Below are 70,798 nucleotides of genomic sequence, written 5' to 3'. Positions count from 1 at the left end.
TTAAACTATTCTGGTATAGCTAAGGCAGTACAGCCCTCTGGGTTGATGTTGTTATTGGTATAAAGCTTTGCTATACCTATTCTTGCATGGGAAGAGAAATAAGCTTTATCAGTAGATGGCATCTTTATATTATGTGACAGGGTCAGGCCAGATGGCTATAGGAGAGTAATTTTTTTTTTTTTGAAGCAAAAAAGGTATTTTTTTATTTGCATAACACACTTACAAAAAACAAAACAAAACAAAAGCATATGCAATGTGTAACACAGCAACCAATCACAATTGTTTTCTCATTAGCTTCAAGGGAGGGAAGTGTTCAAGCTTGCCTGGGCCCAGAGTGGGGGGCTTCCTTGACTCTCGGGGTCTTCCACCCTTCCGAGTTACCTGGTGGTCCAGAGCGAGGGGGCTTCATCGACTGTCAAGGTCTGCCACCCCCTCGAGTTACCTAGCGCCACGCCCGAGTGTCACCAACAATTCCCTCCTCTGAAAGCACCCAACAAAAGGGGCAGGCTGTGGGGTGGACAACCCGGGGGGAGACACGTGCACCCATGTGTGAAAGGACCCCTCTAAGGTAGTGGTGCCCACAGCAGCAATGGCTGGGGCTGGGGTCCCTTACTCTCTCCCCCAATCAAAGGATCAAAACAAAGGGAGCCGGACGGGGACACCGAGCAGAGAGCCTCGGACAGCACCCACCACTCCTCAAAAGCATCAAGGGAGTCGGTGGACGCCGCCCAGAGGAACTCTGCCCGGATACGTGAATGGACCGAGGATCGGAAAACGGCCCCACAGTCACAGGAAACTCCATCGGCCAACCTCCTCTCTCTGGTTTTATAAATGGCTGTTTTAGCCAGGGCCAGGAGGAGGTTAACTAGGAGATCCCGCGACTTTGTGAGGCCACGGACGGGGAGTGCATAAATAAAAAGGTGAGGGGAAAAATGCAACCAAAAATGTAATAAAAGATTTGAGAGGAGCCGGAACAGGAGCTGCAGCCTGGCGCACTCCAAATATACGTGTGCCAGGGTTTCCCACACACCGCAAAAGGGACAAGTATCTGGGATGGGGTTGAACCGCGCCAAGTACGTGCCCCTGCTCACAGCTCCATGAAGGAGCCGCCAACTGATGTCCCCGACGGGCCTTGGAACCAAGGTGGAATACAGGCTGGCCCACCGGGGCTGCTCACCCTCCAAAGGTGGCAGAAGGTCTCGCCACTTTGTGTCGGGGCGGGACACTAGGGTGAGGGCGTGAAGGGTGTGGAGCACAAATGTGTATAGATGTTTCCTTGGCGCGGTTTGGAAGCGTACCGGCTGCAATTCATGCAGCCGGCTCGCCGTAAAGGGGTGAAGGGGTCGATTGGGTCTACGGGGCAGGGGTCCAATTAAAAGGTCTGGCGGGCCTGGGGTAGAGGGTGGACGGGGCGTGCCCTTGAGCAGGACCCGATCGAGGTAAACTCTAGCAGCAGGCGGCAAAGTGGCCTTCACCTCCTGAAGTACGCGCCGGGGGGTATGAGGTCTGGAGAGCGCCGAGCGCCAAGTGAGTGTCAGGGGATCCAGCCAGTCTCCCCGGTCGTAGTCCAGGAGGTCTCCGACTCTCGTGACTTCTGCCAGGATTAAGCTCTGGCACACCGAGCAGGACTCTGCCACCTGCATACGGAGCTGGGGGTTGTGTAGCAGGGGCTCCGCGAGGAGATCTGCCCCCTCGGTGGCTGCCACGGATCTGGTTGTTAAAAACCGTTTCCAAGTCCGGAGGAGGTCCTGGTAGAAGACCGGCAGCCTGGAGAGGTCTCACGGAAGACCTCCCGGACAGAGATAAAAGAGCTGCCAGTCGTATCGGAGCCCTCGGATGCGGCGCAGGATGGCGTGCGCCAATATGCTCCACGCCGAACTGCCTGCACTATAAAGGAGCCTCTGTAGGGCCTGGAGGCGGAAGACGCAGACCTGAGTGTGCAGACACTTCAGGCCCTGTCCTCCTTCCTTTAGAGCTAGATGAAGAATCCCTAGAGGGGCACAGTGCATTCCTGACCAAAAGAACTCCAGAATCGATGTCCGGAGGTTGGTCAGGAAACCAGGGGCTGGGACCAGGGTGTTGAGCCGGTACCAGAGCTTGGACAGGACTAGTTGATTAGGCACCAGCGCTCTCCCACGAAGGGAGAGACATCGGAGTAGTCCCGTCCATTTCCGGAGCTGCTCTATCACCCCGCCCTCTAAATTTTCCCAGTTCTCCGGCGGAGAGGGATGCGTGGCAGAAAGGTAAACGCCGAGGTAGACCAGCGGACCCGTGCTCCACTGGATGGTCTGAAGCGCGGGTGGGAGGGAGCTCGCCTGCCACCAGTCTCCTACCGCCAAGCCAGAGCTCTTGACCCAGTTGACCCTGGCAGAGGAGGCTGCCGAATAGATGGCCTGGCAAGCCTCCACCCGCGCCAAGTCGCCTGAGTCTTGGACCATGAGGAGCACGTCATCAGCATACGCCGACAGGACCAGCCGCAGCTCCGGCTCCCGCAGCACCAACCCTGTCAACCTCCTGCGGAGGAAGCAGAGGAAGGGCTCGATCGCCAGAGTGTACAGCTGGCCTGAGAGGGGGCACCCCTGCTGTACTCCTCGCCCGAAGCTGACCGGTTTGGTCAGGGTCCAGTTGAGCTTAACCAGACACTCTGCGGAGGCATACAGCACCCGGAGAAAACCCACAAACTGGGGTCCAAAGCCAAACGCTCACAGAGTGTTCAGGAGGTACTATCGAACGCCTTCTCCTGATCTAGGTACAGGAGAGCGAACAACAGACCGTCTCTAAGCCCAAGTTCCAAAAGGTCCCGAACTAGGAAACAGAACTAGAAATAGGTTATCAAAGATACTGCGGTCCGGGATGGTGTAGGTCTGGTCTGGGTGGATCACGTCTGCCAGCACAGACCCTAGCTGCAGCGAGATTGCTTTCGCTACGATTTTGTAGTCCGTGCTGAGGAGCGAGACGGGACGCCAATTTCGTAAATTGCGGAGGTCCTCCTTCTTCGGCAGTAAGGCGAGCACAGCTCGCCTGCACGAAAGAGAGAGGACCCCGCTCTGCAAAGACTGGGCCCAGACGGTGACTAGGTCTGGGCCAAGGACGTCCCAAAACACGCAGTAGAACTCCACGGTCAGGGTGTAGTCGCAGCAGAAAAGCCTGGCGCGCACCTTCCCCAGGTCTCACCATTGTGGCGCCAAGGGAAAGGCACACCGCTGTCCTCGCCAGGCCAGCCAGAATTCCCGGAAGGATGTCATGAAGCCTCATCCTCCAACAGGCTGTTGTTAAAATGCCAGTAGGCCGGCCCTGGCCTCTCCGCACAGAGGGAGGCTGTCACGGAGGCTAGATGATAGTCAGAAAATGGGGCTAGCCGAATGCTGGAGGAGTGGGCTCGTGAGAGATGGAAGCGTGATAAATAAATGCGGTCCAACCAGGAGTGGCTCGACCGATGGGCTTCCACCGGACAAAGGTGAACGTGGAAGTGTCATCCGGGTGGTGGTCGCGCCAGATGTCCACTAGGGAGTGATGTTCGACTATCTCCTGGAGGGTGTCCGTGGTGGCCGGGCTCTGCTCGGTCCCCGAGCGGTCCTGTTCCTCGAGGGTGGTATTAAAGTTCCCTCCCAGGACCAGGCACTCGTGAGAATCTAAGATGCAGAGGAAGGCGGACGCCTGCTGGTAAAATTGCAGCCGCTCCGGGCCCTATGTCGGGGCATAGACGTTAACGAGGTTAACCACGAGCCCCTCCATACAGGCCTGGAGAGGCAGCAGGCGACCGGACATGGCCTCAGCGACCCCTAGCACCTCAGGCCATAGGTCAGGGGAGAACAGGGTCACCACTCCAGCCTGTCAAACCATGGCATGGCTAAAGTAGACCCTGTCCCCCCACTCCAGCCGTCAACTGTCTTCAGCAGTCGGGTCCGTATGGGTCTCCTGCAGGAAAACCACAGAGTACCCTCCCTCCTGAAGGAAGGGGAGCACCTGGGACCTGAGGAGAGCCAACCTACAACCCTGGGTGTTCAACGTTGTGATGGTGAGAGGTGTCATGGGGAGGGTCGGGGGGGTCCTCACTGGCAGGGACGCTCGCATCTCCCAGCGGGCCACGCAGCAGTCCGTGACCCATCCTGTAGGTGAGTAATTGTTCACGGAAGATGCGGACCCGCCAGTAGGCCGCGGCATCCTGCTTCCCTGTCCCTTTACCTTCCCCCATGAGTGCCCTTGTGGCCCGGAAGATTTGAGAAAAGTCCCCCCATTGCTGGAGAGCAAGTTGTACCTTGTTGCGGGAGCCACGGACATCCTCTAAAAACTTCCGCAGCTCTCCTCGCAGCTCATGGGGGGGGTGGGGTTACGGTTTCCCGTTGTTCCCCGGCGGAGCCCTTGGTGCAGCCCTGTGGTCCACTAAAACGGATAAGCAGGGTGCAGACCCCCGACGGGGTGCCTGATGGGCTGGAGCTTCTAGGCCCGCCTCAAGCTCTGGGGCGATAGGGGGCAGTGGAGGGAAAATAGCAGCTCCTAATTGGTCGGGGCAGGAAAACATAAAGGCCGCTCCCTGGGGGTCATCAGTTGGGAAAGGGAAGGAGACAGCCCCGAGGTCAGCAATGATATTGCAGGAGGTAAATTGGATAGGGGTAGGGGCAGGGGCAGAGGCGAGGTTCTGGGTTTTGGGAGGCAGGCAGCTGGATGGTGGCGCCTCCCAATCAGTCTCAAGGGTTAAGGGGGTGGGGAGGGAGGTCTCAGTGACACTGGGCGCGCGCTCTGTGGTGGATTTAGCGGCCACAGGATCAGGAGATGGATTATCTTCTGTAGGGCCCCTGCCCGGGAAGGAAGTCGATTGCTCTGCACCAATAGGGGGTGCCCCTGGCGACTCATGCCCTGGCCGCGTGGCGCCGGCTGTCACCTGAGCAGGCTCGGTGGTCGTCAGCAAGGTGCCATCAGTGGCCGGGTCGATGGAGAAGTCCAGGGGCTCCTCGGAGGTGGGAGCAGAAACAGCAGTTGGGGGAGGGAGCATGGGGAAAAGAGGGGTGGAGATCAAGATTTGCTGGCAAAAGGTCATCCTCCTCCTGGGTGACCGGGGTCAGATCTAAGGCCTTGATCTCCTCGAACATGGAGGAGAGGACACTTTCCACCGCCCCGGGGTTCTCCCCGCCAGCACCCGCCACGACGGTTACCTCGGGGTTCACGGGGGCTTCAGGTAGCATCAGGACAGAAGGGGCTTCCTCAAGGGTCTCGGAGCGGAGGGTCTCCCGTGGAGGGGAGACACTACCCTCCGGTGCTGCCACGTCTTTCCCGGCTGACACAGGTGGATGGGACGCACTCGTGGGCAAAGCGGAAGGTTCGGCATTGGTGCCCCCCTTCCTGGTCTTCCGGGGGGCCTCCGCCTCGGGTGGATGAGGCGGCGCTCGAGCCTTCCGCTTGCCTCGCTTCCCCTGGACTAGGGCCCAGCCCTCCATGGCATCATCTGGGGGCTGGGTAGCAGGGGTCGTGTCAGGGGGTAAAGGCGATGGCTCAGGAACTTGAGGGGGGAACGGTGGGGTAACATAGGGAGGGAGGATTCTCCCTGGGGCAGGCTCTCTCCTATGCCTGCTGGTATCTCTGCCACACCCTCCTCCATAGGCTCCGCTAGATTGTCAGCAGCGAGGGCGGGGCTCTCTCGCTTGTCTGGACATTGTAGGGGAGGTGCCCCTTGGGCCTGAGCGGGAATAGCGGTGGTCCGAAGAGGAGAGGGGGCAGGTTCGGGTACCGGGTGGCCAGGGGTGTCGGCAATGACGGGGCCGATGTCCTGCCGGGTCTCGGGGATCCCAGGTGCCCCTCTTTGCCAGGCTAAGGGGCAGTCCCTCCGGACATGCCCCGACGCCCAGCAGAGGTAGCACCGGGCCTCCCCCATGGAAAAGTACACCCGGTAACAGGCCCCCTGGTGGGGGACTAGGAAGGACCCTTCGAGTGCCACTCCGTCACGCGCTGCTGACGACAGTAAAAGTTGCACTTGGCGGCGGAAGGAAAAAATGTGACGGAGGGTGGGGTCCTTGCAGCCCCATGGGAGAGGGCTGATAACAGAAACAGGTTTCCCCAGGGTGGAAAGGGCGGGTAGCAGGGCAGCATTGAGGAAAAGGAGGGACAGAGGTCAGGACCAGGCGGACGCCCAGGTTCTCCAGCGGCTCTAGGGGGACAAACATCCCCCCCGCACTGCCAGGCCCCTCTCCACCGCTTCCTGGGCGGCAGCCTCCGATGCTAAGAAGAAAACGACCTTCCCGTACATTTTGGAGGCCGCCACAATGGCCGAGGGCCCCACACCCTCGCCAACGCCCGCATGTAGGTCTCCACGTGGGCGAGGCGGGCACCAGGAGGTATCAGACACTGTGCTTCTTTGTCATGGTGGGAAAGGGGCTCTGGCTGCTATTGATGATGGCGGAGGTGGTGGGCAGGAGAGATGACGAGGCGGCAGGCGGGGGGCTGCTGCCGCCCGGGCATACATCCTGGGGGCTGAGGGAGGGACATCCGCAGAGCTGGTGAGGGGGCAGCGGGGCAGGACGCCGTGGTCGGTGGTGGGGCCGCAGCAGTGGGGGTGGCCCCTGCCATGGAGGGCCTGGTGGTTTTAGCGGGGCCAATCCCCTTCTTCTTGCCCTGGCCTTTCCCGCCGGCTGGGGGGATTTCCCTAGAGTCTGGAGAGGCGATGGGCATGGCAGCAGCGGAGGTCACCTCAGTGCCCTCCATTGCCAATGCCCCAGCGGGGGCGGTGGCAGGTGATTAACAGGAGTTGGGTCAGGTAGAAAGGGACAAGCTGTGGGGTGGACAATTCGGGGGGGGGCACATTAACCACCGTACGCTTGTCCAGAGAGTCCTATTTGGTTGGCTGGTGCTTTTGGCCCATGCGGTGGAGTCAGGGCGAGCAGCTGGGTCCAGAGGCAGATGTTGGACAGCCAGCAAAGATGGTGGAGTGGGGGGTAAAGATCATAGTGTGGGGGTTGGGAGCACACAGATGGATCGGGGGGCAGCTCCGTGCCACACCCCCTGTGTCCCTACAAATACAGTTAAGACATAGTCAAGGCCTCCCCTCACACGAGAACACAGTTCGAAAGTTACTCAGTCTTAGGCCCCCTCCACGGCGATTTGTAGATTCCCCGGGCGGTGTTCCTCCGGTGGACGGCTGTTTTTCTGTCTGTTTCGGGCTTTCTTTTTTGCATTTCAGAAATGCTGGAGCATGTGATAAGAGTCCTCTTGACCGGAGATGGGTCCGCAGACAAACAGCAAGGGGCTGGGTCTGGGGGCTGGGTCCGCAGACAAACAGCAAGCGGCTGGGTCCGGGGGCTGGGTCCGGGGGCTGGGTCCTTCCACTCCGCCTCTCTGGGGAAGCAGGCCTGCAGGCCCCCCCCTCTCGGTTGGGGGGGGGGGGGAGTTTCAGCTGGAGCGGCAGCAGCGTCCGAGGGCGGGCAGGTGGGGTGCTAACAGCCGGCCGGCAGCCGGCGAGTACTCTAGCAACAGCAGAGAAAGAAAAAAAAACAACGAAAAGAAAGAGGGAAAGCATCTGGCCCGGTCGGGGGGAAGCCGAAAGCAGGGGCAAAAAGCAAGGAAAACCCAGGCCAGAGGACAGCAGCAGAAGAGCAGGCTAAGTAGGTCCCTTTTTCCTGGGTAAGGTAACAGGGAATGTTTTTCACCTTATAGACTAACAAATTTATTTGCGCATAATGTGACAGGGTCAGGCCAGATGGCTACAGGAGAGTGAAAGAAGGCAGACATATTAGCCCCAGGTTAAGTAGGTCCCTTTTCCCTGGGTAAGGTAACAGGGAATGTTCCAGAACAATCAGGAACCTTCTGGAGACAATTAAGACAGGCTGATTAGAACACCTGCAGCCAATCAAGAAGCTGCTAGAATCAATTAAGGCCGGCTAATCAGGGCACCTGAGTTTTAAAAAGGAACTCACTTCAGTTTGTGGTGTGCGTGTGAGGAGCGAGAACGTGGACTGTTGGAGGACTGAGGTGTACAAGCATTATCAGACACCAGGAGGAAGGTCCTATGGCGAGGATAAAGAAGGTGTTGGGAGGAGGCCATGGGGAAGTAGCCCAGGGAGTTGTAGCTGTCGCACAGCTGTTCCAGGAGGCACTCTAGACAGCTGCATTCCACAGGGCCCTGGGCTGGAACCCGGAGTAGAGGGCGGGCCCGGGTTCCCCCCAAATCCTCCCAACTCCTGGTCAGACACAGGAGGAGTCGACCTGGACTGTGGGTTCAGAAAAACGGCCAAGCTGAGGGCTGCCATGAAGCTCCAAGGCGAGCAAATCCGCCAATAAGTGCAAGACCCACCAAGGTAGAACAGGAACTTTGTCACAACTAGTATAACCACATCCATGCTAGGGTTGTTTTGGTATAAGCATTTTACTAATGAAAAAAGTGACCAGTATAGTTGTGGTGTTTACAAAATAAAATAAAAAAAGCCTGAGTAGACCAGGTCTAAGTGACTAGACCTGGAAAAGTCCTGAATAACCTTTCCTGCCACCCTACTGACCACTTTGGTGTAGTGCTCTTCATGCGTCTTTTGACTTCAGTGGTGCAGCATCAGACGCTAAATATGGCGTTAGAAACTGTCTTAAGAACGGCCATACTGGGTCAGACAAAAGGTTCAGCTATCCCAGTATCCTGTTTTCCGGCAGTGGCCAAAGCCAGGGGTCCCAGAGGGAATGAACAGAACAGGTAATCATCAAGTGATCCATCCCGTCGCCCATTCCCAGCTTCTGGCAAACAGAGGCTAGGGACACCATCCCTGTTCATCCAATTTGCCCGGTATGGAAGTCAGGTTTACCAGCCTGTAATTGCCAGAATCAATCTCTGGAGCCCTTTTTAAAAATTGGCCCCACAAAAATCCTCCAGTCATTTGGTACAGAAGCTCATTTAAAGGATAGGTTACAGACTACAGTTAGTAGTCCTGCAATTTCATATTTGAGTTCCTTCAGAACTCTTGGGTGAATACCATCCAGTCCTGTTGACTTATTACGGTTTAGTTTATCAGTTGAGAGGTGATTCTGCCTCTCCTCTTTAAACAGAAGGTGTTTTAGTAAATAAAAGAAATCAACTGTAGCCAGATGCAAACAGGGTTCCCACAGCCCTTGTTCCAGCTTTGTGTCCTCTGGGCCACCTCCAGAGTGGAACTCCATACTGCACGCAGACATCTAGCGGCTGTGTCATATCCTATATTAAACAATTTCAGCATTCTAACCTTGTGCAGCTGTCGTTAGAACGCTCGGCGCTCTCTTTCCTAGTAGCCATTCTCCTGACTTTTGAGGCATCTGCAACATAGATGATCATACCTGACTGCAGCTTTACGCCTGGGGCTTTCCTCTCATTTCCTAGTTTAGATGTTCTTCGGTTGTTGCCATCCCTTTGCTATATACAGGTTCGCCCTTCCACAAAATATTGCCCATCAAGTAAAGCGCTTGAAACCACCCACCTAAACACTGCAATTCTGACTTGTGGGACATCCCTGCATAACAGGTAGCATAACTGTGGCAGCCCTGACTAGTCATCGGCTCAGCTATCTAAATATAGCTTTTAGGCCTGGCCGGAATGTTAAGGTCACATTCTGAGTGCAGTCCAGAGGGGTCGTATCATTGCCTGTCCTGTAACCCTCAAAAGGCTCTGCTCTTGTCTAGATGCTCCCAGGCAGCATACAAGCCTGGTCTGAGTGTCTGTGGGTTAGCTCTAATTCAGCATTTCTGATTCCAGCAGCCTGCTTGTTACCCCTGGACCCACTCTGGTTATGCCTGGCAAGATGATCCCAACACGCTGCCAGTCCTGAATTTCCCGTGTTGTCAGCCCTGAAGAGTCGCAGCCCTTCCGTAGAACATGCAGAGTGCCAATAACATTTGTTGTCTCTTTTAAAGAGACAAAAGCACATTACAGCTTATTGGGGCTGGGGCAAATGCTCCCTTCCCTTCAAGCACAGCTCAGAGTTGGTGTGTTGTGAAAATAAAACAAAATAACACAACATAGGTTGTGACACCAAGTAGAAGCAAGGAAGTTAGAAAGGGTTGCAAACAAATGTAAAAATACACATTCTAATGGCTAAGACCTAACTTAACAAGCTACAGTCTTTGTTCAAGGTTCTTCCCCATCTTCTAGTCGCAGAGACTTTGAGCCCCTTGGTCGAAGGAACTCCTTTCTTCACTTGCCAGAGCTCTGTTCCCTTGTGTCTGTCCAGTGATAGGTGCCAAGATGGCTTCTCCATACATCTTCCCAAACTTATTGTTTTGTCCCCCGTCTCAGGCTGACCTCATGGAGTTCTTCCCGTTCTGTGGACTTCCCATTCCCCTGCTGATCTGTATGTAAAAAGGGCCTCTATTGTTTGTGGTCACATCATGCTGAGTGGATACACTTTTATAATACAGTAATGTATACAATCAGTTGTTTGAATTACTTCTCATTTGAGGTTTAGATCCCCTGTCTTTATAGTCCAGATAAGGTTTCTCTTTCTTGCTGGGATGCAGATGTCAAGCTATCTTTGCCCCTGCTTGACAGCTTTGTTACCTTTTATGTAATTAGATCTTTGTTGTCTCTGCCTGACAAGCAAATACACATTCCTTTGTCTAGGACAGATTGGGTTTATGTACTGTTTGCCAAACACATTTTAAGAAATAATTCTAGCACATATTCATAATTCTTTGTACACACCCAGTACATGTATCATGCAAGAACGTTAACTATCAGTGAGTTATTAGTTTACTAATATCTTATGAGATACCATTTAAATATATTTCAGAGTAGCAGCCGTGTTAGTCTGTATCCACAAAAGGAAAAGAAATACTTGTGGCACCTTAGAGACTAAGGTGACAAAAGTACTCCTTTTCTTTTTTCATTTAGATATAGCTCATGACAAGTGTTAGGTGCAGTGAGTATGTCAGGCCTGAGAAGAGCTGCGGACACAAAGTAGTGAACCACAAATGCGCATCTGTGTCACAGTCATCCTTTTAGTTATGAATCTAATTAGCTCTTATGTAAACACACAATTCACAGGCAAGATGTGAACAAGGAAGTGCCATAATAACGGATATGGAGTTTCACTGTATTGTTTTCCACACTGCTGTGTGCTCTGCACGAGCTGCAAATTCAAGTCTAGCTTTCTATTTACAGCTAGAAGCTTATCCAACTTGCTTGAATAAACAAATCTCTGTGGATAGAAAGTCCACGCTTCAATAATAGACTACAGCACTATGAATATACTACTGACCCATTTCAGCAGGATGGTGACAGTTAAATGCTCAAGGCGATTAGAGAAGCTACAGAAAACGGAAAACCCAGTAATAAAGAGGGATTTCAACTATCCCCTTATTGACTGTTACATGTCACCGCAGGAGAGGAAGCAGAGAGAAAATTTCTGTGCAGCATTTAAATGACTGCTTCTTGGAGCAGCTAGTTATGGAACCCACTAGGGGAGAGGCAATTCCTGATTTTGTGGAGCACAGGATCTGTAGCGCCCCACCAATATGTGGATAGCCGCTTTATAGCTGTGGATGCGGATAGCTGTAGACCATGTTGGCAGACTGCGGATGGATGCGGATCCAAATTTTAGATTAGAGCCCTGCAAATCTGCAGCCATCTGATTTATACCCACGGACCATGTTTACGGATCACATGTAGACAGAAATTTTGTATCCGCACAGGGCTCTAAGGATTTGGGCCAAGAGGTGAATATAGCTGAACCACTTGCTGATCGTGCCCATAATGCAATTCAATTTAACATCCTTGTAAGGGGGGAGGGAATACCAAAGAAACCAACCTCAGTAGCATTTAACTTTAAAAAGGAGAATTACACAAAAACAAGGAAGCTAATTAAGCATAAATTAAAAGGAACAGTGCCAAGTGTGAAACGCCTGCATGGACACACCATAATAGAGGCCCAAATTAAATATATCCTCCCTCCCACCCCTAAAAAAAACGAACAGTAAGAGGTCCAAAAATATGCCAGAATGGCTATACAGCAGAGTAAAACAGGTGGTTAGAGGCAAAAAGGCATCCTTTTCAAACTGGAAGTGAAGTCCTATTGAGGAAACTAGAAAGAAACAAACTCTGGCAAGTCAAGTATAAAAGTCAGGACAAAAAAGAATTTGAAGAGCAACGAGCAAGACATAAAAACAGCAAAACATTTATGAAAGTACATCAGAAGCAGGAAGACTGCCAAACAGTCAGGGGAGCTACTGGACAATCAAAGTGCTAAAGGAGCACTCAAAGGAGACAATGCTGTTGAACACCAACTAAATGAATTCTTTGGATCGGTCTTCACCGCAGAGGATGCAAGGGAGATTCCCACACTTGAGCCATTCTTTTTAGGTGACAAATCTGAGGAAGGGGCCCAGGGGTGCTGGAACAGTTTTCATAGTGGGGGTGCTGAGAGCTGTTGAATCAAACTGTAAACCCTGTATATGATGGAAACCACTTCAAGGGAGGGGGTGTGGTAGCACCCGTAGTTCCAGCTCCTATCAGCTGTCCCAGATTGAGGTATCATTAAAGGTGGTTTTGGAACAAATGGATAAATTAAGCAGTAGTAAGTCACCAGGACCAGATGGGATTCACCCAAAAGTTCTGAAGGAACTCAAATATGAAACTGAAAAACAAGCAGCTATGGTATGAAACCTCTTGTTTAAATCAGTCTCTATACCAGATGCCTGGAGGACAGGTAATGTAACACTGATTTTAAAAAAAGGCTCTGGACGTGATCTTGGCACTTACTGAAGTTAGTCTTAACAGCACGTATTAGGCACAGTGGTTGAAGCTATAGTGAAGAACAGAATTATCAGACAGCTAGATGAACATGGCTTTTGTAAGGGAAATCATGCCTCACCAATCTATTAGAATTCTTTAAGGGTGTCAACCAGATCACTCTTGTTGACATTGGGTACTAGAACTTTCAGAACACCTTTGACAAGATCCCACACCAAAATCTCTTAAGCAAAGTAAGCAGTCATAGGATAAGAAGGAAGGTCCTCTCATGGATCAGTAACGCGTTACAAAATAAGGGGATGGATCACTTGATAATTGTCCTGTTAATTTGCTCTGAAGTGTCTGGCATTGGTCAGTGCTGGAAGACAGGATATTGGACTACCTCAGGGGTTCTCAAACTTCATTGTACTGTGACCCCCTTCTGACAACAAAATTTACTACACGACCCTAGAGGGGAGACAGAAGCCTAGGCTCACCCAAGCCCCACCACCCTGGGTGGGGGGGCCAAATCCAGATCCCAAGGGCTTCAGTCTCAGGCAGGGAGCCTATAACCTGAAGACCTTGGGCTTTGGCCCTGGGTGTTGGGTTTCAGCTTCAGCACCAAGCCCCAGCAAGGCGAATGCCAGCCCTGGCAACCCCATTAAAAAAGGGTCGTGACCCATTTTGGGGTCCCAACCCACTGTTTGAGAACTGTTGGGCTACATGGACTATGAGTCTGACCCAGCATGGCCCTTTTTCTGTTCAAAAGCAAACCTGTTCAGTCCTTTTCGGGTACTGTCCGGTTGGTAGTCCTTAAAATTATGGATTAGCTGTACTTAAATACGTAATTCTGAGTGATGACAAGAAAAGCTCAAGTGTATGATTCAAAGGAATGAAACAAATGAGAAAAGTTGACACATACACAAAGCAACACCATCTAAGAACTACCCCATAGTTTTTATTCAACATTTACAACACTATCTTGTTACTCTCCCTTCTTACAAACTCGTTTTTATGAAATGAGTCTCAAAAGTGACTCCTGTATTTTAGGACTAATTATTAATCAATAAACTTATTTAGTCGACTTAACGTATTAACAGAAAGCAAGATACCTTTCTAGTCCGTGAGGGATATGGTTGCCGTTTTTACTTATTTATTTTAGAACTAGCATCAGCTTTCAGTTCTTAAATCATCAGTTCTTAAATTTCAAAACCACAGACTAAGGTTTCTGAAAAATATTCAGGCATCACTATACATCTCTCCCCCCCGCCCCAGGTTCTGATCCTGCAATTAGCTCTGCATGGGTGAGCCCCCTTCGTTTATGGAACACCCCAGTGAAATCAGTGGGGCAGTGTTGGCACAAGAGTTTTTGCTTGGGACTCATTGCTCAATTGGGGGCTAAGATACAAAGCCTCAGTTTCATTCTCACTTTGCTCTATGTGAGAGACGCAGCTTTGTACGAAGGCAGAGAAGTCTGTAGGAGAGCTCCCTCTTGTTAGAGCAACCTCTTGTTTTATATGGTTCTTAGGGGTAGTCTTCAGCTATGCAAATTATATTTCTGCTCCTCTTTTGTGGAGCATGTCTGCTAAAGCAACCAACTTGTCTTAACATCCTGAGTGATTGCTTAATGAAGGTTTAATTAGAATTCTTAGCACTTGTAGTTTTTCTGCCTTCAAAGGGACACTGTCAACATAAAAATCATACGTTGTAAACAGATGAGAGATTAACAAGAGCTGAAATGTTTAAAATTAAGTCTACTTGTCACTACCTATGCTTTTATTGTTTGCATTTCACTCAGCTCTGACAATGCAAGTTTTGCTTTGGTTCAGAGTCAATTTCACTTTCATGTTCTCAGTTCAGCAAGGGTTAGGTTTCAAACACTGCAAGAGTGTGATAGCTTGCTTACATAAACTTTTAACTGGATTTTTTTCTTTAATTGTCAGAACATTTCTATTGATTTCAGGTTTTATAAAAGCTTGCTGCAAAATGTAAATATCAGCCCAATTTAAGTTGTCCCATTAAATCCTCTTTGTACCCCTGTGAAGTAGGCAAGTATTAGACCCAATTTGCAAATGGACACTGAGGCAGAGATATTAAGTGATTTGCCCAAGGTCAAAGAGGGTCAGTATTGGAGACTATATTAAAACTCAGGACTTCCTGCTTCACTTCTGTGCTCAGATCATACCCCTCTAACTTGTCTCAATTGAATTATTGTTTTTTTTCCTTCTCTGTGTATTCTTCAAGGCGCAGGAGCCATTTGTTCCAATACTGAGAGCACAGATCTGAGTCCATGAAATGTGGATGTGCAGGGGAACCATCTTTATAAGAAACCACAATAAGTCCACAATTAACCTGCAATGAAAAGCATAACATCAGTTGTTCAATATCAACAGGCAGGTTCAGTAGACTATTCCCAAGATTAAACTGCATTTTCACCACGTAGATCAATGTAAAGCTAAAATAAAAACCACTAACTTTAATAAGCAATGTTATTCACAATAAAGCACTAGGAGCCCAGTTTTCCAAGGTATGGAAGTGCCCAATGACTTGGAGTTGTATGTGCTCAGCAATCCTACATATCAGGCTTTAAGGGTCTAATCCTGTGTTCTGGACACTGACAAAATTCCCATGGACTTTGAGTAGATTTTTGCTTGTGCCAGTACAGATTCAGGCCCATGCCATTCAGCAAATCAGGCTGTAAGGAAATGGTTCCTTCTGCATGTTCCACTAACTATCAGACTTGTCAAATAAAACAACATAAAAAGTTAACAGTGAAGAATAAAGTGATATCATTGGCCTAACAGAGCCATTTAAAAAAAAAAAAAAAAAAAAAAAAAGAGAGGGAACAGAACCATGTAGCTACTTCCTATATTTCTCAGAGAAATGATCCTGCCATAGCATTATACAAGTCCTCAGCTTAACTGATCTGTTTCTTTCCTTTCCTAAAAAGTCCTTGACAGGGCCTTGGGTATCCTGTCATTTTCTCCTGCTTTAATCTTCCCTCTCCAAATCAGGAACTGCCATCCTTCAGCCCAAGCTGACCCTCTTTGGAGTCTATAAACACACGTCCCTTCCTCAGCTGTTGAGTAATGGGCACCACTTCCCTTCACCGCCAAGGAATGGAGTAATGTTCCCGGATGGTTTAAGGAGGGCATTTAACCACATCCATTCAATTGCCAGTGGAGTAAGGCACTCTTCTAGGAGGCAATGAGGGGTGCTTGTTGCTAGCTCATTTCCTTGTCTGCCTGCTCTCAAGTTTGATTCCTCTCCTCCCCTTTCACGTGCCATGCTCACGCAAAGCAGCATGGAGCTGGATGGTTCTTCTCCCCCACTGTGTGTTGCCACGTGCTATGTTCTCACTGTAAACTGGCTTGCTGCGTTAGGGTTTGACTTTCCGTAGGGCTGTGCACCTGTAGTTCCCACTGAGTTCAGTTGGAGATTTGGGAGCTCAGCACTTCTCAATAGTTGTGCCATTTGCTAAGGGCCTGATGAGTGAAAAGTTCCTTGAGTACACTGACAACATACTGCTGACCAAGGGAGGCAGCAGGAGCAGCAATGATGATGGAATTAACTTAGGCTGGGACAGGTGCAAGTGTGTAAATGCTAGCTGCAGTTCTATCTTGGATGGGGGTGACTAGAGGACGTGAGTGGGGAAAATGAAGTTGATGTGAGCACTGCTGCTTGTCTCAGCAGGTAGTAGGCCTACTGACCTGGAAGTCATAATTAGCATCATGGTTTATGGCTCCGGTATATGCTGCAACCTGTAGTGGGTTGTCAAATGTGTTCCGGAGATACGGCTTTGATTTCTCTGAAGTCTTCCAGTCAATCACACATAACTGGCCTCTGTAAAACCAAGCAAAAGAGGAGTATTTTAGTTAAACTATGTGCTAATGAAAAAAACGTGATGTCAGACTCGTAAGTCAAACACTTTACTCTATTTCTCCTGTTTCCTGCTGATGAGGTGTCATTTGTTATTATCACGTTGCTGGTGCCAGCCTGAGTTATGAACTCCTTCTGCACAGGCTGGATTAGATCCAGGGACTAAGTAGTACAAATACCAATGGCAGTTCTAAATGACACCACTTTGGTTCACTTAGCCCTTTCGTGCTAACGTGCCACTCCATTGCTGTGCAGAGATGGCTTGCTAAAAGAATAGCAGCACTGCTGTTAGCAGGGCAATCTGTGTGATCTCCCCTGTTCCTCTCCTCCAATCCCTATTTCTCATCCTGAACCTGCCTGACCTCCCATGTTCCATCCCTGGTGCTGCTGCTTTGATGCTTCTTCAGCTTTGCAGTCTCTCTGGCTTCCTCCCCCAGACCACTCAACCTCCCAGCTCATATGCGACGTGTCCTACCATCTTAGCCACATAACATCAAATAGGTCAGATCTGGCCCACAAGCCAGCTGTTTGGTCACCAAAGTCATATAAAACACAGTGCGATATAACAGGAGAACCAGCATCTCACCGATACTCAGCCACACAATCTACAAGCCCTGAATAGTGAAGAGTCTCATGATGAACTGCACTTTCAAGAGCTTTTACTCCACTGATGTCTCTCAGGACATGCTGCACACTGGCTAAGTAGCCAGAGACCGTGGTATCTTTTTCCTGCTCCTTCAACGGGACCTCTTCAGATAAAAAGACAGATTCCAAAGCTGCATGGAATAGTTTTCCTTGAAAGAAGATGTCTATGAAAGATGACAGAAAAAAGACCTTTAAAACCCCTTTCTTAATAAGCAATGCTCATATATGGGATAAATATGTATTTTTAAAACTACTATATAGTTGAGACTCTAAAATCAGCCCCATTTTGGTGCTGAAACAGCTTCAAGGGTATAGGAAGGGAACAAATAATGGAATTATTTAAGGTATTAATCTAAATTAGCCTGTGTTCATGAATTGTCCTGGAGCAATTGACGATGTAGTCAGATTTATTCTTTAGTCAAACATATTTGCCATACAATTTCTATGAATCAGTGTTGGCCTGTAGAATGCTTTTGAGCAGTTCATCGTATTTGATATCAAAGCTGTGATGGTTAGTTTTAACTGGATGCATCTGCTACCTGACAGAACACAACTCTTAGGATAAGGTTTGAGTTAGGAATGATAGCTGCTTAAAATGTGCTGTTTCTGTAGAACATTCTTGCTAATATGTTTGTTCATGAAAATATTCAAGAACACAGACGCAGTGTGAATACAGCAAATTCAGCTTTTCAGTTGAGCAAAAATTTATGTAAGAAGTTTCAAAGTATTAACCAAGCTCTAGGTATAACAAGAGCTAGCCAGCACCCCCAAGATTGGGCATTTCAGCAGGACTAGGGTGCCTTAGCCCCACTGACCATGGGGAAAATCAGTTAACAGTCTTTATGAATTAAAGACCTGATATGCACTAGGACTTCACAGAAAAACTTGGAATTCACATATAAAGTTAAGGACTTCAGTATATCAAGCAAGCTGTGTGGCTGCCCAAATGTTGGTTGGTTTGGAGCACACAGCAGGACCAAAGACTCTTAGAGCCTCAGACCTGTTGAGACAGACAGTGGTCTAAAATCAGATAACTGGCCAGCAGGCTTTGAAGTTTGCACTCCATGTCTGGGTCCCTGAATGCAAATATCAAAGTCTCCAGAACGGTCATGTCCAGTTATTCAAAAATTCTGGGTGTCCTATGATCCTCAGACAATCAGTTATATAGTGCAGTGAGCCACTTTATTCCCAAACATTAAAAAAAATATATATATCATTCTATCTGTAGAAGTGCTACTCAAACTCCATAAATCAGGTGGGAAGTATCAACCTGTTGCAGATTCTAGCAAGTACTACCAAAATAATGGGAGTTGGAGCAAGGAACTCCTAAATTCGAATCCCATTTTACCACTAAGTACTATTAGGTTATTGGTCCAACCCCTGTGGTTCTTGTAGTCAATGGGAGTGTCCCTGAATAAGCAATCAGGGAAGGCCTCAAAATGTGGTCCACTAATACCAGGCATTCTTGTGAAGTGCTTTGGGATTCTGAAATGGACGCTGCTATATGGATATGCAAAGTGTGTGTCTTCTAGGGCCAGATCCGGCAGCTATGTTATTGAGCACGGCCCATTATTTTCAGAAGCACTTTGGTTAGACTTACTTTTAGTATATTCTGCAAAACCATCCTTTCCAAGTTCCAGAATCATCCGCTGCTTCCACCTCTTCAGGTAGAATGCCTGGTCCAAAGGCATGGTTTGCTGAAGAACACTCGTCACACTGGGCACCTTGTGCCTTTGTAAACTGATTTTCAGCAGGTGCTTTCCGTCACTGTTTGAAGGCAAAGCTCTCTTATTGGAGTTTATCAGAGGGACCCAGTTTTTTGGAATTTTTGCTTCAACATCCTTAACTGGAGGCTTAAATTTACTCACTGGTCCATATATCAGATTATCTTCTTCAAACAATGTTTCCGGTGTCTGAGGGCTGGCTTTGGAAGATGTGACAGAACGGACCAAGTTCATGTATCTTTCTTGGTCAACTTGTTCATAACCATTCTCTTTTTTCTTCTTGCTACAAAGGTAGGAGGAGATACACAGGCACACACACGGGACTTGATTTTTGCAAAAATGTTCTGTGAACAGCATTTTTAGTCTCCCAGATTTTCTGGTTAATAGCTTGAGGGATTTCATTCCCTGAAGCAGCATTTATAGATGGTTAAACAGAGTTTTCTTTCTTCCGTTAGGAGCATTCATAACCTTCCATAATTTCCCACTGTAGAAAAAGAATTTCCATGATTTGAAGAGTTACTGCAACTCTTTAATTTGTAAAGGGAGATGATAGCTTGAGGATACTAAAGCTGCACAGTATTCATTAGTGCCTTTCATACCAACTGAACTTCAACCACTTTGAGTTAAACAATACAGTAACAGTGAGAAATAATAGCAAATGGAAAGATAAAATAAGAGGTATAGACAAGAGGAAAAATTATTTTCTGATTTGAAATGAGGTGGAGAGAAGGCTGTTGCAAGTGGGAGAAGCTGCAGTGCAGAAGGCTCTGCCTCTTACAGTAGCAAAACTGTAGGAGGGTACAGAGAAGATGGTACTACATGCAGGGAGAAAGAGACAAGCTACATGGGCTAGACAGAAGCAAGTCCCTGGAGCAGAATTAACTGACTAGAGAGGGAAGATGAGCTCTTTGGGAATGGTGGGGATCTGTTTGTTCTTGGTACGTGTGAGAAAGCAGCCAGCAGTTTTATGTACAGCCTAGAATCTGGAGAGCTGAGACTTGGAGAAGCCTGAGAGAAGGGAAATAAAAAATATTCGCAATCTTCAAATACCAGTTTAAGCTGTTTTGGAAAATATATATTTTAAATTAAAAATTTAGATCTTTTTTCTAACTGAGAATAAAACAAGTCCTATTTTTAAGCTAAGACATTTTAGGATATTTCTTTAATAGAAGCTGCAGACCAAGATAGTCTATCTTATAGTCTGGCTCTGAAAAGTATGTTGTAGTTGCAATTTTTGGTTCTGACCCTGAGTAGTTGCACTGAAATAACTGTTTCCTAGTATGCTTAAAATTAAACATAGGCACAAGTCTTTGCACTATTAGGGCTTAAGTTTCCTCTACTGAGAGCTATCCACTTAGCAATCAAAGTTACTTCATTCCATGTTTTGCATAAAACATGCAGGCAATATGTATTACAAGCTAACACGACTGCTTTGTTCTTGAAACACTTCAGTATTTTTCATTTCATTCACTGCATTTCTCAAACACTCCACACGCTGTTCAAACAGTAGGAGTACTAGGAAAAAAAAATACAAAGGTCTTGATCTTATAAATTAGTCTAGACAGGGACATCCCTGTGCTCATACGGAGTCCCGATGAAGTCAATGGGGCTCACAGAACAACTTGCAAGATCTGTGCCCAAAAGCGCTTACAGCTTAGTAGATGGAGCAATCCTAGTGACAAAGGACTTTATGCAGTCCCAGTTAAGGTGCTTCCCTTACTAGCAATTCATCAAGGGAATTGCTAGTAATTTTAGGATTACGTCGTGGACTATAAAAGAGAAAGAGAGGAAAAAAAAAACAAAAACAAGAAAAATCACAATACAAGCTGTTCCATCCCAGAATTGTTTGGACTGGTTTGTATAATATAAGTTAACCATAAGGAATGTAGTGGAAATGAAAAAGAAACCATAACTTCCTGGTCAATATAGCTATTATCATTTTTTCTGGTTTAGAATAAAAACAAAGTACTTTTAAAAAGGAAACCTTTCCTACCAAGACATTTTGAATACCAAAGTATACAATTTCCCAATTTATTACATTTGTATAGCAGAGATGACAGTATCCAAGCTTAAAGGGATAAGTCAAAATCTTGATCTACTTAAAAAAAAAATTAGGATTGTGTTGTGTCCTGTTATGTTTGCCATGTCCTCTTATATCTGATAGCTCTTTTCCAGTGTGCAACAATGGGAAATTGACATGAATCTTGCTCTGAGCATCCTGACATTCAGACTCTTGTCAAGTTTAGTTTCCTGCCTGCACACAAGAATAGAGCAGTCAGGTGTAGTAGGGAAGGGCAATCCAATCCATTCCAATCATTTTCTTACTAAGACAAGGTGTGCAACTATTGCCAAAATTAGATCATGAGTAGTAACCATGTAGATTGATTTTATGTAATGGGCTAAATTCTGTCCAGTTCAATCTCATTGAAATTAATTGCACAAGCTTTGAGTAAAACCTGAACAATATCAATTTTTGTATTACTTCTTATTTTTATTTGGTGGCAGGATGTTTTTCTCCAGTTTTGCTCTTCCTACAGTAGGGGCTGGATCCCTTCTTTTTAGTAATACATTTATTCTTTCTGGTAGTGTAAAGAAGTACTGTAGTTTGCATTAAATACACATCTGTTTCAGTTCTTCTCAGTCACAATTATAAAATCAGTCCACCTTGGGTTTCTTGTGAGCCTTATATTTCATGTTTGCTATCACTGAACAGAAGCTTAACTGAATAGAGAATTAATTAAAACAATCTGTTCTTGCCAATAGGTACTATTTTTTAATCCTGTGACCACTCTTCATTTTTAATAGAATTATTTCCAGTCTCTGATTTAGGTCAGTTACCGGTCATAATTTGCTACTTGCTAGACAAAGAATAAGAAGTGATGTTTGTAAATTATGAAAGAGATATAAATTCTAAAGACTGTCAAAATATACTATCTTGTGTATGAAATGATGTGAAGTGGTGAGCATAGCAAATTGATATCTAAAGGTCAGCCGTTGTTACCAGAAGCAAGTTATTTCAGGGAAGCATTGTTTCATTACAAAAATCTGGGTAGGGTGATAATCCATTCTCCCTTGCTCACACTACCAATTTTAGGGATTGGAGGAAATTTATAACCTACCTGCTAGCATGCACGTGCCCATTGACCTCTCATGCCGACATACAGAAGAAAGTCTTATGACGAATACAAACTAAAGGACATTTTTGAGTTTTTATGAAGGAGAATACTAAGCTCTATGCCCTGAATCACATGATGTTTGTATGTAAAGAACCCATGATCACTTACAAAGGAAAATTAAACTCTGCCTACACTCGCTGTACAGAGAGACAATTAAAAAAAAAATCTAGTCCTACTCCTTCAAATTCAGTGATAAATCCTGGTCACGTGCCTTAGAGTTGCACGTATGCCAAGAAGACTGCTGCCTACTGGGTGGCAAATAAAAGCCACTAATGCCACCTCAGTGGTAACTGCAATGAGCATTACTTAACTTATTTATAACAATAGTATCTAGTTCTGATATTGTACTTTTCATCCATAGCGCTCAAAGCCCTTTATAAAGAATGTCAGTAACATTACCCCCGTTTCACAAATGGGGAAAACTGAGGCACAAAAGGCAAAATTATTTGCCCAAGATCCCTGAGCAGTCGAGTGCTCTAACCACTAGGCAACACGTGTTGCCAGTTTTCACTGCATTGAGGTGAGAGTCCCCCTTCCTGGATGTTGACTTTAACAGAGAAAGTTAAAAGGTCTCTCTGGGGATGTGTGTTGCAGTGAGGCAGCCTAGCCTGGTGACTACAACGGCAAACTGGGAGGCGGGAGATCTCGGTTCTGTTCCCAGCCCAGTCACTGGGCTGCGGGGTGCCCATGGCCAAGTCACTGTCCTGGCTCCGTGCCTCAGTTTCCCCATCTATAAAGTGTGGGATGACGGCGCTGTCCTCCTTTGCCAAGCGCTGGGAGGTCCGGGGTGAAGAGGGCTGGATGCTGTTAGTACAGTGCCTCCTTCCCTGAGGAGAACTCTGTCTCCACGCGGCTGGGGCAGCTCCCCCAGCCGGCGGCAGCGGGAGGCTGTTGCCCCACCGGGGGCCCGGCCAGAGGGGGACACGGCTCAGCCCAGCCGAACCCGTCTCTCTCGCCAGACTCGGGGCCCTTGCCCCGCTCCCCAGCCGAACGCTCTCCCTCCAACCGTTAACACCGTTACCTCCGCTCACTCAGCGCCCGGCCCGCCGCTACCTTCCCGCCAGAACAGCGCGCCGCCTCTCGGGATTTGTTGTTCTCTCCCTCCTTCCCTCAGCCTATCGGCTGTACAGAGCTTTGATCCGAAGAACACCCACAATGCATTTCGCCTCCCTCCTCGGCGCGGAGCTCGGCGGTTGAGATTTACGTCAGCGGAAGGTTACAGTTGTGATAGGAGAGGGGGGGTGTGAACACGTGACGGAGACGGGTGACGCCCACTTCCCAACTAAGGGCAGGGTCGCCGAGCGTACATGCCTAGCCGGGCTTTCCCGCCCGGAGCCAAAATGGCCTCCCCAAGCCGGGCGCGTGCTCCCCCTTCTGGGAAACACGTTTAGGTCTCTATGGTGGGCCGCGCGCGTGCTGCTGGGAAGGTGGGGGAGGCGCTGAGGAGGCGGCGCCCGGCCCCGCTCGCGTGGGTCAGGTGGCCTGAGCCTATATGAGCCGCCGCGGGCCCTGAGGGAAGGGGGCGGCTGTGGGTGAGCAGCGGCGGGCGTTATGGCTGCGCTGCCCGAGGAGGTGGAGGAGAAGAGGAAGGTATGGGGCGGGGCTCGTGTCGCTGTGGGGCGCCCTGGTGGCTTAGCCCCCCCCTCTGGGGGCTGCTTCCCTACCGGGGACTGAGACCCCCCCCCGCTCCCTCTCCCTTGGGGCCGCTTCGCCCCTTCCCCGGGCTGGATCCTCCTCCCAGTGGGGCTGTGACCCCCAAACATCCCTATTCCTTGCCAAGGGGCTGCTGGCTGAGCCACCCCTGCTGGGGGGCGGCTGACCCCCCCCCCACCGGTGGGGCTGGCTGCCCGTCCTGGAGCCCCTGGCTGGGCTCTGCCCGGGGATAGGTCTGTAACCTGCCTCCCCCTTGTGCTGCGCACTTTGCCCTGTCCCCGTCTTCGCTCCCTGCTCTGCTGCCTGCCCCCTGCTTTGAATTCCCCTGTGTGTGTGTCTTGACTGTGCCTGTACCACGGGGGCAGGGCTGGTGCTGTAGCTAACACACCGTGGCCCCTCCCCAGGGCACCGTGACTACTGACCCTAGCCACGTGAGACCTGTGGAGGCAACGCAGAATAGCTCTCCTCCTGAGTGACTTCAGTGTCTTTGAAAGCTGAAACCCCAAATGCCTTAAACAAAATGCTCCCTGTACTCTAGGATTGTGTGTTGATACAGTAGGGAGGAAAAGGCAACATCAGCTTAATACCCACAGCTCCAGTGAAGTACTAAGGGAGTGTGTAAGGGCACGAAAACAGATTGCCTTAAGCCAAATACCTGACCTGTGGGCAGGATCTGGTCTCTGTCTACTTATATGGCTGACTTGGTCTGTCTAGCCTCCATGGTTGCAAAGAGAACTTTCCAGATGTGACACCCCCCCCCCCCCCGTTCCTCAGAAGTTATTGTCAACTGCTGGAAATGGCCCACCTTGATTATCACTATAAAAAGCTCCCCCCCCCACTCTCCTGCTGGTAATAGCTCACCTTAAGTGATCACTGTCGTTACTGTTTTCAGAGTAGCAGCCATGTTGGTCTGTATTCGCAAAGAGAAAAGGAGTACTTGTGGCACCTGAGAGAGTAGCAAGTTTGTTTGAGTGTGGGCTTTCGTGAGCTACAGCTCACTTCATCGGATGCAGCTGTAGCTCACGAAAGCTTATGCTCGAGTGGATTTGTTGGTCTCTAGGGTGCCACAAGTACTCCTTTTCTTTTTTCTCTTTACAGTGTGTATGGTAACACCCATTGTTTCATGTTCTATGTATATAAATCTCCCCACTGTATTTTCCACTGAATGCATCCAATGAAGTGAGCTGTAGCTCACAAAAGCTTATGCTCAAATAAATTGGTTAGTCTCTAAGGTGCCACAAGTACTCCTTTTCTTTTTGCGAATACAGACTAACACGGTTGCTACTCTGAAACCTGTCATGATGTGCTGTTGTCTTCCTGAGTCTGCAGGCAGCTAAAGTAATGATGGAGGGGGGTAAACTCTTTGAATTTGAACTCTAAAGCTTATGTCAGCACTGCTTAACTGCTGATCATTTTAACAGACTGATTGAGGGATGGAGTCTTAGTGAAGCTTGCAAGAGGGTTGGGGAAAATGTGAGTTGCAGGGAATAAAATAGAGGGGAGGAAGGAGGTGATGCACAAACTTAGGAAAAAGGGTGGTGAAACAAAAAGGAGGATGGGGAAGGAAGAGAAACAAAAGGTAGAAATAGCAGTAGCCTTAAAATGGAACAAAATGTCAAAATAAACTATATTGAATATTTCATGGAAGTACTGAACAAATGAAAGTTCAAGTAATGCATATCAACTGCTGGTGCTCAAACAAGATTACCTCTTCCAGTTAGCATTGCTTCAGTCTTTCCTGGAGTCAGTTTCAGACAGCTGATCTTTCATGATCCAGTCTCCCAGAGTCATGCTATTACCTGTGAGACAGCCATGATTTCTAGATGAAACACAGGCTGCATGTCCTTAATCACAGTCCATGTTGATAGTTTTCTTTTAATGGTTGTACCTTGCATCTTGGAGCAGTGAGCCCTAAGGGACTTGGCATGTTAGCGCTCTTGTGGGAGAACAGAATACTCACCATCATAGAAATGACTGACACTAGCTTAGTGTGGTATCTGCTGCGACATGCAGACTTCTAACAGTGTTGTGCCAATTCAAATTAATTTAAAACCGAAACCTATTGAGTTATACTTATCTGGCACACCCCACGATGACTCAGAGCCCACTTTACACTTTCTTTAGCTAGCACTAGTTAGTGTTAGCCATTTTTCCAAGATATTAGCCAAGCTGTGTGAATATCCATTTATAGCAGTAAACTGCCCCAGCATTGATTAAGCCCCTTGGCTGGCGTTACAAAACGTAAACTTTTGTGTCTGTGATGGCTTTTAATAGGAGCATTGCCTTTTAAAATTGCCATGCTTGCTATACTTCTCCTGCACACTGAACAATGTAGTGGTTGCCCTTAGATCAGACCACCATCACTAGTTTGGCAGGGGAAAGATGAGGGGGGAGAGTTATAAATGTCTGAGGCAGTCTCTCCTGTTGGAGTCTTGGAAACTTTCCTCTAGAAGAGTGGCTTTTAAGGGGCACCTTAAATTTAAATTCTCCAGTAAAAATGAGGAAAACTAGAACCTGCACGTATTTTTGTAATACACTTCACAGCAACCATGAAGTCTCACTTGGCTTCCCTTGTGTACTTCTGTTCTAAAATGTGGAGGAAAGCAGAAGTTATTTAACTTCTCAGAAGCTCTCTTGCAGTACACTGAGATTATTGGCATGGACAAAAACCGTGTTTTCTTCAGCTATTAGCTCAATGGAATTGTCTTAATGACCAGAAGGCCTTCTCTGAATCAGTGTAGACAAAGCCCCTTTCAACTGGGTTGTGGGGAGGACAGAGTTCTTATGGGCTCTGGGCCAGGAATAAACTTAAAATTACAATACTGCCCAGCCTTCAATCTGTGATGAAGTTTCCCCTGGGGTCTTTGAGAGACTTGCATGAACATCAAGGTTAGACAGAGCATGGTCTCAGTGTAGTAACTAAACTTTTCACTGCTTATTATATCAATATTTCATCTAGAAGTAGCATCATGTAGTCAGAAAATTGGCTCCCTTTTAGGACCACAGATGTTCCTACTCCCTCTGTCTTCCCTCTGTTTCTTTCTTTGTGGATTTCACTTCTGGTCTCTTCCCCAACTCTGTTGAAACCTGTAATTGAATGGTTATGCTGACATTAAAGTGGCATTAACATCCCAGTGCACTTAGTGGGAAGCAGCATTTCAATCACTGTTTCAAGCTGTTTACAGGGTCAGGGAGGCAACTGTGCTGATTATGCTTGTGTAACCTTCCAATTGTGGCTCAAGGATTAGGTAAGTACTTTAAACAAAAGCTTAGATTCTGCTTGTTCTTGAATGTCTTTGGGCCCTAACTATCAAGCAGGATGGGTGTCTGACCTCTGCTTCATAAGCTAAGCTTCTTGTTGGGAGCTGAGACCATGTGCTTTTACACTGTGATGGAAGGTGGTCAGGGTGTGAGTAGGATAGGTTGGAGGTGGGAAAGGACTGGGAGGAGTGGTGTGCTGGTCTAGCTTGGGGAAAGCAAAGGGAAAGGGTAGAGATGACCATTAGGAGTTTACTTAACTGATTTAAAACAAACTTAAGTGGCAAGCTGCTTAAAGTTATTAAAAATCTAGAAGGTGTCTAGAGATAGCAAAATGGTACAGAGTTGGAGCAGGTGCCCTCCCTGGCAACTTACAAGTCTGTCATCCAGCAGGGAAATCAAACCTGCCTCTTTCTTTAGACTTCTGGTTTCAAGGAAGCTGAGGATGGAGTAATTTCCCCAGAGTGACTTAAGGCCAGGCCTAAACTAAAATTTAAGTTGACTCAGTTAAGTTGCTAACGGGTGTGAAAAATCCACACCCCTGGGTGACATAGTTAAGCTAACCTAAACAGTCTCGGCAGGTAGTGGAATTATTTACTGGGGAAGAAGATCCCAAAACAGATGTGGGTGAGGGATAAGGTACTGGAGATACTCCCCCTGCAAAAGCTAGAAAGCTGAGGGAGTGGTAGAATAGTGGACAGCACTACCAACCTTCATAGCAATCAGGAAGATCTGGAAGGGGGTGGTGGTTGGGGAATGGGAGAAAAGTGTGTTCCTTTCCCCAGGAGTTGGGTTGGCTTCAAACATGCCACACCTAGTGGCAAGAGGCTGATATACCAATCCCTAGGCAGGGTCCAGGTGCAACACACTGGTAGGAATTCTAACTCTCTCCTTTTTTCAGTAGCTGAGAGAAAGCTGGCTTTTTCCAGACAGTGCCTGCTTCTGCCCAACTTTGCATTGGTCCAGTGGCTAGTCCCTGCAGTATCAAGTGGCTAACAATTTCCAAGACCCATGTGAGGATGGGCCTGTGTGGGATAGGCATACATTTGCCCACTCTCGCAGCACACTTTTCAAAGCAGAGGAAAGGAGCAGCAAAAGTAGAAAACGGAACACACGGAAAGGAGGAGGGCTATGTGTGGGGTGGGGAGGAGTAGAATCAAGAGAACAGGAAATGGAATGCAAAGAACAGCATGATCTATTAGAGGAAGGAAAAGTGGTGTGAAGCCAGGAAAGGAATGGATACAATACTTTAAAAGTAACTATTCAGTCAAGTCACTTACTTGACAAACTTCACCAGTACTTACAGATTTATCTGATAAATACTGTCCTACAGAACTCAAACAGCTCTATAGCTGGTCAAATATTGGAACATGAATATATTTAGCAAGTGCCAGTGAAACTGACTATATTCTGGTGTTCAATCAGTCCTACTAGTACATTGCACTTCAAAATAAGCCCTAAACAGAAGGCAAAGCATGCTACCCAACCAGTTACTGTATTGTTTAGATCAGGGGTTCTCAACCATTTTTTTTTTTGAGGTTCCCCCCCCAACATGCTATTTAAAAACTCCATGCACCACCTGTGACACACCTGTTTTTCTGCATATAAAAGCCAGGGCTGGTGTTGGAAGGTAGCAATTGCCTGGGGCCCCATGCCACAGGTGGCTTAGCAAAGCTAAGCTGCTCAGGCTTTAGCTTCCATCACATCTGGTGGGGCTCAGGGCCTGGGGCTTCAGCTTTCTGCTCTGGGCTTTAGTGAGTCTGTCAGCCCTGCTTGGCAAACCCCCTGAAACCTGCTTGCAGCCCCACGGGGGGTCCCAGACCTCTGATTGACAACTGCTGGCTTAAATTATGGGGCTTGTACTTGAACAGTAGTGTGGTGGTGTAAGTGTGATGATCATAGGTATTAGCAGGCTTTGTCCTTTTGGGTTCACTTTAATGCCCTAGGTGCCCGTAGGTGAAGAAGTTAATCTTTCTAGGACAAGTGGATTGATTCCAGTCCCCTGATGCCCTGGGTTGATCCTGGTGGAGGATGTGAGTGGCAAGTGTCAGAGGGAAAGTGACTTGGTGCTCAGATAGTACGATGATGGCTCCTGCTAGGAGAACTAACATTGCTGCTCCTGGAGACTAAAGAGTTGCTTCCTTCTCCTGGTTGCTGCTGCTAGGACTCTTCTGGGGGAAATGAGTTTTCTTAAATTCTGCTCCACCTGTAGAGAGCACTGCTGGTAGATGAGGCTACTGGGACTTATGTTGCTGAGAGGAAGGGGAGGACAGGTAAGCCATACTCGCAGCTTTCTCTCTGCTTGATGCTAGCTGCATCACATTTTCATGTGCAGTGGAAGGGAGCTTCATTGTATGGAACAGTTGTTATAAGGCCCAAACCCTAGGACCTGAGTTTGACTGTAATAGTGCTTGAATTGATTCTGTCTAAAGAGGAGGAGGAGTACTTGTGGCACCTTAGAGACTAACCAATTTATTTGAGCATGAGCTTTCGTGAGCTACAGCTCACTTCATCGGATGCATACCGTGGAAACTGCAGCAGACTTTATATACACACAGAGTATGAAACAATACCTCCTCCCACCCCACTGTCCTGCTGGTAATAGCTTATCTAAAGTGATCATCAGGTTGGGCCATTTCCAGCACAAATCCAGGTTTTCTCACCCTCCACCCCCCCCACACAAATTCACTCTCCTGCTGGTGATAGCCCATCCAAAGTGACAACTCTTTACACAATGTGCATGATAATCAAGTTGGGCCATTTCCGTGAGAGAACCTGGATTTGTGCTGGAAATGGCCCAACCTGATGATCACTTTAGATAAGCTATTACCAGCAGGACAGTGGGGTGGGAGGAGGTATTGTTTCATGGTCTCTGTGTATATAATGTCTTCTGCAGTTTCCACAGTATGCATCCGATGAAGTGAGCTGTAGCTCACAAAAGCTTATGCTCAAATAAATTGGTTAGTCTCTAAGGTGCCACAAGTACTCCTTTTCTTTTTGCGAATACAGACTAACACGGCTGTTACTCTGAAACCTGTCTAAAGAGGCTGGCTGTCATCGCGGATTGTGGGCAGTTTCCGACCCATTCTCTGAGTTGGAGAACTGCACCACTGAAACACAAATGGGTCCAAATGATGACGGTGCACCATCCACACAGCATCTCTGCAAACATCGGCAGGGTTTAGGGATTGTTGCATTTATTGCACAACTCCTAGCATAGCTGGAGCAGATCCATAACCTCTATGGCATGTCTGGTTGGACATTTACTGTAGTGAATACCCTTAGTACTTAATGGTTCTGTCCTGCATGCAGATCTGCCCATGTGCTGTAAGCCAAGGATTCAATGCTGCTATACCCTCAAATCTCGGTGCTGATGACAGGATGGAGAGTCTCAAACCTCCTCCTGAGCTGCTGTGAAATGAGACTGGGTCCTGTTCTGTTGCTGTTAAATCAGTTCTGTACATGGAAGGGCTGTGAGTTTTACTTCATCTCGGGGTGGGTTTGATTTAAATAACTAGTCAGGAAGACTCAGTTTAATCATGGGTTTTCTATAGAAAAGTGCATTCTTGTTGTTATAACCTTAATACATATTCTTCACAACTCAGATGTAGGTTTCATTTTTAGAAGGTGCACACTATACATTTTTAAACAATGATTTATTTTGAGCACTTTTCAGATTAGTTTTACCGCTATATCAGAAAATGAATGATTGTTTAGTTATTTCATTTACCAAGGTAATTGAAGCAGATATTTATGAAGTCATTGGGAAGGTGAACTATCTCCAATTCGATAGGTTAATCATTAATATTTGGAGGATTTTCTTGCCATGCTGTATTAGGAGAACATCATGAGACATTTAAATTATTTTATTTAACTAAAACAACATCAAGTATTCTGGATTTTTTTTCTTCAATAGCAAACATATTGTAAGAAAACAGACGCATGTCCCTCGCTTCATATTTATCTCCAGACTCCTTCTCCTTGTCCAGAACTATTCTGCCCCCAACAATCTTCTATTCATTGGACTTTTTGAAACTTTGCACTTTTAGAGAGAGGTAAGGGATTGACTGTGTACACAAATTTGCAGAGGGACAATAGAGTTGAGGTCTGTTGTTTCTCACCTTTACATATTTATTTTAAAACATTTTTGCTGTTAACAAGCATGTTACCTCTGGAGACACAAATCCACAGTTTGAGAACTGCAAAACTGGTGCATCTCTGGTGGTTTCTTTTAGACTGAGCACTGGGTAGATAGAAAGGTTAACCTAAATCTATACAGAAGCCTGTGGAACCCCATAAAATTGGGTCCCTAATCCATGAACTATTGGAACTCATTTACAAAATTTTTCTTAAATTACACTAATATATTTTCATACTGTAGAATTTATAATCCCTATTCCATGATGAGATACATTATAGCTCAAAGTTATCTTAAACTTATCTAAAGCGTTTTATTTTTCCCTCAAAGCATGTTATCAAAAAACCCAATTTAAATAGGCCCCCCACCCCCTTTTTTTAAAATTGCTTTTTATCCACCCAGCTTAATCTCACTGGCTGGGAGCACTAGTATAGATTGGCTGCCAGCATGCTGCCATCATGTTCTGTCGTCATGTTCAACCTGAAACACTGGAAGCCCATCAGTAATGCTACTTCCACTAGTGCCAGCATCAGTGGAATTACAATTGTGGGATATCTTCAGAACTATGTGGGCACAGCCCTCCTGACTTCTCTTGAAGAACAATCTGGATCAGTAGTTTGCCCTTCAGTCCAGCCACCTCACTCAGGTGCTTAACAAATAAGGCTAAAATAGTAACACTAAACAGGGGCCAATGTCATCTTGCTCCCTGGGTATGTCTGCACAGGGATAAACCCATGGCTGGCCCAGGTCAGCTGACTCAGGCTCACAGGGCTCCAGCTCCAGGGCTGAAAAATTGCTGTGTGGACATTGGGCTCAGGCTGGAGCCTGAGCTCTGGGACCCTGTGAGGATGGAAGGTCCCAGAGCTTTGGGTTCCCAGACCAAGCCCGACTGTCTACACAGCAATTTTTGGCCCCACGGCCCAGAGTCAGTTGATGTGGGCCAGCCATGGCTGTGCTGTGGGTCTTTTATCCCTGTGTAGACATGCCCTCAGTTTCTTTGCTTAAAGTACAAATTTAATGTAATTTCAACTCTAAGCTTCCCCAGCTAAAATCCATGATGGGGGAAATGTTGCTATTAATACCTTAATATCTGCACTAATATGCATTGCACATATGTAGTGCATGGTCCTGTTTTTCTGGTTAAATGCCTCGCTTAATAGACTGCTTATAAAACATATTAAAATTTCAGGACTGATGTGGCTAAGCAACTGCTGCTTTTGGAACTATTGCGTGTCTTGATTTTATTCCGGTTGCACAACTATTTACAATATTGCATAACCTTCTATTTCTTTGTACTGTATATATTCTAGTAAATGAAGGCTTGAGTACATGTTTTACTGAAACAAAAAGGAAATCAAATTAGGTGCATGATGTTTGAAGCATGCAGCATTGCCCTGATTTTTAATTATTTATAATGTTTAAGATTACTGCTAGTGATGTCCTTCTAGAATATTTCAAAGTAAGTTTTCCTGACTAGATTCAGGAAAACCTCCATCTAAAGACATTAAATGGAACTGAGATTTTTTTCTCGATATTTTAAGAACTCTAGAACATAGCGCTGTAGTGTGTCCAATAGAAATACAGCTGTGGAAGGTTGCTCATAACACTTCTTCCATATTTGTTTCTTGGCTACAATCTCTAAGATCTAGCTGCTAACATATATTTTGTTGAAATTAGGTGATGTTGCTTTGCGTGAAAAGAAGGGTGGCTTTAAAGATAACTGGTTAAAAGCAAAGTCACTTCATAAAATGACACCCCTTGTTTACACTTTTAGTAGTGATTGCCTCTTGTTCCAGTGTCCTAGCTAATAACTAAATTTCCTAATCAGGAGCTCTTGCACATGCTTAAAATTGATGAGACAAGTATTTGCAGTATATTCTTACTGCTAGTGTCCACATGCTGTATCTAAGCTCTGCAAAGCAAGTTTATTGATGTGGTTATTTGAAACTTTGGCTTATCAAGCCATTATTTAAACAATGGGATCATCTATTGCAGTAACTTAAATGATAACATCTAATTGTTTGGCATCCTTAATATTAGGAAAATGTTACAAATAAGTAGTACTATATAAAATCAGTAACATAATTCAGGGACTTGCACAATAGCTATAAGACGTGGATTGCTGAAAGCACTTGACTTTGTCATGTGGTGCTTAAAGACTGAATTTGCAGCTATGGTAGGCAAATGCATTTGACTTTGGGAGTCTCACTTGCTCTAGATGGTACCAGTTGTCTTTTTTTTTTAACTTCATTTCCAGACAAATGAGCATAAGCTGGAGTCAGAGCTGAGGGAACATATCACTACTTCTAGGTAAATTTACAAACACTCTGTATCAAAACAATCATTAAATCAAAGAAATTCAGTTGTTCAAAATATCCAAACATTTGAAAGCGTAGAAATTCATAATCAAGGCATCTAAGCAACCTTAACTCTGCCCCTCTTGCTAGAGGGCACTCTGCAGGGTGACAGGTGGCATCTGCCTCCCCACCTGCCGTTCCCTCTACTAGATTGCAGCATGCTGAAGATGAGGAGGAAACGAGCACCAGTAGCAAGGGGAGGTGAGCATGGGCCCCTACTAGCACTAATCCCTTCCATCCTCCCAGCCCGTTGCCTTTGGCATTTCCCACGCAGGGCCACACAAAGATGCTTCTCCTGCAACTAGTCAACTACCTTGGGCAACTTTTCCTGCTGAGCTGTCCCCAGCACCTTCCACCACCCACTCAGCTGCCTCAAGTGCCACTGCATGGGTGAAGAAGTAATATCTCCCAGCTCTCTCGACCACCCTCCCTAGAGAGGGGGTCACTGGGTGGAGGAGGCCCTCCCACCATCTGTTTCTGGGTAGTGGGTGCAGAAGAGGTTCCTTTCTCTTCTCCACCCCTGCTCCCATGGTTCATTGCTGGAGGGCAGAAATGATGAGGTTCCACCTGTGAGAGGCCTCACACATGGAACAGTCCCAAACACAACATTCTCTAATCACGTGGGTCTAGATGCTTTAGGAAGGCAAGAGAGACTGTTCCCCTTGAATGCCTCTCATCTAAGAGAGCATGGCCCAGTGGTTAGGGTGCTAGTCTGGGCCACAGGAGGCCTGGGTTCATTTCCTTGCTTTGCCACAGACTTTTTTGACTGTTAGCAACTCACTTAGGGCTAGATTCACAAAAGGACTTAAGCACCAAGCTGTCACTTCAGGCATCTAAATCCTAGAATCCAGCCCCACTGGGATTCACAAAACTCCCACTGAGCTGTTGCTGAGCCATGTAGGTGCCTGAACTCCTTCTGTGCTTAAATTTTTGCATAAAGGTTCCCAGTCTGCCTGTTTCTGTCTCTGGGTGCACGCTGATGCCTAAGCCCCACCATAATGCACGAACTGGGGAAACCTAGGTGTTCTCCACTTAACTTGCCTGCAGGGCCTGATCTGGGCCATTGGCTTAGAGGTGGCTTACTGAATTGGGCCACTATAGGTGAGCTTACACAAAGCAGGTGCAGGAGGAGGATTAGGACCTGATAACTTTTAGCCCAGTGGTCAGGGTCTTTACCTGGTATGTGGAGACCACTGATTCAAGTCACCCACCTGAGGGCGAGAAGAAATTTGAACAGGGGTCTGCCACTACTCAAATGAGTGCCTGAGTCACTTGGTTTGGGATGTTTGGCTGTGGGTGACTCGGGAAGCTCCGCAGTAGAACAGCTTCAAGCAGAGAAAGTGATTAAAAGTAGCCAATGGAGCAGAGGGACTGGATCCTAGGGCTCCCACCTTTCAGGAATGGGCTCTAACCACTAGGTACAGAGTTATTCTCCTGCTTGGGTGTCTTTTTCTCTCTGGCCCAATGATTCATTATTTATCGACAAGAATAGCTTCAACAGGAGAGACTGAGGGATCCCCACATCAGAATATCTCCTAGCCTACTGCTTAGAGCACTCACCTGAGAGGTGGCAAAGCCCTTTTTAAAATTCTGTCTCCCCCCACAAGAGGGGGAAACCAGAACTGGTGGTGTCTCTGCTCCAGCTGAGTACCCCAATCACTGGGCTAGAAGTTGATGAGGGAGGTCTTCCTTCTCCCTCCACCCCCCCGCCCCCCCCAAAAAAAGAGAACTTCTCGCAAAAATGGTATAGCTATTTAACACAAGGAGAGGATTGGCAGCTGAGAAGTCCAAGCAGTGGGAGGTGTCTCTCTCTGCAGTCTGGATTTAGGTGCTGAACGCTGTGAGGGGGAGGATGGCTGGGGGGCTTCGGATATCCCAGGGAAAGGGGTGAGTCCTATTGGCTAGTTTAGGCAGCAAGTCACCTAGCATGCTGGCTTTTGTGAACCCCATTCTGAAGTGCCTGTCTCTCCCCATCCCTTGTGAAGGGATCCTAGGTGCCAAACTCAGGCTTTGTGAGTCTCAATGATTTTTCTAAGCATCTAAAAGTGAAGTGTGGTGATGCTGAGCATCACCAAGCCTCCATTTCTTTGTCAATCTAGCCCTTCATGTGCCTGTGCCTCAGTTCCCCACATGTGAAATGGGGATAATAGCGCTTCTTAACTCAGCAGTGTTGTGAGGAGCAATGCTTTAAAGATTGTGATGTGCTTAGATACTGTAGTAATGGGGGGAGGTATATAAAACAGACTGCATAGTCTCAACCCTTGCTCCCCCCTTCTCTGATTTCCAATGGACCCTTCCCAGGATAATGAAACTGGTTTATCCAGTGGTTCTCCACCGTACCCCTGAGGATATGCAGGGTTTTTTGAGGGGGTACATCAACTTCTCTAGATATTTGCCCAGTTTTACAAGAGGCTATAGAAACAGCACTGGCAAAGTCCGTACAAACTAAAATTTCACACGGTGACTTGTTTATACTGCTCTGTGTACTAAATCCTGAAATGTAAGTACAATATTTATATCCCAGTTGATTTATTTTATAATATGGTATAAATGAGAGAAAGCAATATTTCAGTAATAGTGGCTGACACTTGTATTTTTATGTCTGATTTTGTAAACAAGTAGTTAAGTGAGGTGAAATTTGGGGGTAAACAAGACAAAGGAGACTCCTGAAAGGGGTACAGTAGTTTGGAAAGGTTGAGAGCCACTGATCTAGTGTGATCCCTTCCTCTTCTCTGTGCTCCAGTCCATAAGGATGAAGTTTCTGGTTTCTAGGAAGTTGGCTGTGCTGACCGACATTGTGTCCACAAAGCCCCCCACAGCTGGGAGGTTGTGGGCTGAAAGACAGTGGGATGTCCAAGATGAGTGTCCCTCAGTTTAGTTCCAAAGTTACCTACATACATGTGCTATCTCCTACTCTTAAGCTGACTGTCAGAAATAACCTCAATTCCATAATTCTATAAGAGCCATTGTACTAAAGGAAGGAATCCCACAGCATTTTATTAGTATTGCAGTAGAGGCCAGGAAGAGCACCCAGTGATAGACCAAGGCCCAGCTGTACTAGGCCTGAACAAACACAAGATTTAAAATTTGCTGTATTTATTTTTGTCCCTATTATGAGTGTTTCACACATCATGATCCACATGTGGGCCTTGGCTGCTTGAGAGGTCTGCTCTTGTGGCGGTGGGGAAGATACTAGTTGCTTTTTAACAAAAAAAAAAAACCCAAAAGTTTGATCAGATTTATGGGGGAATCACAATACCCATTTTTACAAATGCATTGATTACTCCAGTCACAAGTTGGGGCAGGAAGGAAGAGAAGAAGGCTTTGAATGGAAGTTCAGACTTGGTCTCAGCAATTGAATAGCAACTTCCTCCTCCGTTAAGACTAATACAAAGTTAAAGGCTCCCCATTCTGCATTGTTAGCTGGGGCTTTAAGGGCAAAGAGGGCCAGCTTAATTAGACTCCAGCTCAAATCACATGTATTTGAATTCTTTTTACTTCGGAAGGAAAAATCTGTTCCACCAACCTGGGTGGGGTGGTAGCTTTTCTTCAGACATAAGCTACGTAAAGGGCTATGACAGGCTAGGAGCAGCCAGTTGCACAACTACAGGAAGGAACTCCATGGGATTTGATTACGGTACAGAGGTCGAGCGTGCAACCCCAGGCTGACTTCAAAACGTGCATGGGTGTCTTCACATCCCTTTTTTTTTTTGAAGGAGAAAATAACTAGCTGTCTCTAGAACCCCAGAGTAAAACAACCTTCATACTATTCCTTGCCCCCAGGCTGAATCTCAGCCTCCTGTTGCTCGCTGAAATAAAGTCTGCCTGTATTTTCACATGCAGATCCTTGTCCAGTCACCTCCCCTCCATAGCCCTGTCTATGCTAGGAAAATGCGTGTAAGCCTTTCTGTGCCTGGGCGCTACAAGGGTGTGACCAGCAGTAGCAACTGTATTTCAGACATCCTAGTAAGCTCCAGTCTGCATTAGTGCTGCTGCAGCTAACTGTGCCAACACAGGCGTGGGAGGGAAACCTACAAAAGTCTAGTGCAGACTCTTTAAGTTGCCAGTAGCACTGTGAGCATATCTGGTTCAGAGATCAAGGCATGTGGCCAGTGGTGAGCCAGAGCTGGTTCACACCGGTTCGCTAGAACCAGTTGTTAAATTTAGAAGCCCTTTTAGAACCGGTTGTTCCACAAGGGACAACTGGTTCTAAAAGGGCTTCTAAATTTAACCGGCCAAAAGTGGCGCCTTAGGCGCCAACTCTGTGGGTGCTCTGGCCCTGGAGCATCCAAGGGGAAAATCTGGTGGGTGCAGAGCACCCATTGGCAGCTCCCCGCCCCATGCCTGGCCCCAGCTCACTTCTGCTCTGCCTCCAGCCCCTCCCCAAATTCACTGCCCCGTTCTGCTTCTCTGTGCGCCCCCCGCTGCAAATCAGCTGTTTGCATGGGAAGCCGGGGTGGGCTGAGAAGCAGGCAGTGGCTTCAAACTCAGGCACGTGGAGGTGAGCTTGGGGGGCGGGGGGAAGGAGGGCTGCCCATGCTGCAGCAGGTAACTCGGGGTGGGGGGCACACAGGGGAACCACTCCCCACCCCAGCTCACCTCCACCAGCTCAGGCCAAGGGTGGAAGCCGCTGCCTGCTTCTTAGCCCTCCCAGACTTCTCACCAAACGGCTGAATCGCGGGAAGCCAGGGTGGGGGTGTGGAGAAGCAGAGCAGGGCAGCGCATTCAGGGGCGGAGGCCGGAGTGGAGGTAGGCTGGGGCCGGGCGGGGAGCTGCCTGTGGGTGCTGTGCGCCCACCAAATTTTCCCGATGGGTGCTCCAGCCCCTGAGCACCCACGGAGTCTGCGCCTAAGGCGCCACTTTCGATGTGATCAGTGGGGGGAGCGGCCGCTCCCCCCACTGCAGCTATGCTTCCCCCGCCCCTAGGAGCCAGAGGGACCTGCTGGGTGCTTCCTGGGAGCTGCCCCAGGTAAGCACTGCCGGGACTCCCCACCTCACCCCCCAGCAGGTCCCTCTGGCTCTTAAGGGTGGGTGGGTATCCACTACAGTGGCCCATGAGACCCTCCTGCCCGGTTCTGGGGAGAGGGGAGGTGGGGGAATGGGGCAGGGGTCCTGGGGGTGTTTGTCAAGAAACACAGGGGGGTTGGATGGGGCAGGAGTCCCAGGGGCCCGGGGTGGGCAATGACCCCCTTGTGGGGTGAGGAGGGAACTGGTTAAGATTTTGGCAGCTCATCACTGCATGTGGCTCATTAGCACAGGATTGCATGCACCTGGAATGTGTCCCTGCCCAGTGGAATGAGCCAGCTGTAGATAACCTCTGCTAAACTTTTCTTTCTGTAAAGCTTACTTCAGTCTCTATACTATAGAGAAACTTGTTAAGTTAAAATCACTTATCCTAGTGACACTAAACTAGCTTTTTATTTGGAATGAACCATCAGCAAAAGTTTGAAACATAGGCTTTAGTCAAGATGCTAAAGTGACCGATCACTTGGATTCATTACCCTTTTTCCACAGCCTCTTTTGGACCCCTGCACTACAGCAACCAAGAAGAGAAGTGCAACAGTGAGTCATATGTTGCAAATGTTCTCTAGTCCCCAACTAATGCAAAGGCTATTTGTGATCTCCTCTTGGCACTGCAACTTTTTTCCCTACAAAATCTAAAATGACAGCTCACAACTGTAGGACTGGCTAGGTTGTGCAACACTTTCCTTGAAAACTAGCTGAAAGGAAGTTGCTTCCTTTGGCTTATCACACTCTTCACAGACTCAGCAGTTTGTATTGTTTTGCCTGTCAATCCTGTTTGGACAGAGGAGATAAGGAATGTCAAAAAGAGTAAGCTCTTAAAAATCGCAGTATGCACCATGAAGTCCGCTCCTAAAATACCTTGCTAGTAACTGAAATGAAACTAGAAAAGGAGTACATGTGGCACCTTAGAGACTAACCAATTTATCTGAGCATTTAATGTTCTGATTTAAGGTGCACAAGTACTCCTTTTCTTTTGCGAATACAGACTAACACAGCTGTTACTCTGAAACCTGAAATGAAACTGTTAATCCTGTTTAACTCGCATTGTTTAGCTAATGTGGAACAGCTTGTCCTTCTCTCCATATGCAGAAGAACTGCACTGAGCCCTGGTTCAGTTAACAAGATTGACAGCTGTGCTGTGGTCCGACTTCGTTAAACTGACCATGCCTGACAGGAACTACTTAGGCAGATCTTTGTCAAAACCTCTCATTGTTAGAGGCTTCGGCTGCTCCAGTTTGAACCAGAACAGTTTTTTGTGTCCACACTTGATATGCAGATTTGTGTTCTGAACCATCGACTTACCCCTATGTCAACAGTGGTGCTCTCAAACTATTTCAGTTGCAGTTTCCTCTGGTTCAAAGCAGCTCTTAGAAACTGTCAATTTTGGAAGATTTGAAAAGACCACTAGTGCACTCTGGGGCATTAGGGCAAGTAGTCATCCTATGTTGACAATACAACAGTTCAGACTCCTGGTACTCAGTTGGCGAAGGCAAATTTAAGCCAAACAGTATCTAGACCGGGGTTCTCAAACTGGGGGTCGGGACCCCTCAGGGGGTCACGAGGTTATTACATGGGGGGCCACGAGCTGTCAGCCTCCACCCCAAACTCCACTTTGCCTCCAGCATTTATAGTGGTGTTAAATATATAAAGTGCTTTTAATTTATAAGGGTGGGGGGTTGCATCCGGAGGCGTGCTATGTGAAAAGGGTCACCAGTACAAAAGTTTGAGAACCACTGATCTAGATCATGTGTTGGAGCACTTGACAGTAGCAGGGTGCTACTAGGGGGAACCAAACCATTCTTAGAGTACTACATCTTATGTAGACTGTACCTATAAATGGCTTGGAGCCAGGCACTCAACAGATTAGCCTGAAAAAATAAGGATGGGGACCTTAAAACATCTCCTACAACTCCTTCGTGTCCTACAGGCAGCAAATGCGTTCAGGGAAAAACAAATTTATTTGTCTGGCTTTAAAATAAACTGTCTTCTGACCTATTGCAGAAGTGAAATGGTCCGGCTTCCATATGGGTTGGCTTTATGGGGCACTGAGCCCTTGGGTGTTTTGCTGCATAATGGCTGATAACCTTTTTATCCTTCCATTTCTAAAAGGACATGGTAAGGCACGGTGACTAATACTCCTTCCTTGCTATTCTACAAAATGAGAGGCAGGGAAAGTGCTAGGGTTTACCAATTTGGTAATATTTAAAAACCCAGATGTTCCAGCAGGAGTGCTGGAACCTCCCCTGCCCTGCTTCTCTCCCTGAGGCCCCATCCACTCCTCTTACACCCCTCCCCACTGTGGTTTGCTGCTTTCTCTCCCCTCCTCCCCACACAGGTCAGGAGGGACTTCCCTACAGAGATGGGGCTGGGAGCTGGAGCTGCAGCTGCCCAATGAAGGTAGGAGGAGACTCTGGCTGAGTAGGGGCTGGAGTAAGTGATGACCTGTGGTCTCCCCTGCTCACAGCATCTGGATTTTGGGTGTTCGGTCAGTAGATCTGACAGGACACTGTCAAGTCCCCTCTTCAACTCTCTAGTGCATTGTGGGTAAAAGTCAAGAGCATCTGCTACAAAACTGCTACAGTGTTTGAGTGTTGCGTTCTTTCCTGGGGATGATCTATTCAGAATCCTACTTTTTAAAGGATAATCTTGTGGCTAAGTAGCTGGGTTAAAGTTCCAGCTCTGCCACAAACTTCCTGTGGTGTGACCTTGGGTAAGTCACTTAACCTCTCTGGGACAGTTTTCCAAGGTCTACAAGTGGGAATACTTCTGTTATATCTAATTAGATTGTAAACTCTGAGGCCAGGGACTCTCAGTGATAGTCTGTACCACAGCAGGGGCCCAAATTTGGTTAGGCTGAGGCCCTGAGATGTTACTGAACTACAAATGATTACTACAGCTGGCTAATAACATTTGTCTGACTTGCCTGCAGGAACTTTCGCCTCAGTGTATAGGCATCTGTAACCTCTGATCCCAGCAAAAAGCTACTGCAGGAATGTGCTATTCCTGTTTGTCCTGGCATAGAGTATTTCCACGATCTGCTTGCTGAGCCTAAGTTGACCCAAAAAAAAAAACCAACAACCTAGGCTAAGCAGAAGGAAACTTGCTTTTGTATGTGTCTCTTTAAAAAAATAGAAACACAGAACCTCACGCCTGAGGAAGCCTTAAAGTGTGTGTGGGGGGGAGGGGGAGCTCTCTGGACAGGGAGGGAAGAATACTGAGTTGTTCCAGTCTCTGCAAACTAATCTGGCCTCTTTCTGTTGCTTCTTGGTGTGCAGTGTGGGGAGAAGTTCTGATGATTAATCTGTTTTTGAGTGGGAAAGCTTGGGCTTTGTCCTTTCAAAGAATGTCTGAGATTAGGACCATAGGAATCCAGGATGTACAGCCCACTGCTTTACCAGCTGAGTTGGCGATTCAGCGGCTTAGCAAATTGGCACATGCCACAACTAAAATGGTGCTTGGTGCTGAAACGTTACATGGAAATGGGAAAGTGTCCTGGAAAGGAGGAGGAAAAACTAGCTTTACTTCTTCCTTTGCTGCTGCAGGGTGTATGGTACAGGCCTGAGTCTTGACTTAACTACAATTTGTGGCTTTTTTGTAAAACATCTGGAGGGTGAAGTTTGTCCTCTCCTGTTCTGTTGATGCTCTGACTCCAAATATTTTTGTAGCACTCTTAGCCCTTAATTAAAGGATTTGGGGGTGGTTGAATCTAATAGATCATTCCTCCAAATGGTCAGTTAAATAGATGTAACCAGTTCTAGGACTATAAAATCACATCCTCACCCCTTGTTTCCACTCCAATGGTACTTGCGGTGATAGAAACCTGCCAGACTTCCAGTTAGCAATTGTCTTCCAGGGTAGACAGCAAGGTCTGAATTTGTAACAGTGAGGGGGAGGGCAATTCAAATAATATGAAGGTTTTCTTAAGTTGTGAAGAAGCAGAGGGGCCCAAACAGCCCGTTCCTCTCTGTTACCTTTAGCACCCAAAGCACATTTCATCAGCCTGCTATCTAAAACATGATGGAACTAGCTGAATCTGGGAGCTCTGTGCAGGGTGTTCTGAAAGCAAGCTTAAATTGAGGTGCTATAATACTTCCTGCATCTCTTGGCTGGCCACCTGTTCCTGGCTCTAATGATCAAATTGATGCACCTTTAAATTTGTGTATGAATCTTGTTATAAGACTTAAAACTCTCATCTTCATGGAGACACTAATCTCTGCAGAACTAAGGGAAGTTGTTGCCAAAACAAAACTACCTGAAATCAGTTGCATCCCAGTCCTCATGTACAATATTTATGGAAGTGGGGGGTCAAAGTCTTTTTGGAAAGACTTGTATAATTGGCTCTCCATATTTCCATACAGCTTGGCCTATAAACTTCAATCTCATCCTAGAGCAGAGCCCACTGCCTCTGACTTGAAAGGTGGTGGCTGTAGAATTACATATGAACTCTACTTTTCATGTAGAGACTGGAACCATATTTTGCAGTGGTGCAGTTAAGTGCTAATTAGGATTTGAATGGTGGGATGGGCAGTGTGCTCAATGCTGTGACCACACTGAAGGTGTATTCCCTGCTTTACAATTTAGCTGTGTCGTGTAGACATAGCCTTTTAGTAACATGGCTGTGTTGCTACAGCTGTGCCACAAAGTCATGCTGCATAGCGGCTGTTTGTTTGACTCTTGTGCTGACAAACTTCCACTGCCCCCCAGCGAGCGGCATTTGCGTTGTTGGCAGGAGAGTGCTCCTGCTGACAACACGCTGTTCACACTGGTGCTTGTTGTGGCAAAACTTTTGTCTTTCGGGGGCGGGGACGGGACATCTGAGAGACAAGCTTGTCGTTCAATTGCCAGTGTAGACATAGCCTCAGAAAGGCAAAAAAAACCTCTGAAAAGGGCAGGCGAAAAGATACAAGCAGAATGGTGGGAAGCACATATCGGGTTAGTTACCAGACTTAAATCTCTTAATTTTTTTTATTTTTTTTATTTGGAGCTGGGGTTGGAGAAGGACTTGTTTGAGTAAGCAGTGGGGGAAATGGCTCAATGGATGGGAAGTGTGAGGCTGAGCAGCTGAAGGGGGTGCTTTTGTGGTATGAGAAGGGTGGCAGGAAGAAGAAACTGACTTCTGTACTCCATACTTATTGTACCTTATGGTAAATGGTACAGGTAGTTTGTGTTATCCAAATGAAGGATGCTCACAAATGAGCTGAAGACTCTAAACTGAAATTTTAAGGAAAAGTCATGACCAAAAGGACTGCAGGTTGGAAAGATGGGGAAGTGTCCTAGTATGGGGCAGAGTTAGTTATCTGACTTCTATACCCCCAAACATCTGCATTTTAAATAGAACCTTAACTTTGGATCTCCCAGTCTTCCAAAGTCCAATTTAATAATTAAACTACCCCATTTTTTTAAAAAGTGAGCTCTAAAAGTACAACTGGGGTTGTGCCTTAATTTACATGCTGATAACTTGCAAAGACCCTTGATGTTCAGTTTTTTCAGCTTGTTTTTGATTTAAAGTCTTGTCTGTGTTTGCAGACTCTACAGTGACCAGAAAACTAGTAAATTGACATCCTAAGACTAGAAACCGAGCAATGGTGGAAGGTGCTTCTAATTACTTGATCTTTTAGAGATGTAGTTACAAAAACTTACTGGTGGTTGAATATTGAAAGAAACAATGTCTCTAAGCTTCAACTCCCCTGACTTTAAAAGTGCAAGACCTTAACAAACATCTATGGTGCTGGTGTGTGCTTCTGTCCCTGCCCCAAGACCCACAACAAAATCTAGGAAGAACAGACTTTGTTCCTGATAAACAAGCCGGGAAAACTTGAAAACAGCTTTTTATTTTATAGATACAAGGCAGAAACCAGGCTTCTGAAAACCCTTTACAGGTACCTTAAAGGACTCTTCAAAAGGCTACTGATTATGTCTGTTTAAACTTAACTCCAAGTTCAAAAGCTTCTTCCTATGTGTTTAGAGTGGGGGAAGACTTGTGGTTCTTTTGCATCCCTTCAGCTAAAGCATACAGTTAAATATGACCATGACACATCAGATTCAAATCTTGAGACATTTTCAAGGTATTAAGAATTTCTGGTTGTGCACTGTCTTTATCAATTTTAGATTACTGGCAAGACCAGATTAATCTTGACTTCTGACTTTGACTTGTGTTTCAGGTGAGGGCTGTGTCTGTGGATCTAAATATTGATCCTTCCCTCCAAATTGACATCCCAGATGCCCTGAGTGAAAAAGACAAAGTAAAGTTCACTGTACATACTAAGGTAAGTTCATGGTGAAAGGGGAAAGTGGTTAATGTACACACATGCAGTCTTAAAATCCACTTGAATGAGGCAAGTAGGACCCTTATACTGTTGTCAAATGGGTCTACACCATTAACTCCTAGATCTTAGGCTTTCGTTTAAAAAAAAAAAACAAAAAAAACCCCAAACTGCAGGGCTTAAACATAACAGCCATACTGGATCAGACCAAATAGGATACTGTGCTGGATGGACTATCTTTCAGTGGTGGCCAGTGCCAGGTGCTTCAGAGTGAACAAACAGAACAAGGCAATTGCGTGATCCATGCCCTGTTGTCCACTCCCAGCTTCTGGCAGTTAGACTTAGGGGCAGTCAGAGCATGGGGCTGCATCCCTGACCATCTTGGTGAATAGCCATTGATGGACCTATCCTCTATGAACTTATCTAAGTCTTTTTTGGACCTGGTTATACTTTTGGCCTTCACAACATCCCCTGGAAACTAGTTCTCCAGGTTGACTGTGCATTATGTGAAGGAGCACTTCCTTTTGTTTGTTTTTTAAATGTGCTGCCTATTAATTTCATTAGGTGACCTCTTACGTGAAGGGGTAAATAACACTTATTTACTTTCTCCACACCAGTCATGATTTTGTAGACCTCTATCCTGTCTCCCCTTAGTCATCTCTTTTCCGAACTGAAAAGTCCCAGTTTTATTACTCTTTCCTTGTATGGAGGCTTTTCTATATCCTTAATCATTTTTATTGCCCTTCTCTGTACCTCTTCCAATTCTAATACATCTCTTTGGAAATCGGGCAACCAGAACTGCATGCAGTATTTGGGCATGCCATGGGTTTATACAGTGGCATTATAATTTTTCTGATCATTATCTGTCCCTTTCCTTATGGTTCCTATCATTCTGTTAGTTCTTTTGACTGCTGCCGCACGCTGAGCAGATATTTGTAGAGAACTATCTACAATGACTCCAAGGTCCTTTTCTGAGTGGAAACAGATAATTTAGACCCCATCATTGTGTATGTATAGTTGGGATTATGTTCTCCAATGTGCATTACTTTGCATTTATTAACATTGAATTTCTTCAATTTTGTTGCCTAGTTACAGGTTTGAGATTCCTTTAACTCTTTGCAGTCTGCTGTGGACTTAACTATCTTGAGTAGTTGTCATCTGTAAATTTTTGCCATCGCATTGTTTCCTACTGTTTTCAGATCATTTATGAATACTGTAAATAACATTGGTCCCAGTACAGATCCATGGGGATCCAGCTATTTACCCATCTCTGTACTGAAATCTGACCATTTATTCCTACCCATTGTTTCCTATCTTTCAACCTGTTACTGATCCATGAGAAGACCTTCCCCTCTTATTCCATAACTGCTTACTTTGCTTAAGAGTCTTTGGTTTGGAACCTTGTCAAAGGCTTTCTGAAAGTCCAAGTACATTGCATCTACTGGATCCCCCTTGTCCACATGTTTGGTTACTCTCCTCTCCTCTCCTTCTCCCCCCCCTGGAATTCTAGTAGATTGGTGGGGCATTTCCCTTTACAAAAGCCATGTTGACTCTCTCAAGTTGTGTTCATGTGTGTCTGATTCTTCTTTACTATTCAACCAGTTTGCCTGGTACTGAAATTTATGCTTACTGGCTGTAACTGCCAGGATTGCCTCTGGAGCCTTTATATTTAAAAAAAAAAAAAAGTGTGTGACTATCCTCCAGTCATCTGTTGCAGAAGCTTATTTAATCAATAGGTTATATACCACAGTTGTTAGTTCTATAATTTCATATTTGAGTTTCTTCAGAACTTTTGGGTGAATCCCATCTGGTCCTGGTGACTTATTACTGTTTAATTTATCCAAAACCATCTCTAGTGACACCTGAATCTTAGATGGTTCCTCACATTTGTCATGTAAAAAGAATGGCTCAGGTGTGGGAATCTCCCTCACATCCTCTGCAGAGACAAGTGAGTCAAAATTCACTTAACTTCTTTACAGTGGCCTTATTTTCCTTTAGCACCTCGATTGTCCAGTGGGCCCACTGATTGTTTGGCAGGCTTCCTGCTTCTGATGTACTTAAATTTTTTTGCTGGGTTTTTTTAATGTGCCTCTTTTGCTAATTGCTCTTCAAATTCTCTTTTGTCCTGCCTATTTATACTTTTTACACCTTAGGAAGGGGAAGAGAACTGTCGAAATGGAAACCAAGTAACTGATGCAGGGTGGTGGTGGTTGTGGTCTTCTGTCTTCAGACAGATCAATACTGCCACTCTTAGCTTTGCTAAGCAGTAGTGGATGGAAATTAACCTCCCCATGCCTCTGTTTTTTATCTGTAAAATGGGGATAATAGCTGCCTCATTTTTGTAAAGTTTTCAATCTCTGCTGAAAGCACTATGTAAGAACTAGGTATCATTAATTCTGGTCCTCTAAAGTGGTATGGGACACTCGAATATCCTGTTCCTACAATGATCCTGTCACTGCTAAGGGGGAGATACAAAGAAGGCTCACCTTAACTGAGTGCTAGCCAACACTAGAAAAGGCAATTAGGTGTGGCGTTTACTAGTCAAAAGGGCTTGCTATGGAAACTAATGAACAAAACTGCTTCTAAAAGCACTAGCTTTTGAAACACTAGGACTTCTGAATCTCTTGTCTTCCAGACTACACTGCCAACTTTTCAAAGCCCAGAGTTTTCAGTTACGAGGCAGCATGAAGACTTTGTGTGGCTACATGATACACTTGCTGAAACTGAAGAGTATGCAGGATTTATTGTAAGTGGTTTTTGTTTAGGATTGAATTTTATAATGGGAAAATCTAATGTGGTGCACCTAAAAGGAAATTAGTAAGGCTGCTAACCCTGCTGAAGTAAATACCGCTAGCATTTTCTGTCTTGGATCTTAACTATGCAGATTCAATGTGGTTGTAACATAGCTTTGCTTTTATCTTCCCTGAACTGTCTGAAAACATGGGGCCATACCCTGCCCTCCACTCTTGTAAGCTCACAATATGGGAATCCTGCAGGTACTGCAGAGTGTATTTGTCCCATGTTGGTATCATTCCTTACCCTGTAGAAACCCTTCTAGAGAGCCATTGGTTGCCCTGCTTCGAGGACTTTTGAGAACGTGACACCGCAGTGTAGAGTCCGAGGGTAGCAGCTGGTGGAGAACCTCCATTAGTACAGCTTCTCCAGGAGTCCTGCAGATGATGGGGTAAACGGGCCAAGAGGCAATACAGAAATACAGGCCCATGTCTCCCCATCCTGTGACACAGGATTTGTGAGCACTCTGGATGAGCCCCATTGCATCCACAAACTGCACTACACACAACCTGGGTAAAAAGAGCAGCAGTACATTAGTTTACAAGGTAGCTATGGAGACTCCAGGAACTTTCACTCAAGAGTGATAGGCACTTGCAACTAATACAGTCTATTTTATATTGACTAGATACCTCCAGCACCTTCAAAGCCTGACTTTGATGGTCCCAGAGAGAAGATGCAGAAACTTGGGGAAGGAGAAGTCTCTATGACAAAAGAGGAATTTGCAAAAATGAAGCAAGAACTAGAAGCGTAAGTATGTGTAGTTGTGTATATAAACCAAAGTCAGTTCTGCATCTTGATGGAGGATCTACTTTCATAGTAACACCTCAAGCCAGAACCTTATTTTAAATAGGGTTGGTGCAATTTCACCGTAACGCCTTTAATCCATGTCTCTGTGTTTCTAGAAAGTCTTGGACTTGGTTAGATAAACCATATAAATGCATAACAACCTTAGTACCTTTCCCAGCCCTGAAGAAGAGCTCTGTGTAACTCGAAAGCTTGTCTCTCACCAACAGAAAATGGTCCAATAAAAAGATTATACCACCCAGCTTGTGTGTCTAACCTTCATAAAACGTCTTTTGGCCATCACTGTGTGAATTCTAAAATATACTGGAAACGGCCAGGTGGAGACAGGAATGCTTGTTCAGAAGCACTAGGCCAAAACATGAAGCATTAAATAAAATTATTTTTGTCAGAGCAACACTTTATGCAGTGAAGTAGACAGTAAAGACTACACATTGTCTTCGGTGCTTAACTTTGAGATTTGATTCCCCTCCTTGGTCTTCCAGTGAATACCTTGCTGTCTTTAAGAAGACCGTGTCATCACATGAAGTTTTCCTTCAGCGACTTTCTTCTCATCCTGTGCTCAACAAAGATCGCAACTTCCAAGTTTTCCTAGAGTATGACCAGGATGTAAGGAATCTTCCTCCATTTCCTCTGCACTTCTGGGACAGGATGTTAAGAATGCAGTCAGTTCCTATGAACTCATTTAGAATTTGCTGTAGTTGTAACACAAGTGATCATTTAAACACACAATCCTACATAGTGTTTATACTGTTATCCATGTAGGATTGCTCAACCAACTTCTCAAGAATAGCATAGGGCCAAAATCCATTTCACTCAAAGCTTTTTTTGTCAGTATTCATTACAGAAATCTCATTGCCTCAAAATATAAGCTGTGACATACAAACCAGGCTTGATTGACTTAAACACTGACTTTAAATCAGGACTTAAATCAGCAAATGGGAAACATTGATTTAAATCTTGTTTTGCGTGTGTATCTTTCAGTTATCTTCCAAAAGAGGCTGATTCTTATGGGTGGTATAATTTGGTACTACTTTTTGCTAGTTGGGAGGATGCACTAGATCATGATTTGTGTCAAACTACATTTAGATGGAAATTTGGAATTTGATTTAAAATGCATAAACAGCATTTAAAAAAGCTTTAAATAAAAGCCTTAAATGTTCTGAATATGTAAGAAGTAAGCAAGTCTTAAATTTAAGAACATTTTGATAAACTTATTCAAGCAAGCATTCCCTGTAGTTAAGGAATTGACTTGACTTTCTGGTTGTCATGTCCTTAAAGATTTTAGAACTTGTAGATCTTGTTCCCATACTCAGGTGTGGTTTTTTTATAGATTGGGAGGTGGAGGAACAAGCTTTCAACCCCCACTTGTATTCTACACTTTGAATAAACTAGTAATTGAATCAAACTGGTTGAATACACAAAAATGAAGAAAATAATCTCTTGCACCTGTAGGAGAGGCTACTGTTAAGCTGGTTTAGCCCTTTAACAAACTTTGATTCCAGGTGCTTAGCCAGTGACTTCCTTTGAGACTTCAGCAGCAAACATACTTCTCAAATATTCTTGGTTTTAAGCATTACAGTAATTACAGGTCTTAACATAGGTTATCATAATTCAGAACTAATTTTAAATAGGATTATTTTTAAAGAAAAATGTACTTTAAATTTAAAAAAATATTTTTATCTACCCTGATAAAATTCAGCTTCAGAAAAGCCTGTGCACCTCAAACCCTATGTCTTTCTCCAGCTGTAGGGGCTCCTGTGTAACATGCCCATTACACAGCATCTCTGCTTTGTATATTCCCTCTTTATTTGGAGGAATTTAAATACAAGCTATTGAAGTAAGGTGCATTTTGAATGCACCTGCAGCTATGGAAAAGACTGTTATAACACCTGGTTCATAAACGAATTCAGCACAAAGACCAATTTAACTCCCATGTTTCTAGCAATAGTCTCCATTACAAGAAGACCTCTCTGGTGCTACAACTTGAAAACAGAAATTCTAGAGGAAACTTGCAATTCAATCACTTTAAAATATACTTAGAACTTAGTGCAGTACAAACATCACTTCGTATGGTGCAGTGACCACAGCAATACAATATTGAACTTGAAGCTTGTCAATGAACTACTTATTACTCCCCTAAAACAATCTCTTATCGTGTTTGTGTTTTAGCTAAGCGTTCGGAGAAAAAATACAAAAGAAATGTTTGGTGGCTTTTTAAAAAGTATGGTGAAGAGTGCTGATGAAGTCCTCTTCTCTGGTGTGAAGGTAAGATTTGCTCCCCTTCCAACAACCATCTGATACCTTTTCACTCTTGCTTTCTACTATGTAGGATTGCTTTATTCCTGGTGCTAGGAGAAACCTACTTTGTCAAGAGTATACTCAATAACTTACCTACCTCGTATTTGCTATCCAGTCTGAAGGATCAGTTAAGCCAATCCGTTGCAGAGTTGAGAGCCCTTGATTGTGTCTGAATAGGTAAAACCTGCCTGCATAGAGGAAGTACGTGACTGGCAAGGTGGGGATGAAAGCAACAAATCCCTGGGCTCCAAGGATATAAATACTGCAACTGGGCATCTAAGGAGTCAGGGTTTTTGTTTTTCCCCCTCAAAATATCTAAAGTTTTCAGTACACAGTGAAGAGTCACCTAGTAATACCCTGCTAAAGAAACTGCTCTGAGTAGTTAACTCTTGGGCAGAAATGTGGTGGTGGTCTGCTGAAACTTCTGCATATCTAATAGTACTGGAATACCTCCAATCAGCTCCAGAAACCAGTACACCCCACTGAAGGGCTGTTGGAAATCGTTTCAGCAAAACATACAAGACAGCCTGTTGTGGTACCAGGGACTGTGCACTGTTATGAACTCCTTTCCTCTCTGATTCAACCCATTCATGCTGTAGGAAGTGCTAGTACTTTGAGAAGGGTAATCTCCTCTTTCCCCAGATTTAGGAACACCAGCAAGTATTACACTGTAACTCAACTCAGTCTCTCTAGTTACAGCCCAGTATCTAAACTCCAGAGAAAGCTAGTAGAGAATTTTCCAAGGGCTGCCTTCAATTTGCCATAAACTACTACCAGTATGCCAGATAATCTCATCACCAGTCTGGTCTCAGACCAGGAACAAATGATGTTGGTGGCACTGGTTTTCCTCCTCCTTTTGGCCTTGTCCAAAGGCCATTCGGCAGCACTCAAATTGCTGGACTTCTCCACAACATTAAATATAGACTGCCATGGAATCATAATATCCCACCTCAAACACAGCAAGGGTTAGTGGGATATTGGGATAGCTTCACTGATTCTCCTGTGTGTGCAGCCAGACTTGTGGTGGTCACCTGCTCCTCTCCAAGTGCTGACTCTGAGCAGTTGCATCTCTCACACACACACACACACACACACACACAGAGATAATAAATAGTGGCCTACAATGGCAGCAAGATGGAGGGCACCAGTTGGATCCTCTTTATATCACAAGCACGTAGCACCTCCCAGCTATCCAGGGATTTGGCTGAGATTTGAACCAGCATAAAGAACTGCCAGCTGAAGATGTGTCCTGGGAAGGACACCGTGGTGCTGTTTAGCAAGTTCTTTGGAAGTGCTCCCCTCTTGCTCACTGTAATAAGCTCCACTGAAGGGATCTGCTCTGCTCTTTCTGATTAAGATGATCTGAAATCTGTTCTCCTGGACTCACTGCTTCTGACTAAACAAAGTTGACCTGGTCTTCCATGGGTAAATTAGTTTCCAGTCTTTGTTTGCAAAACTCTACATGGGGATGATGGCTGGTACCTGAAGGACAGCCTTGCCCTGCCACGCCACAACACAACCTCTCATGATAGCTGCATTCCATTAGAACAGTGGTCACCAATCCATTGATTGCAATCAACTGGTCAATCCTGGGGACTCTCCCAGTTGATCATGAGCTCTGGCCATGGCAGTGCAGTGGGGCTGCTGCTAAGGCAGACTCCCTGCCTGCCGTGGCCCCATGCTGCTCCTAGAAGCAGCCAGCACAGGCCCTGGTGGGTGAGGTAGGGAAGCAGGGGTCTCCACATGCTGCTCCTGCCTGCAAGTGCCGCTCCTGCAGCTCCCATTGGCAAACTTTTCCCATTCCCAGCCAATGGGAGCTCTGGGGGAGGTGTCTGCAGAAAGTGGCAGGGCCAGGGGCCTTTAGCCCCTTCCAGGAGCAGCGTGAGGTAGGCAGGGAGCGACCCAAAGTGCCACCCAGGGGGAGTAGCACCCCAGCCCTGTGCCCCCTCCCAGAGCCTGCACCCCCTCCTGCACCAACACGCTCAGCCCAGAGCCCCCTCCCACACTGCAAACCCCCCAGCCCAGAGCCTGCACCCCCTCATGAACCCCAGGCCAGTGAGTGAGGGTGGGGGAGAGCAAACAATGGAGAGGGGGGTCCCTCATCACTTCTGCATAAAAAGGAAACTTCTTTTTTTAAGCAGCTTTGGCTGTTTCATTGTGTATACTATGAAGGGGAGGCTAGAAATGTGTAGCCACACTTAATGACAAGATTCACTACATAGGGGCTAAGGTTTAAAGTCTCTTACCGAATTCATTGGTAAATGAAGGAGATGCTCCTGCTCTAGCCATGCCATTGGTCTAACAGATCATATTCTCTTTTCAGGAGGTGGATGACTTCTTTGAGCAAGAGAAGATTTTTCTTGTAAACTACTACAACAGAATCAAGGATGCATGCACAAAAGCAGATAAGATGACAAGATCCCATAAAAGTGAACTTTATTTATACAAACCTTTTCTAGGTAATCTCCGTGTATGTCACTAGAGACAAAACTGAAAGCATTGTCCTTGTTCCTGCAGATGTTGCAGATGACTATATCCACACTTCAGCTTGCTTGAACAGCCTGGCTTTAGAAGAGCCCACAGTCACTAAAAAGTAAGCAAACCCACTAATTCCGTGAATACCTGATCTTGGACTTCTGCGTGCAGCACTCTAATTGTAATTGTTACACAATAAACTGAATCCTGGCTTTGTCTGAGGTCCCCTCCTTGGTAATTAATATCTCTAGTGTTTTTATTTCTGTTTTTTTAATGGTGCTATCAATATGGCACACTTAACTTTTTTTTTTTTTTTAGCTGCATATCCAGTTCCACTTAATGTTTTTAAATAGAATCCTAGTTGAATCCAGCAGATTTGGACTCTTGGTGCATAGGATGTCTTACCAAGTTTTAGTCTTCTAGAATCATAGAACTGGAAGGGACTTCGAGAGGTCATCTAGGCCAGTCCCCTGCACTCAAGGCAGGACTAAGTATTATCTAGACCATCCCCGATAGGTGTTTGTCCAACCTGCTCTTAAAAATCCCCAATGATGGCGATTCTACCACCTCCCTAGGCAATCTATTCCAGTGCTTAACTACTCTGACAAGAAGTTTTTTTTCCTAATGTCCAACCTACACCACCCTTGCTGCAATTTAAGCCCATTGCTTCTTGTCCTATCCTTGGATGTTAAGAACAATTTTTCTCCCTCCTCCTTGTAACAACTTTTTATGTACTCGAAAACTGTCCCCTGTCTTCTCTTCTCCAGATTAAACAAATCCAGTTTTTTCAGTCTTCCCTCATCGGTCATGTTTTCTAGACCTTTAATCGTTTTTGTTGCTCTTTTCTGGACTTTCTCCAATTTGTCTACATCTTTCCTGAAATGCAGTGCCCAGAACTGGACACAAGACTCCAGTTGCAGCCTAATCAGCAGAGTAGAGCGGAAGAATTACTTGTGTCTTGCTTACAGTACTCCTGCTAATACATGCCAGAATGATGTTTGTGTGTGTGGTGGGTTTTTTCTTTTCAACAGTGTTGACTCATACCTTGTGATCCACTATGACCCCCAGATCCCTTTCTGCAGTACTCCTTCCTACGCAGTCATTTCCCCTTTTGTATGTATTATACAAAATGTTATAGAAGCCCTGTCTAACATAACTAAGTTTGTACCCTGTGCCTGACAAGCTTGCCTGTAAATGTGGCATGTGTCCACACATGGCCAATACTCATGGTGGCAACTCACTATGTATGTCCTTTGCCTGGAGCCTGTAGTCTGACACATGACTGTCTTCTGGTGATGTCAGAATTTTTAGTGTAGAAGGGACCCCGACTACATGTAAACAGGTTGGCCAGTCTTCCTTCTTCCTAGCTCCTGAGTACATCGCCCTAGAGTACATTGCCCTTAAGACATCTAGAGGAGCAGCCACAATGTGAGACTTCCTATATGCTGTTAAGGTGCCTGGGATAGCTATCAGTATCTTCCCAGAATACACAGATACCATTCATTGGGCGTTTGTGGGTTTGGACAAACACTGACTGACTTATAATGTCTATACCGAGGCTGTTTTCTCAATGCAAGTCAGCGATTTGTTAATTTATCAGGCCAGCTTTTACTGGGAGAGAACAGTTATGTTTACGAGGCCTGAAGGACTTGCGTAAGTAAGTGTGGCGCAATGCAAAATATCCACGTCAAAGTGGTGTCCTGTAAGCATTGTTAAACTCTTCTTTGTGGCTCTAGAGCATAAAGACAAGCCCATTGGAACAAAGCTTACAAGTTGGGTAGATTCTCATAAGTAGGTTAAAGCTAAAAGCTCCTTGCCATATTATCACACTGTCTTCATTTTCAGTCCTGATGCATTTTCTTACCTGTACTTGAATTTCCTCTTTCAAATAAGGACTTGTCTAAACCTGCACCTATACCAGTATACAAACTTGTGTAGGTTTCTGCTCTAATGGTAACTAATCTTGTGTTCTTAAGTGCTACATTACAGATTTCCATGAAGTATAAATAAAATGATTTTGTCCTTTGTGCTTTTTTCTTTTCTGTTTAGGTACTTGTTGAAAGTTGCTGAGCTCTTTGAAAAACTGAGGGTAAGAGCTTCTTTGAAGAGCTGTAAATCTAGGTTTTGTTGTCTCTTGTTACATCATTCCTATCTACTCCTTTCTTCTGTAGAAGGTAGAGAGTCGTGTGTCATCAGACGAAGACTTAAAGCTGTCTGAACTGTTAAGATACTATATGCTCAACATAGAAGCAGCAAAGGTGAGCCACTTCTGCTAAAGCTTGTCCTGTATTATTCACTGAGCTTAGTAACTTAATTATTAACTTGCTATTTAGCACATGAGCTTGTGCATACATTTTTCCAAAAAAAACCCACAACAAGGAATACAGCCTGAGTCTCTCTCCCATGTCCCCACCCTTGTGCCTGGAAAAATAGACATGCTGTGCATGTTTTCTGGGCTTTAATCCAGAGGAATGGAGTAGGGAAGTTCAGAGCAAAGTGAGGGGACCCTTGACAAGCCGCCACTCCTCCCTCCAAAACCAAGGGGCTGCTAGCTGACAGCTTACATAGTTTAGCAATTGCAGTCAGATGGGGAGACTCTCAAGAAGTCAACTCTCCCTTTTTTTTAACCACTTAATGTAAGAGAACAGATCTTCAAGGTAGGAGGTCAAGTCTACCAGCCATTTTAGTTTGTCTCCAAAAAAAAAAAATCCTTCAGGTTTCCTTTTGGATTGTGTTTTGCAACATTTTTTTTTAAATCTTAGTTTGTAAGATGATCAGACCATAAGCAGCTGTACCAACTTGAGTCTTGTTTTTTGCCTTTAATTGCAACAATCTCAGGTTGGATATTCAGTGTGCTTTCATGACAAAAGGCTGTTACAATCTTCCCCTAAGCTTTTGACTGACACATGGTGGGACTGGATGACAGGATGGATCATTCAATTGCCATCCATTCCCTTGGAAGCATTTGGCATTGGCCACTGTCAGACAGGATACTGGGCTCGACGGACCATTAGTCTGACTCAGTATGACTGTTTTTATGCTCTAAGTCCCCTGAGGGTATGTCTACACAGCAAAGAAAAACCTCTGTCTGGCCTGTGCTAGCTGACTCAGGCATGCAGGGCTCAGGCTGCAGGGCTCTTTCATTGCTGTGTAGATTTCCAGGCTTGGGCTGGAGCCCAAGCTTTAGGACCCTTTGTGATGGGAGGGTCCTAGAACTTGACTTCCAGACTTGGGCTGGAAACCTACACAGCAATAAAAGAGCCCTGTGAGCCTGAATTGGCTGGCCTGTGCCAGCCATGGGTTTCTTTGCTGTGTAGACCTACCATGAGCTGTCACCACTTCCATAAAGCTCTAGAGTGGGACTTTCAGAAGTGCTTAAGTGTAGTCCTAATCCTGCTCCCATTCAAGTAATGGTAAACCCACAGAGTTCAATGGGGAGAGACTAACTCAGCACTGAGTTCTTTCAAAAACCACACCCTTCATGTTTAAGATTAAAAATGGCACCTGCCTCCTACCACTTCTCATTGCTTTGTCATGGATTTGGTGTAGAGTTCAGATTCCATTAGATCAGGTTTATGGTGGGACCTTCCATGTACCTTCGAGAGCAAACTTTATTGCTGGTCAGTGTTCCATTCTGATCATACAGGTGATTTTATGAAAGAGGGTGCCACACTGGGCTGGAGAAGATAGAAACCCTAGTATAGCTGGTGGTTTGCGTCAGGCTTGTACCATGGTGTGTGTGGAGTATAATGAATGTTACTCCATTGGCTCATTCAGAGAAGTGCAATTCAAACACTCTAGCCACTCAGTGGCCTCAGTATCCTTTGTAGTTTTACAGGGCATTGTTGTTGCCTTATAACAATTCTGTTGTACAAAATAGTGTTCTGTTCTGTAAAGTATTTCTAGATTAGTTTAAATACAGTGCTAGTGTATCTCTAGGTGCTTAAGGAGTGACATTAATGGCTTCAGAAAGTCCTGCCTAATCCTCCTTGAGCAGAATTCTATCCAAGATATGGATGCTTGTAAGGAAGGAAAGGCAACCCCAAGGTTCTTAAGATGTGGATAAAATTGGTTAGGATGAAGGAGAGAGGGACAGTAGCTTAACATTTTAAAATAAGTGTAAAGTGACTCTCCTGGAGCATCTATTGTAGGCATCCATAAATAGCTGCTCTTGAACTGCAAAGCTACTTTCAGTCTTTTATGTGCTTTGAAGAAAAAGAGGTAGGATAAGTGCTCTGCTGGCTTATAAGTACAGTTTGTGTGAGGCTTATTGCTTGCCTTACTCTGTAACCAAAGCACAGAATCCAGAACCAATTTCTCTAGATGCTGTTGATATAAATAAGAGTAACATCTGACTACTCTTTTTTTATTTATTTATTTTTTTAAAGGATCTCCTATACAGACGTACCCGGAGTCTTGCAGACTATGAAAATTCAAACAAAGCCCTGGACAAAGCTAGATTGAAAAGTAAAGATGTCAGACTGGCAGAAGCACATCAGCAAGACTGCTGTCAGAAGTTTGAGAAGCTTTCAGAGTCTGCAAAGGAAGGTGCAAACATCATTACCACGCACTAAATTCCATTGATCCTCTGCATCCTTCCAAGGCCTCTTAGAGGGAATTTCTCCATAGTAACTCCACAGAGCACTGTGGTCCACAGCTCACTCAGAAGTCCCATTTCTCCTAACTCTTCTCTCTAGACTAACAGGCTTTCTGAGTAAGATAGTCAAGTGAACTAGTTTTACATCACATGGACAAGTCTCAGCATCCCGAAATATTCCTTTTTAATAATTGGTGACCTCAATTAAATGTTCAGTCATCAGTATTACAATGATCTGCTGAGTTTGAAGAACACCAGAAGAAAGAACGGGCCTATTCTTATGCTGCTTTTATGGTCCTGTTTTCCTTTTGGGTTGAAGCTTTTTGTTCTTGCTATCTCCCTCCCCCAAGGGTAACTTTGGAACTAAATCCCTTCAGCTATGCGAAGTCAAGATGCCCGAATGGGTGTAGATCAGTGGTCCATTTAGAGCATTATTTGAGTCATAGCCGTCTGGTGTGAGAGGTATCTAATGGAAAACAAGGTGAAACTTTTCTGATCCGAGTCCAAGCACGCTAGTAAAACATGCAAGAGGAAAGTGGTCTTGGTCCCAACAATCCCTGCTCCCAAGGCTGCTCTTCTGGCTAGGAGGGGCATTCTAGGGCAGAGCTTACAGGTCAGCTATACCCTCACAGGACCGTCGGTATACCTTTTGCACAAGGGCAGGAGTGATCTGGGAATGCACATGCTGTTGGCCAGAATGTAAATGTACATGACTGCAGCTTCTCTTGTGGCCAAATAATACAGTCAGAGAACTGCACATGCCACCTCAGGAGTACAGGACTGAAATGTCACATCTGGAGTGACTCTTCTGAAGAGTCTGACAGAAAAAAGCCTTGACTTTCATAAAAATCAGTTAAGGATCTCTAAGCACTTTGCAAAGTACTAACTTTGCATAAAAGTTCCTGTAGTACTGCAGCATGAATGACTAAAACTCTGGCTACTCTAATAACCTACTGCACATTGCATTCAACCACTGCTATTTAGGAGTATGTACATAAGTCTAGAGTAGTGTGCTTTTCTTAAAGCAGAAACCAGTTGACTCCCCTTTCTGCTGGACTATCTAGAGTATCTAGTCAATGTCTCTCTAACTTAATCCTTTCATTTATTTCCCCAATCTTTTGTGTATGCTAGGGATTCTGCAAAGATGTTAGGTTCCTACTCCAGACAGCTTAATCTAGGGCTAAGCACGCAAGGGATGAGGGAAGGGATGCAAATACGTAAGCAGATGAGGTGAACGAAGCGCTGTCTAGTGGGTGCTGTGTTTGGGGGGGCCCCATGCTTTGTGGTGGGTTCTCTTGTGCTTTTAGAATGTCTAGCAGTCCAGCAATGGGTAGTCCCTCTTGCCTGACCTACCTCCATGCAGAGAGGAGGTGTGACCCATTGTCTGCCAGCCATTCCAAGTACCTTCCTAGATCAAGTAAGCGACACTTTCCCTCTGCTGATTCCTTACATGTGGAGTCAGCCCCACGTTAAGCAGGGTTTAAATGGGGGTAGTTCCCTTTTTCCTGTGGTACAATCCTAGAGTCAGTCTCCCTGGGCTGTTGTACAGGTGCCACTCTATTGCTTTTATACTCTCCTTCTAGGAGGAAACGAGGCTGTAGGGCTATTCCTTGGGTCTACTCTCCAGAACTTCAATTCCCTGGGCACACTATCCTTCAGAGGAGGAGCTGGGCAGGGGTATCAAACTTGTTCTGAGTGCTGAATGCTGCTTGTAGTCTGAATCACACTAGGATGGCTTGACTTGCAACCATAAGAAAGTAAACTTGGCCAATAAAAACCCTGAGTTTGGCAGACTGATACCGTGTGCAGTGAGGGTGGGGAGTACAGGGCAGGTCCTTATGTTCCCTGCTTCTCCAGAATTTAATTTGCATATATTCCCACCCTCCTGTGTTTGTAGAACTGATCAGCTTCAAGCGGAAGAGAATAGCAGCCTTTCGTAAAAATCTAATTGAAATGGCTGAGCTGGAAATCAAGCATGCAAAGGTAAGCGCGCTCTTTCCCTAATGTAGAAAGTGCATGGCTGTAATGCCACGTCTGGGACCACGTAAACTGCCAAACCTTTTCCCTGATGAAATTTTTTTACTCTGGTTGCACATTAGAGGATTGTTCTTTCCTTTGAAAAGCTAAAATTACATTTTTAAACCTTTTGAAAAATTCAGTTTGAGTCAAGTCCTAAAACTAGGAAAAGCCAGATTGGTTTGGCCCCTGTGTGTATGTTAGTCTTTAATTACATGATTGAAAAAGTTAGTATGCAACAGGCCTCTGCCTTATTCTGTGTGCAGGATGGAGGATGCTCAGGTATTGAATACCCAGTGCGGATAATGAGGCTGCTTGAAGGACCCCTGCCTCATTTGCTGGAGTAATTGAAAGGTGTAGAGAATGCTACAGGAAGAAGATAGGACCCGGTTCTCCTGGGTCTCTTCCACAGACTCTGTGCTGCTGCACAATCACTTAAATTCAGAGGTGGCCACTGTGTTCCTCGTCTTCTGAGAGCCCAACTTGAGACACCTCAGCACTCCAAATAGTCCATGGGAGCTGCAAATGCTCAGTACCTCTGAATAATCAGACTGCGGGTATCTCATGTAGGGCATTAATCATTCAGGCACCCACAGTTAGTGGACACTTGCAAATCCTGGCCTTGAATCTCCCTGCCCCTCCATTCCCCAGCTGTAAAATGGGGATGGTACCTCCTCTCACAAGTTGCACAGAAGATCTTGGAAATACTTGTTTTATAGTGAGCACTGAATGAGATGGGCCCTGTGGGTGGAGGAGGATAGTATGTGATCTCATAATTAAGGACTATATATGCACACTTCAAGGGGCAGAATTAACATTGCACAAGCAACCTTACTTTTGGTACTTCCTAACTTGATTGCTTGTCTGTGCAACTTTGGCATCCTTCTAGTGGTCTTTGTAGTGATGATACTAAATGTAGCTTTCAGACAGAGTACAGAAAATTCAGCTTTTCCATTTCTGAGAACATCAAAACTGCTAAGTTCACTTGTTTCTGGAGTGAGAATTGATTTGGTGCCTGTTTTTGATCCTATGCTTCTCACTCAGAATTAACTGTCTTCCCTTCCAGAACAGTGTCTCTCTCCTGCAAAGCTGCATTGACTTGTTCAAGAACAACTAAAGCGCCTTAATGTGAAAACAGCATCAGTTGCACTCAACAGCCATGGGAAAATTTATATTTAGCTTGACTTCATTAGGTTAAAATATATAAATACACCGTTTCAAACATTTTGTTTGACTAATACTTAACCATGTTGATGCCAATGTATTGGCTTCCAGGGTAGAAATGAAATCTGAATTGCATATGAATTACTTGGATGTAGCTAATTTCTTGTTGAGAGTTAATATCTCAAGGTAAGCAAAAAGTACAAGTACTAGATTCCAGAATGTTGACCAGTTTTCTAATGATAAAAAGGGGCAATTCTTTCCAAGAGTGACACGTGAATGAAATCAAGGTGGTATTGCAATCTGTCTCTAGCCTAAACCATGTCAAAGAAGTTCATATTTGGGAGGGTCTTATGTACATTCTTAAGCAATTTTATAAGGTAAAATACATTCCACTTCATAGATTTCTACTACAGTGTATTTTGGATTTCTATAACTACATTCAGTATTTGTACACTCAGCAAAAATAAAGATGTCTAATACTGTGAAGTGTGTTTCTATAAACTAAATGGCCTTGTATAATAGACCATTTGTATATGGGATTTAAACCCCCAAGTAGTTTAGGGGAAAATTGTTTTCATATCATGAAAAGCTGTTATACACTGAATATCATTCTAACCTGAGATTGTTGCAATTAGAAGGCAACAACAAGACTGAAATTGGTACAGCTGCTTATGGTCTGATTACCTTCTTACAAACTAAGATTTTTAAAAAATGTTGCACAATGCAATCCAATAGGAAACCTGAAGGGTTTTTTTGAGACTCTTGAACTAAAATGGCTGGTAGACTTGACCTCCTGCCTTGAAGATCTGCTTTCTTGCTATACTTTGCATCCTAGCACTTTCCTTTCCTCTAACAGGTAGCTGAGCTCAGGTTGGCTGTCATAAAGAAATACAACATCTTGGTAGGTTTCAGAGTAGCAGCCATGTTAGTCTGTATCCGCAAAAAGAAAAGGAGTACTTGTGGCACCGTAGAGACTAACAAATTTATTTGAGCATAAGCTTTTGTGAGCTACGCTTATGCTCAAATTTGTTAGCCTCTAAGGTGCCACAAGTATTCCTTAACATCTTGGTATGCTCAGGATGGCAGGTGGACTGGGTATTGTTAATGCAAGCATAGGCGAGCTGATCTCTCTGGTGGGACAGCCTTCTGTAAACAGCTGAATTTCATTATTTCACCGTATACTTTGTGCTTGTGTAGTGCTTTTCATCAGAGTGCTCAAAGTGCTCTTTACAAAAGAGCAATATCACTGTCCCCATTTTACAGATGGGGAAACTAAGGCATGGAGCTATGATACGCCTTCCCATCTCTGCCACTTGCCTGTTGGAGGACAGTGGGCAAGAGAACCCAGGTCTCAAGAGTTCCAATCCAGTAGCTTTAAATTAATCAGTCACCACATGACCTAAGCAGGATCATTTTAGCTGGGCAGTAAAAGTGTGGCCCTGTCTAAAAAGCAGTTTGGTAACCATATAACTAGCCACACTCCTCCTCCGCCTGCTCAGTTGCTACATCCTGTTCTTGTGTCCCTGCCTCCGTCCAGCATTAGTCCTTTCACCTTTCCAAGATGGGTGGAATCTAACCCAACAGGCAGTCCAATGGATCTGCTCTGTTGCTTGTCCTATAGCAGGACTGTGGCCTTCTTCCAGGTGCTGCCTTAAGACAGGGTTCTGCCCTGAAGAGTTTGCAGCCTGACAGGATGGGTTAAGTAGGTGTAGCACTGCTGGGAGCGGGGTATAGGAAAGGATAAGCCAAGTCCTAAAATGGGCAAAGTATACATCTGTGTACACCTTCTTTTTAAAGAAGGAAAATAGACTTGCCTGGTTGGTGCTGGCTTATGAATGTAGAGGGTAGACTTGCCTGGTTGGTGCTGGCTTATGAATGTAGAGGCTGAGTAGTCTCTCAAAGCCTGCTTTACACTTCTTATAAACTCAGGGTTTCATTACACACCTGTCATCAGTAAAACACTAAGGCGTATCCACTACACTTCCTGTAGCCACAGTTCATCTAGCTGCAGATGTTTTGCCACCTGTTTCATTGGCTAGTGTCTGGCCCTGGTAAGAGCTGAAGTTGCTTGCTTCTGACCTTGTCCAAGAGGTTTCCTGGGAAGAGGGCCAATAGCACTACCCCCAGTGTATCTCTGCTTTACAGTAGTGGTTTGGTCTAAACCTTTCTCCAGCCCTCTCCTGCGTGGGTTCCTGCTGTGGGTTTAAGAAAACACTACACTGGCCTCTTTGCTTACCCAGGAAAGAGGTGGGATAATCTTTAGCAAGAACTAATACTTAAAACTGTAGGTCTAAGTGAATCAGTGGTGTCAGTAATTGTCTAGATCTGGTGGGTTTTATCCAGTTGGTTCATGTCAAAATAGTAAACACCGTTGCAGTTGCATCACCATGGTGATGAGCATTTCTCTCAGGCTCTGGCGTGAGTACAGTTTGGTTACAGGATCCTGTCTGTTTCTTCTGCCCAGATCACTGATCAGCCTAAACCATATAGGGTCTCTGTCCTCAGCTTCTTCCTATGGTAAAAGCTACAGCTGTCCAATGCTCTTTCCCATCAGTTAGATTTGGGATGGGGTTTTCTGTCTCAAGTTTGGGTCTATTTCATGCTCCATTGTGACTTAGGCCTATGTCTACAGTAGCATTTACGTAGGCAAAACTCTTGTCGCTCAGGGGTGTGAAAGAAACACCCCCCCCCCAGGGCAAAATAAATTTTGCTGGCATAAGTGCTCCTGTGCACAGTGCTACATTGGCAGGAGAGACTCTCCCACTGACATGACGGCTGCTGTTCGTTGAGCTGGTTTTATTGTCCGGGAGAGCTCTTCCGTCGGCATAATGAAGCTATATGAGCAATCTTACAGTGGTGCAGCTGTAAGCTTGTAAGTGTACACCTGGCCTTGGACAAAGCCTAAAGGTCATGGCCTGTCTTGGCCGCACATCGTCTAAAGCAGGGACCCCTTGCTTTGAAGATTTATATGGTTTGCAACAGCTTTCCAAGCTCCCAGCCCACAAGTAGTTCATCTGGGCCACCTCTTGCAACAGGGGGGCATGACTGTCAGAATTGACAATGGGGCTTTGGGTGGCAGAATTTTGTAGCAGTCTATACTGCTTTCTCCCTTGTGCTAGTGGCTATCAGTGATCTGTTTGAAAACCCATGTGTCCCACCAGCTGACAGCCTAGAGCCAGTGAAATACGAGCCTGACAAAGGTGCCTTGAAACACTTCTGTCACCAGCTGAATTGTGGGGCCAGTGGAAAAACAGAATTACCAGGAAAAGTGGCTATTGGCTGGCCATGTTGTCTTTCTGTAACCACCTTATTTTCTGAAATAATATCCCTCCCTTCTCAAAACCTGCAAGCAATAGTTCCTGGACTTGAGTGGGGCCCTTCCTGGTCTGAATGGGTGCTGGGCTGCCAGATGACTTACCTACTGCCCCACAGTCCTCAAGGGAAGTGGTCTGTTGCAGATCAGGCTGTGGGTCTACCCTGAGCTGCCTCTGTCCACCTTCAGAGGTCTGGTGGCCAGCAGTTTGGCTGGAAGAAGTGAGTACAGTATATTCAGTGACTCTGCAGAGAGTAATAGCAGCCAGCAGAGGATGCTATTGTATTTTTTTTTTTTTTTTTCCTGAGAGCAGCCGCATCTTGAGAGGTGCGTGTGCGGTAGCCGGCAGATGCTCTGTGCTCCCAGAACCTCACTCCATATACTGTATGTACCTATAGGGAGGGAGCTGACCAGCTTTCAAGCCAGTGAAGGACACTAGTTCTCCAGCAAATACCCATTGGATGCTCCTGGCTGAGCCTGGTGGCTACTGACCTGATGGCCATAGTGACGCTACGGAGGGGCAGCTGCTCCACCATAGTTAAGATTGTAACTGAGTGTCCACTATAAACCTGACTTCTGTCTATTCCTAAAGTTAAAATAATCATATTACCATGAATTTTAGTGGGTTGGTTCTGTAACCCTGGGAGACTGTCACCCTGACAACTACTGTGATTCACGTTAAGGCTTTATTATCTGGGCCACTTGAAATATATGGTGGGTGAATGCAGTTCCTTAATTCTGTTCTTTTCCTTGTCACTTTCCAACATACAATTGATTCCCCTAGCGGAGATCTAGTGTCTTAACATTTTGGGAAAGGACCTTGCCTAAGCAGCGTTGTTGTCTCTTGCAATATTTGGTGTTTCGTAAAGCCCCAGCTTCTGGAATCAGGTGAGTGGGGGAGAAAAATCTTATCCTTCCCCTCTTCTTCCTCTCTCCCCCACCCCATTTTTTTTTAATGGAAGTTTCTAGCTCTCTCCTGGTTGGGTCACATCTTCAAACTTTTGTCCAAGTGCATTGAAAAGGCTAAAAATACAGAAAGCGAATTAAACCAAAACCTAAAATATACACTTTTTTTTTTTTTTTTTTAAATCTCTTGGGGAGGTTTTAAGCCAGTCTTGTCACTTTTGAACGCTGGCGGTTGGCAATCCAGCATAACACAACTTTGTGAGTTTTCTTTTGGAAGCACCCTGAGGGACATCCTCTCTGGTGTATTTGCTTGATCTTTTTTCAGGGAATGCTGCATTGTTCCAAACTGGGGCAGTGTTAAAGTTAACAGCGTGTAAGTGCCTTTTGTGAGAAATGTGACCATAACTCTGCATTTCCTGGGGTTTGAATTTTCTCTCTAAAGCTAGCATTGGAAAGGTTACACATGCTTCAAACCCAGCTTACGCATGCGACTTTAATGACCGATTCCCACTTAAAACCTCATTGATCAGTCATTGCGATGCTGTAATTTAAATGGCTGATCTGCACTTACATTGTGCTGATGTAGCTGTTTCAGTTAAAGAGGTTGGGGGGGGTGTGTGTGGTGGGGGTGTTTAATGGAAATAATACTGGTGGTAACCCTCTGGTGGGTGTGGTTCTAGCCGTATAAAAGGTACATTATGCTGGTATAGTTACTCCTCTGCCTGCACAGTAATAGCTACATCTGTATAAAATGCACATCAATGTCACTGGGGAGGTGGTCCTGCTTTAACTTGATCACAATCGGGCTTTGACCTCTGAAAGGGCCCTAGGTATAATGGATTTCCTGATGGACTGTGGGAATACAACTGGTTGTGGGTTCCCCCTAGGGTGACCAGATGTCCTGCTTTTATAGGGACAGTCCTGATTTTGGGGCTTTTACTTTTGTAGGCCCCCCCGCCCCCATCTCCTGTCCCAGTTTTTATATTTGCAATCTGGTCATCCTAGTTCTCTCCCCCTCCGGCCTCCTTTCAATCCTGTGGGTGGCAGGCTTGGACAGCCTTCTACAGCTGGTACCTAACAATATGTGGCATGGATTTACAGCATGACTATAAGTATCAGTGAGTTGCTGTACAATCCAGCTGTTTAAATGGCACATCTGTTAAGCTGCCATTTCTGCGTTCATGCAGTAGGTTAGAGAAATGTGTTGGCACCAAACAACAAGCTGCTGCCCACACAACCCAGCCATCCATAAATCTTGTGGGCAGTCATGATAAGATGACACAAGACAGTGAGGCAATGTTTTCTAATTGGCTAATGTTTGCTTTGATTTGATTTTCCTTGGAGCTGGACCTTGCCTAAGCCTTTGGCAGAACAAATGGACCAAAATAGAGGTGATAAGGTAGGACAGGAGGAGGTGATGTATGTTAAAATAAAGAGGGTTTTAAAAACCACCTCCATGACTCATGGGGGTCACACGGAGAAGCAACAGCAGAACCAGCTTTCAGGTATGATCCTGCTCAGGAGTTTCTGTTCTGGTTGTGCTTATCCACTGGCTTGCCTTTACACATGTGCATAGAGCTGAGCCTTTGCATTGGTGTTAGCAGATCGGGGCCTGAGATCACATGCAGTAGAGACTTTTGCTGCGGTGCGTGGCTTGTAGCTCCAGTCACTTCTCTCTCCTCCTTTTGAGCTCGGTGTAGGAATATGGGCAGTTGTCCTGGAGGAGGAAAACTAACTTAGGGGGCGTGTTTGCTATCCTGACTCATCCAGTTCTACGCTGTTCAGTGGGGCTTATCTGCAGAATCTAATGCCACATCTATGCCAGGAAGTTGCACTGGTGTAATTTCTGCCGGCCTACAGCTGCTCACCCTGCTGTGTCACTAGAGCACATCCGTATTTGGCTGCCTTTGCCGGTGCTGCACAGCCTCAGTGACTGGTTGAATTTGCAAAAGATGTCTGGCACTGTGGGGAAATGTCCCAGTTTCTCCCATGACACTGTCTAGTGTGCTGCCTCCTGCGAATTGTTTTTGCAGTGCACTGGGGGGCAGGAGCCAGTGCTCCTCAGGAAATTGTGGGAGTTTGGGGTCAAGTTCCCATAATTCCCTCTGTTCCAGCCCAGAATTGTTGTGTTGGTTTTTTTTTTTTTTTGCATCCTTTTAAAAAATTCCAACAGTGCTGCCCTGTAACTCACTCTTCCTCGTGCTGGCTTTCAACCTCTCCACTATCTTGCTGGCAGAGACGCTGACCAGATCAGCCGAGCTCTCTGGTCTGGTTTTTGAGACGAGGTGGATGGTTCTTTTGTGTTTGGGGAACTACACCTGTCACTAGGGCTGATGCGTGTGCAGCAGTGAAAATGATCCCACTAAGGAGGGGATAATGCTGTAGGCATTCACTCATCAGCTGCATGCCCCAACGTGGCAGTTTTGGGCCTGTGAAATGAGCATCAGGGTGTGGGGAAGAAAGGGGGGGGTCAGATTGTGGAAGGATCAGCTGTACAACTTTTTGATACGTAAGGCCACGTTCCTGGATCTGTGGGTCGAGCTTGCCCCAGCTCCTCAGGCCAAAGATGCTAGAGAATGAGAGCTGCTTTGGCAGTGAAGAAATGGGTGGCCATCACGCCGTAGAGAGCCAGTTTGGAGCTGGGAAATCTCTGGTGGGATGATTTGTCCTCCAGGTGCTCCAGGGCCATTCAGTGGGTTCTGCTGTGCAGGGCTGGGACTCTGGGCAATATGCAGGAAATAATAGATGGATGGGAGCATCGCATCCCGTGCCTTACCTCTGAATACAGAAACAGAAATGGGGGACTTCTCCATAGTTACACAGGTGCTGGTGGAGCACCTGGAGTGTTTCACTGATTTTTAGTGTTGGCTGGTCAGGGAGGGTGTATAGTGCTTGCCTCTTTAGGAATACTGGACTCTTCCAAAAGCAGCCAGCAGGGAGATTTTTTCTGGGCTGCCACGTTCACACAAGAGAGGTTGCAATACTAATTGTGAATCTCTGGGACCCAGCCTGCCCTTTGGTTCTCTGGCTCCAGACGCCAAACGCAGGGCACGTGGACAACAGCAGCAAGGGAAGGTTTTGCTATTGGCTGAGCAGATGCTGGCTGACCATGGAGCGTGCCTTGGGCTGATTAAAGGGGCGATGGAGATGGCTTATGGCCAGGCTGGATCTGAGAGAGCCAGCCATTCCCACTGCTGTTGCTACATGTTGTGTTTTACAGAATATTTGTGATGCCAAGGGGGAAATGTAACCAGCACAGTGGAGGGAGGAAGTGGATATTCTGTCGGTGCTTGCAATCAGCCTGGCACAAGAGTATTTACCAGAGCCCACTGGGCGCTGTGCAGATACAGGAGGAGGCCTGAAGCATGCTGTGCCTAGAGTGTGCTGCTTTGTATTTTGTGACTACACAGTCCATGGCCAGCTTATGAACTTGTATGAACTCTTCTGAGTCTGATGAGGGGTAACTGACTGGTGGGTTGCAGCTCTATTATAGGAGTTTGTCAGTGGGACTCAAAGTGGAGCATGGACACGTGAGAAGCTGTGCTGACACAAGGCACGTGTTACTGGCAAAGCTCTGTAGTGAAGACAAGACCTGAGTTTAATTTTAAGAAACATTGTTTCTCACCTTCCATCTGGGTGTGAGCCCTGCAGTGTGTGTCAATGCTGGTAATTCACTGTACGGCCATGGGGTGGGAGGGGAGACCATGGGCGCACCCCTCTCTCTCTCCCTCCCTCCCCAATTCCCAGGGGCAAGGAGAACAGGAAATACAAAGGGCAGGTGGGGCTGGTTCACAGAAGCTGGGGACGTTAGTGGGAAAAGCCACTATAGAACTTCAGTGAAGTGTTGGGTGCGCTCTCCACTGGTGGGAGGAAGGATAGTCTTGTGGTTAGAGACTGGGCTAGGACTTGAAGAGCTCTAGGTTCAACCTTTGGTGGTTCTTTGGGTGCTGTCCCTGTGGGTGCTCGACTCCAGGCAACAGTGTGTCCAGGTTCTGTCCCAGACTGCTTGACCTTGAGAAGGTCAGTTCAGCAGAGGTGCTGGAAGTACGGGTGCTGCCGTACTTCCTAGTTTGAAGTAGTTTCCATCATGTACAGGGTTTACAGCTTGATTCAATGGGTCTCAGCACCCCTGCACTTAGGCCCAGATCCTCCAAGGTATTTAGATGCCTAACTCCCATTGGTTTCATTAGTCTCTCTGTGCCTGAGGTCCCCATCTGTAAAATGTGGGTAACTATATTTTTCTCCCACCCATAAATTTTAATTGTCAACTGTAAACTCTTTGGGGCTGGGACAGTCTCTCCTTGGAGCAACGGGGCACTGCTCTCAGTCAGGGAATCTTACCGTAATATAAATAATTTTCCAATAACGGCAAACTAGAATTTCCCAGAGAGAACCAGGAGCAGGCCAAGAACATTCTGGTGGGCTTTAATAGAGGATCTGGCATGCGCAGTCATCTTAGCGAAATCGATCATAACAAGAGAAAGAGGAACAGCTTCTGCAGACATCACATGAGCAATTAACGCTGCCGAGCCCCCGTTTGTGGTCAGAGGGATCAGGGCGTGACCCAACGTTCTGTGACGACAGCCAGCTGTAGTGGAGGGGCTAGCTGCTCCATGTGGGATAGAGCTACTGAAGAAAATCCTTTTTCAATTTGTGCTTCTCTGAAGAAATGGTTGAGACGTGACCATGGCCGAGGAGCGCTGATCCCAGACCCCAAGAAACTGGTAGAAAATAGAGCTGACTGCACTGCAGCCAGGATCTCGAAGGTAATCGCTTGTGTAGCGCTTTAGATCTCATGCAGTTCACTGCCTTTCCTGAAGGGGGAGCTAGTTTGCATCCCGATCCTATCCTCCACTGTAACCTTTATGTTGAAATATTCCCAATTAATATTGAGTTCAAGACAAGGGGGCCATAAAATCCAACTTAGGTTTCAGGTTCGAGCCTCTAGGTCAGTTACAGAAAATTTGCTTAGTAGAGGACCACTAGGGGACACTTTAATGCTAAAACTAAACTTTTAAAAAAAGGAAAATGATCAGCTAAGCAAACGGGCATGCAAATGCCACTTACACAAGACTACAATTAATTATACTTACACCATTCTATCCTGGAGTGTATCAGTGGGGGACCAGCCCACTGACAGAATGGAGGACAGCTTTATAATCCTGGAAGCTAACAGTAACCTTTTAGATATCGAGTGGAACTCTCCCCCAGTTTAGCAAGGCTACTCCTTTTATAATCCATTGTAACACTAATTAACATTAAACTGACCCTTATCACAATTATATTTCTACCACCTCCTTATTGGCTACTTAAAATACACATTATTTCAATGAACAGTTGCCCCAATGACAGGTTTCAGAGTAACAGCCGTGTTAGTCTGTATTCGCAAAAAGAAAAGGAGTACTGTGGCACCTTAGAGACTAACCAATTTAGTTGCCCCAATGTCCTTCCTATTTGATAAATATAGATAACATTTTAATAAGACATTCACTATTCTCCAAAACACTCATTAAAAACCTTGCTCAAACCAGTTCTTAGCAAATTATAAAGGTCACCCAAGCCTGGCTCATGTCCTTGCTACCTCTTACTTGCCCATAACACTGTATCTTCAACTTATCTCTAACTTTCTCATGCTAGGAAACTGAAT

The 70,798-nt window shown here is 45.8% G+C and overlaps 2 protein-coding genes across 3 annotated transcripts; one reads left to right on the top strand and one right to left on the bottom strand.

Moving 5' to 3' along the window:
* Positions 1-13,605: 13,605 nt before the first annotated feature.
* Positions 13,606-23,240, bottom strand: MGME1 (mitochondrial genome maintenance exonuclease 1). 2 transcript variants are annotated; one of them, XM_084625275.1, is made up of 5 exons: positions 23,113-23,240; positions 18,792-19,399; positions 17,133-17,355; positions 16,378-16,510; positions 13,606-15,019 (listed from the first exon to the last, which is right to left on the bottom strand). In XM_084625275.1, exons 2-5 carry the CDS (start codon positions 19,330-19,332, stop codon positions 14,876-14,878), a joined length of 1,041 nt encoding a protein of 346 aa, XP_084481401.1. In that variant the 5' UTR covers positions 19,333-19,399; positions 23,113-23,240; the 3' UTR covers positions 13,606-14,875. The 2 variants fall into 2 exon arrangements, with proteins under 2 accessions (XP_084481401.1, XP_084481402.1); XM_084625276.1 differs by lacking the exon at positions 23,113-23,240 and adding an exon at positions 22,035-23,104.
* A 284-nt stretch (positions 23,241-23,524) lies between these two features.
* On the top strand, positions 23,525-61,418 carry SNX5 (sorting nexin 5). Its single transcript, XM_084623411.1, has 13 exons — positions 23,525-23,681; positions 44,684-44,788; positions 47,421-47,531; positions 48,204-48,325; positions 48,865-48,988; positions 50,552-50,647; positions 53,004-53,109; positions 53,198-53,273; positions 55,205-55,244; positions 55,327-55,413; positions 57,544-57,703; positions 59,650-59,735; positions 60,835-61,418. The coding sequence occupies exons 1-13, from the start codon at positions 23,643-23,645 to the stop codon at positions 60,883-60,885; spliced, it is 1,203 nt and encodes a 400-aa protein (XP_084479537.1). The 5' UTR covers positions 23,525-23,642; the 3' UTR covers positions 60,886-61,418.
* Positions 61,419-70,798: the final 9,380 nt, after the last annotated feature.

The sequence above is a fragment of the Lepidochelys olivacea genome (assembly GCF_965140295.1).
Source record: "Lepidochelys olivacea isolate rLepOli2 genome assembly, chromosome: 3".
NCBI lineage: Eukaryota > Metazoa > Chordata > Testudines > Cheloniidae > Lepidochelys > Lepidochelys olivacea.
This window is presented reverse-complemented; position numbering and strand designations above follow the sequence as displayed.

Bases quoted from the DNA above. Each gene is read 5' to 3' on its own strand.
- MGME1 (XM_084625275.1), bottom strand. From the start codon at position 19,332: ATGCTGCTTCAGGGAATGAAATCCCTCAAGCTATTAACCAGAAAATCT. The intron at 16,511-17,132 runs GTGAGATGCTGG...TTGGTTTTACAG, and splicing joins GATTGTGTGGCTGAGTATCG to AGGCCAGTTATGTGTGATTG. The intron at 15,020-16,377 runs GTCAGTAGGCCT...TTTTCATTGCAG, and splicing joins ATGCTAATTATGACTTCCAG to GTTAATTGTGGACTTATTGT.
- SNX5 (XM_084623411.1), top strand. From the start codon at position 23,643: ATGGCTGCGCTGCCCGAGGAGGTGGAGGAGAAGAGGAAG. The intron at 48,326-48,864 runs GTAAGTATGTGT...TTGGTCTTCCAG, and splicing joins ATGAAGCAAGAACTAGAAGC to TGAATACCTTGCTGTCTTTA. The intron at 53,274-55,204 runs GTAAGCAAACCC...TTTTCTGTTTAG, and splicing joins GAGCCCACAGTCACTAAAAA to GTACTTGTTGAAAGTTGCTG.